The 72,089-nt window shown below is 39.7% G+C and overlaps 3 protein-coding genes and 1 long non-coding RNA gene across 4 annotated transcripts in view; 3 read left to right on the plus strand and 1 right to left on the minus strand.

Annotated features, from left to right (window-relative positions):
- Positions 1-3,901, minus strand: part of LOC125261782 (bifunctional apoptosis regulator-like) — a 7,321-nt gene extending 3,420 nt beyond the window's left edge. Inside the window, exon 1 of the mRNA XM_048180333.1 lies at positions 3,234-3,901. Within this exon, the coding sequence (XP_048036290.1) occupies positions 3,234-3,350 (117 nt within the window). The 5' untranslated portion in view covers positions 3,351-3,901. The remainder of the gene's footprint in view (positions 1-3,233) is intronic.
- Positions 3,902-13,546: 9,645 nt separating this feature from the next.
- Positions 13,547-18,709, plus strand: LOC125261784 (gastrula zinc finger protein XlCGF57.1-like). Its single transcript, XM_048180335.1, has one exon. The coding sequence runs from the start codon at positions 14,340-14,342 to the stop codon at positions 15,981-15,983; it is 1,644 nt and encodes a 547-aa protein (XP_048036292.1). The 5' UTR covers positions 13,547-14,339; the 3' UTR covers positions 15,984-18,709.
- A 19,049-nt stretch (positions 18,710-37,758) lies between these two features.
- Positions 37,759-49,374, plus strand: LOC125261779 (zinc finger protein 239-like). The gene is made up of 3 exons (XM_048180332.1): positions 37,759-37,975; positions 48,039-48,783; positions 49,341-49,374. Exons 1-3 carry the CDS (start codon positions 37,852-37,854, stop codon positions 49,372-49,374), a joined length of 903 nt encoding a protein of 300 aa, XP_048036289.1. The 5' UTR covers positions 37,759-37,851.
- A 6,567-nt stretch (positions 49,375-55,941) lies between these two features.
- LOC125261781 lies at positions 55,942-58,908 on the plus strand. Its single transcript, XR_007183431.1, has 2 exons — positions 55,942-57,645; positions 57,787-58,908. It is a non-coding gene; the product is annotated as an uncharacterized LOC125261781 (long non-coding RNA).
- Positions 58,909-72,089: the final 13,181 nt, after the last annotated feature.

The raw sequence follows: 72,089 nt of genomic DNA on the forward strand, positions 1-72,089 counted from the left end.
TTGACTAAACCTAATTTGCATATCAGTAGATATGGCCAGAGATTCTCTTTTGATCCTGTTCAAAATGAATCATACCCTATTCCCAATCTAAGAAAAAAATCCTTCTTTTGTGAACGTACACATGGTTTTCTCACTCCAGTGACCATAATCGTTGACAATAACATTCTTAGGCTGGCTACACATTTTAAGCCCGATTTGCACCAACGATCGGGAATGTGTGGTCTGATTCGAGGCTTGACGCAACTGACATTTTGTCCAAAAAGTCTTCAATTGTGTGGTGTCATTATGATTATTTTACCTCTCCTGATCGCGTTTGAGCCTCCATGATCCCAAAACGTAAATATCCAACATGTTTGACTCTTGTTTGAGCTGCCTCTGACGGATGCCTGCCATAGTATGTTGCATGCTTCTAAAGCTGAAACTTGGCAGCCACAAACATGCCTCGAAAGTGGAGTATTGAGAAAGAAAATCACCATATTCTTTTTTCTCCTGTTTTTCACTGCAAAACAGGTCACAAACCAGGAGAGCCAACTGACAACATTTGTTTTTCTTCTTAAGTCACATTTGATCTCATGAGTTTCTGTGAGATCTCGTGTCACTGTGAAATTGTTCCTACAATCGACAGGTGTGTGGTCTTGCGATCCAGCTGAATCATCTAGTGTGTGCGCTCAGAGGATTATAATGCTAAAAATTGGTTGAAACTGTCATTACAGTATGTCTGTGGTGTCCCACAGTTTTAAAAACAGTTAAGATTTGAAAATCATCTAGTGTGTCCCAGGCTTTATGCCTAATTAATTTAGGCCTAAGAATGGTAACACCTGCTCTGTAATGAATTAATTAAGGGGCCAAAGCTTTAATTGTCCTCAGTCACTGTCACCATGTGGTCAATTATCAAAAACCTGGATGGGCGTGGCAGGAGGTGCAAGGTATCCTCTAGAGTTGCTAGAATGATCTGCCACGACTCAAGCAACAACCTTCGTATCACCACCAAAGCTCCAATGGACACCCTCAACCAAGCAGGAACGACAGTATCAAGACCATCGTTTAACGAATTCTGCCTCAAGATGGTCTCCATAGACATCACACCAGAAAGACACCACTCCTTACCCAGAGACACCTGGATGCACGTCTGGCCTTCGAGAGGGTTCACCTAGATAGAGATCCGAACTTCTGGTCATCCATCCTCTGGTCAGACAAGACTAAATTTGAGCTCTTAGGACATATGGATGTTGCATTCAGTCCTAAGAATACCATCCCAATGGTCAAGTACAGCGGGGGTCACATCATGCTATGGGGATGCTTCTCTGCCAGTGGTACAGGTAACCTCGTTAAGATAGATGGTATCATGAAAAAGGAGGACTACCTCAAGATTCTGAATGAAAACCTGGTGGTGTCGGCACAGACGCTCAACCTGCTAGAGGACTGGACCTACCAGCAGGATAATGAACCTAAGCATTTGGTGCGAGTGGTCAAGCAATGGTTCAGGGAAAACAACATCAATGTTCTGGAGTGTCAGTGCCCTGACCTGAACCCAACTGAGAATTTGTGGAGAGAGTTGAAGGCCCGGGTCAGGGCTAGAATGCCTACCAATCTCCAACAACTGGAGGCTTTTGCAAAGGAAGAGTGAAGAAACATCCCACAGCAGACCTGCAGAAATCTTGTAGAGATCTACAAGAAGCATTTGGAGGCCATCATCAAGAACAAAGGCTTTTCTACTGATTACTGAAAATATGCCTGGGCGAGAAAAAGGCATCAGTATTTATCAACGGTATACCTTCATGACATTTGTTATGACATTTGTTATGACATCTGCTTTAAACATTACAATGCTCATGACAACTGAACTCTTCAATAAGTAGACATATGCAGAGCTACCACATAAACGGAAGTTCGGAGACAAAATTCTGCAAGATTTCTCTTATTGTATTAAAATGTAAATAGTACACATGAAACCACATAACAAGCTTGGTTGCATGAACAACCTTCAAGTGTGCGCTGTCCCTGGATGATAAACATCGTATCATATGCCTTTATAAATGAGTGACAAGTTGCCATGTGACATCAGAACACACGAACACATGAAAAAGTGAGTGAGGGTATTGTGTGTAAAAAAGGCATGGATTATTCTAACTATCACTCATCAGAAATAAATGCGACAACAGCCTGTCAGTGCATGTCGCTAATAAGTCTAAATGTTCTGCGTGTCTCTGTGTGAATGAGTGCCATAGTTTCATCTACTACACAAACTCAAACACGCGTGACGCTCACAGTGTTTTCAGCATCTGTGCCTCAATATATGAAGGCATGAACTTCATCTCCAGAGTGGCTTTGAGAGTCACTTCACAAACTGTTTGAAACTGAAACTAAAAGATCTTCACGACAAACTGTCAAAATAAAAGTCTGGTTTAACTTGAAGAACAGAAATATTTTAATATTGTATCCTAAAACATAATTCTTAAATAAATTATATTATTATTTTAAAAATATCATACAACCAAGACATTTTTCACCCATTTTTTTAAATTTATACAGTTCTGCATCTTTATTTGATAAAATAATAAAATGCAAAGTTTTGTTGTAAATATTGTGACAATATTTTGGCCATAATGCCAGGCCCTAATTGAAAAGGACTTTGGACTTTGCAATTCAAAGGGTATGAATAATTCTGAACATGGCTATTTTTAAATATTTGTCAATAAAATACCCATGAAATAATATATTTCTTAAAATATGACTTATTCTTTCAATTGTTTGTCACATATTAAATATTTGAAGGCATTATAAAACTCATTCATTACAGAAGACAACTTAAAACACTATAAAAATACCAAGAGTATGAATAATTTTGATCACAACTGTATGTTGACTGTACGATGATGACACCTATTGAATTGTAGGCTATGACACAAGTTAGTATAAAAGAATCAAACATCATCAGCATTAGCTAGTGGTAAACAAATAGAGCGAGATGAATCACACTGGCAATTGTGGTTTATGTGCACTGAAAAAAGAGAAGGAAGAATATGGATGCAGTCATGGCCAGGGAAAAGAGGCCAATTTGGCATGTTTTAAGTTTTAGCACTATGTCATGTTGATCAATAAGCCATTTCATGTTTTCGTTTGTTTGTTTGTTTGTTTGTTTTTTGCAGAAATCACCTCGATTGGTCATCTTTTGTTTGGCACAGCCTAAAATCGGACAATGTGTATCGGGCATAAGATAAAGAGCATCTCACCCCCACAAAGATCAATGTCATCATAACTCCAAAACAAAAGCTGTTTTGTATAGCTTGCTGTAGGCCTTCTGACAGAGGTATTTGTTGAGTCAGCATCTGTCCATACTGCTGGAACATCTGAAGAAAATAATGGATCTGCGGGTCACTCTGGACAGCCCTCCTCCGTCTGCTTATCTCAGCTGGAAACTTCTTCTCCACTGCATCCCTAGCATACAAACATACACAAATGCTAAGCTAAGCACACAAAGAATATCACAGGGTTCATTTCAAATCAGCATTTTTGACAGCTTCTTGCCCCGTTAAATCTAGGCTATTTTATCGCAAACATTTTAATGCTCTAGCTCTGTGGATGAGTTAACTCCTCCAGTCCTACTCGCCCCGCTCTAAGCGGGACTCGAACCAGGGTCTCTGGCATGGAAGACGAGGGCTAGTGTGCCTCTTTAGATCAGTAGAGTGAGGTTTACACACACAGCTCTTATGTCCTGCCCTCCGTTATATATGCACACTATGGCTACTTTATTCTTGTGCAACCTGTAGGAAACTCAGAAGCGAAGTCCAGGAGACTCTGTGTATCTTCAGGAGGATTCTTTATTGAGAACTTGCTGTTTAGTCGCTGCAGTCATCAGGTCCAAATAGGGATCTGTACATTGTATTTTTATGCATTTTAGGGGGCAGTGCTTAAAGATAGAGATAAAGCACATGGGAGGCGATGCAAAAAAGGTAATATTTTTTAAGTTTAACACATATTTGTCCGTGTTACACTTTCCTCATTTATCTGTAATATAAATAAAATTGCTAAAATTGTTATTTATACAGTGATACTGTCATTTAGTGTAATGGATGACACTGTGGTGTAACAGAGAATTTCCATTACCCTGAATGACAAAACTTGGTGACCATCCACTGGCCACCTATATATCAAACAGTGAGCTTGACCAGTGGGGTTAATCACAGTTATTCACAACTGCTTATTTTTTTAAAAAAAAATCTAACAATATAAGTTTTTTTGGCATTTCACTGAATAACATGCGTTTTTGTAACTTAGGCTACCACACCATGAAAAGGTGGAATTATCAAATATTTAAGAGCAATAAACTCACTTTTCTGCAGCACCACACAGTCTTCAGGGTGTCATTTGATGATGAGTCATTTGTTAAAATAAGACATAGTCCTTTTAATATAACACAGCCAACACTTATTTGAAAATGGCAAGAAAACAAATATATATTTTTTTTAACTTGGTCTTTTATGTGTTTTATATAATGGCAAAATTAAAGTTTAGACGAATAGGCTGAATGACAATTTTAAACTTTGGAACATTATTTCTCCCATATGTTGACATTTTATTTTCACAAAAGTTATTTGAAATATTAAACTAGACACTACTTGCATCTGACATGTTTTTATGTATGTAAAATAACTTTTGTGAATTTAATTTGATGCAGACAACAAAATGGTGACGTCTCGTCTTTGACCCTTTTCAAGCTGATTTGTCTTAAACTGTAGATTGAATTAGATGACTCACATTTCTTAAAATATCTTGTTTTTGCTGGGCATTATCACCCTGAGAATCAATGAATGCATCCAAAAGCTGGAAAAGTTGCTTTATATATGGTTTAAAGACAAATAATGTAGAGGCAAATGCAGACAGATAGCACATTGGAGGAAAAGTCATTCACTACCAAGGGAGAAAACGAGTGTAATGGTGTGTAAACCTNTCCATAGGCATAACTTACAATTTCCCCACTGTGGGACAAATAAAGGTTTGCTTATCTTAGACAGAAGCCTATAGCCTGGCTACTCACAGTATATGTGAGTGGGTTTCTTTTCTGTAAACGAAATGTCCAGTAGATGTCACTAGCTATTCAATCAACATTACCCTTTGACAGGTATCGCATTTCTCACGAGATTACAGCTCCTGTGGGAGTATGCAGGTCGCTGTAGGCTATAGACAAGGATAACAACCTTTTGAGGTAAAACTTGAATTTTTTTAAACCTAATTGTGTCCGTGACTATGGAAAGTGAATGTGTTGTTGACTGAGTGCACGTCTTTGAAAAAAAATGAAAAGCTCGTCTTCACAGGATGATGAAATGTCCATGCTGTTTGTCTTGAGCAGTTAAACTTTTTGATGAATCACCTTCGATTATGAACGCGATATTGCGTAGCTTGTCCGCGAACTACGGCTCTGTATATTAAGTGCCGCTCCATTTGAAAGCAGGTGATGGACATTTACCGCTAATCACAGAACCGGCTTTACTGATGAGACACGCATGACAATCGCATGCGATTAATCGTGCAGCCCTAATATATATATATTTTCATTCAGTTGTCGCTGCGAATGTTTTGGAATCTTTCAGAGCACAAACGTCGCAAATCCGCGTCGCGGCTCATGTGAATGGTTTTGACGCGAACTATTTGCATGCAAACTATTTGTTTGTTCGTTTCGCTTTTCCGTTACGCGTCCGGTGTGAAAGGGCCTTAAGAGAAAAAATTTTGGTAATCTGTCAAGGCAAGTTTTCAAAATTTTGGATTTATTTGATATTTCCTCGTTTACATGTTTTGCACTTGGTATGTTTTGTATTGAATTTTTTTAGACTAATTTAAAAACGTGTATGTACAAAGTACCAGAAATATATATATTGAGAGAGATTTTTTTTTAGAATTAAAAATGTCAAGTATTGTGATTAAATACGTACAAATTTCACCGCATGCAACAGTCTGAGCATTAATTATCTGCTTCACGGATCAAGTCACCATGCAAATTTAATAAAGCTGCACATATACAGAGAATTTTATCAATCTTTGGCATAAAAGTGATAGGCAAGGTTTGAGACAACACCTTGTACACTTTCAACGTGTATCCTTACATTTGCAATCCTGTGGCTCCATGTGGCTTTTTCTTCTGTCAGCTGTGTTTTGTTGGCGAATTATCAAGTTGACTTGTCTTTCATACAAGTCTCTAATCAAAAAACCCCTATCCACCATCACTTCATCTCACAGTTTAAAGTATTCAAGAATACCAGAGTCACAGGTGATAAATTTGTCACTACAGCGGCCCCCATATGCTGCTGAAATAAACATTACTAGACCACAAGGTGCAATAGCCACTAAATATTTAATAGTGTTGCAAGCATAGTAGTGGTTGTAATGATTCAGACCTTGAGTCCAGGATCCTTGGCTTTTGGATTTTACTTTCACTGCAGTCTAAGATACAAGTAACATTGGGATAACGCTGCTTAAATGCCTCTGGTGTTGTGGCCCTTATTGTTTCTTTGGGGAGCCATGCTATCAGATCCTTCAAGACTACAGCAATGGTGTCAATCCAAAAAGAAATTATCCTGCTCACTTGACTCACTGATATAAAAAAAAAATCGAATGCCTAGATCTTCTATCAAAAGATTTAATTTCAGCTTCATTAGGGTGAGCAAGATTTGTTGTTCAACTTCAGTCTGGTATAACACATTTGCATGGGGACACAGAACAGCTATAAGGGTATGAAATGTGTGGTATGAAATGTGTGGAGTGGGAGCCCGGTGTAGATTAGAGTCAGTCGTTCATCAGAGTATGAGGCTTGAATGTATCACACTGTGTTGACTGGTTTACATAAGTTACATGGTGTTCTCTTTTAGTATAACAGTGCTCCTCAAAGATGTGGTCTTCCCATTGTGTTCCAACAGAGGTAAAGTTCTTAGATGTACAGCTGTGGTCATCAACATTTGATTGCATGGGAATGGTGGGACATGTAAGACTCTCTTCTCCAGGCCTTCCTCCATTCAATGTGCTCTTGACAATCACCAGCTCCTGTAAAAACAGAAAAGGAATTATATATTGTAACTTACATTAGCTGGGTCATTATATGCAACAGAATGAGTTTTTTTTGTATTTAAAAAAAAAGGAAATTTTATATTCGATTTTTACAATTTTTTTTTTTTTAAGTTTCCACATTTTGTAAACCGATATGAGACAAACACTGATATTTTTTTAAATATTACTATTTGAGCTGGGATATATGGCGAGCATTTAAGTTCTCGTACTGCTGAAGACCACACTCTGCTGCCAAAATATTTAGTCAATATTTAAGGGTCTGCAAACTTGGGTAAACTCTTTACAAGAACAAACTCGGACCTCTTTGAAAAAGGGAACAGAATAAAAACACAATTTCTTTATATCCATTAAAAAAGTGCCTGGTTGACACTCAAAGTGGAGCTTAAGTTTGAGTTCAAGTCAGACTCATTTAAACGATTCTTAATACTGAATCGTTTAAAGAACCGATGAGTCATATGTTAAATGAATCAAACTCCTCTTGTTATCCATCTGAATCAGGCAGTGAAAACAATGCAACACATACACTTATGCTACAACTTAACATTCAAGTGCTGAAGGAAAGGCTGGTTTCTTAAAGATGTTTTAAGCACACATAATATCTATATAATATCATATCATAAGCCGCATTTCGATCAATTCTGCTGACCTAGTAGCACTTAAGACTTGTAAATAACGTTAGTGAATAGACTAGGGCTGGGCGATATGGCTGAAAACTGTGCCACGATATCAGTGTTTCATATCGGCTGATATCGATAATTACTGATATTTTTTATGACCCATTTAAAATAAGGACCAGGAGAAAAATATATTACATTTAAACATTTTTATTTTAAACTTAACCTTCCTCTGATCATAATCCCCTCAGTTATTAAGACAGAAATGTCAACAACCATGGAAAACTCAAATAATTAAAATAACATAAGTCTAAAGTAGGGTGACCACCCGTCCCGCATTTTGCGGTACAGTCCCGAAATTAGGAGCTTTGTCCCGCAAGACTTTAGTGTCCCGCATTTCATTTATGTCTGTCATTTTTTTCATCCCTGAAATTACAATACCACAGTAAGAAATATAATAAAAACTGTGAGCATTTAAAAATCTATTAGTGCAGCCGTCATATTCTAGCTGTGAAATTAACTGTAACACAGTTCGTAAATATGGGAAGAAGGAGGCGGGAACCGGAGAACATTCAACATAACTTTAATTCAAAATAAACAAATACAAAACGAAAGTAATGCCGGCAGACCCTCGCGGACGTCTGCTGGCCACACAAACATAATAAAACATAAAATAATATCCAGGCCTGGTCCTCTCTCGTCCTTCACTGTCATCGCTCCTCCTTTTATGCCTCCGGAGCTCCTCAGTGAGAGACTCGAGGCCGGCGCGCCTCGCAGGTGATGCTCATTATCACTTGCGTCACCGGCCTCGTGCCGTTCTCTCACGGCTCTCGCCGCCCTGCTCGTCACAATAACCAACCAACGCAATCATAGAGAGAGGTTTTCCCTCTGATGACAACTGAATGGACAGCACAAAGAGCGGGCCTCATCAAAGTCAGTAAACACAACTACACCAGCAAGGATTTCATCTTCCATACTGGATAAGAACCTCAAGTGCTGCTCAAAGCTGCCCAAATCGATGATTTAAAGCATGTAATCATCCATCCTGATGTTAAATATTTCCAACGAACAGCGGCGATCAAGTGCCACACACGGAAATGGTCGAGCACCTACAGAAAACCGAGATATTCTCCATTTGTTTTAACCAATACAAAATTGCGAAATTCAGACACGACTTTCTTCTCACGTTAATATTTCATTTAATGTGGGTTCTATGGTGTTATTATATTGAAAAATGTCGAAAGCGCATCAAAAGAACAAGCAATCTCTCCACTCACAGGCGGATTCCCTTGCACAAAACTGGAGGCTCGTGCGCTCTCGCTCAGATATCACATCTGCGCGCTCAAACTTTTGTCCTCCTGCATGTGCAGCCGTGAATCTAGAATTGTCTTCTCTCCAGGATTTAATGTTGCCATAAGCGCAACATTATAGTGTGGGCACCCACCGGCAGAAACATTAATCGGCGCATATGCCGAGTTTGCCAACAAATGTAAATCAATACTTACATAGCGTAATAGTTGTAAATTTATCTGTGTCATGTGTCCCGCATTGTCCCGCAAAATCACATCTACTGTCCTGCAACAGATCAATAGTCAGGTGGTCACCCTAGTCTAAAGTCACAATGAACACTTTTCCTCTTTTATTTACAATTTTCTCACTCACTGCGGCACTCATTTTCTGCTTATCAGTCGCCGGTTACTGAAGAGGAATCCAGCACGAGACAACGATATGGCGCAACCAAAATTGATACTGTTACATGATTGGCTGTTAGCGTGTCTATGGTCACTCCCTACGTTGCTAGATTACCAGAGAGCAAGTACCTTTGTTAATGCAACCAAACTTGCTTCGCAACCTCTGTTTTCTTCCGATGAAGAATAAAAAATATCGAATGTTTTATCGAACACATTTTTTATTGATATCGATCACGTGTCTATCGCGATACATATCGTTATCGTTTTATCGCCCAGCCCTAGAATAGACTCACCTTGGTCTGGACAAGTTCCTCGTCTTCTCTTCTTTCCTAATGGATGAACATATCCAAGCCAAAGTTCAGGATAAGGATTTTCCTTTGTTGGATGTCTGTCCACAAAATGGAATGAACATACATGGATGATACGTGGCGGGAATTTAAAATTAAGTGCAGCGAGCCATTGTCTTTTGCCCTCTTTGTCGGTTGGCATCTTGTGCAATTTAACACAATTTTGGACAATTTAACAATTCCGCTTTTTTTGATGGCGTGGTCGAAACACTCATCTTCCAGAGGTTTTTTGAGCTTTCTCTAGCTGTTGTGACAACCTTAAACAGCACAAATTTTCCCAGAACCTCCACTATTCGTCATCACTAGGAACATCATCTAGCTGATGACAATTACTAAACGGAAGTTCAGAGCATCCTACCGGAAGTTACTCACCAATATGGCGCCCCCCATGGAGAAGTAAGTAAAAAGATGGAATGTTTAGCCTTGTATCCGTCCTTGTCTCCTTGTTCCTTGCATTGCCTGTGTTTTTGTGCCTGGACTGTTTTCTTGTTTATAAGCGTTTGCTTCCTGCCTAGACCTTTGCCTGTGTTTGGATTACTCTTTTGCCTTGCCTTCTTGTATCTGTTTGCTGGTGTTTGACCCTCTGCCTGTAAGACTACGCTCATCGTATTAATAAAGCCTGCACGTGGATCTCCAACTCTGTTGTCCCGTCCCATACGTTACAGAATACTCAGCCAAACCAAGATCCACAGCTTTTATGAGCGTTTCTTGTCCAACCATGGATCCAGTCAACCAGCTAGTTCATCTTCGGCAAAGAGACTAATCCATTGAAGAATATGTTCTCCAATTCTGTGAGTTATGTTTTCAAGTTCCATTTGACAATGTGGCTTTGAAGGACATTTTCCGATTTGGTCTATATGAGCCCATAAAATCCTGGTTTTCTGAAGGGAAGTTCAATTGCAGTCTAAGAGACTTTATGGACTATGCCTTAAATTTTTGTGGTCCTTCGTTCAGTGTGGGAGTCGAGGAGGAAACGATATTACTTCTGTGCCTTTTGCACTAGAACCCGCTCACAAAATGTTGGCCATCACAACAACAAATCAAGTCACAGTTGATCTTCGTGAGCCAAGTCAAGTCACAACTAATCTTCGTGGGCCCAGTCAAGCCACAGTTGATCTTCTTGAACCCAGTCAAGTCAGTTGATCTTCGTGAACCTTGTCACGTCTCAGTAGACCCACGAGAGCCTCATCACTTCTCAGCAGACCTTTCATCCCAGAACCTTGTCACATCTCAGCAGACCTCCCAGAGCCACTTCACATCTCCTCTGTTCGTCCAGTCACGTCACTTATCCGCTGATTGTCCAGAGTCAAGTCATGTCTCTGCTGATCTTTCAGAGCCTTGCAACACTATGTCTGAGTCTCCAGAGTCATGTCTTCTTGTGGTTGTCGTACCACAACCCTCCTCTGTTCTGTCGGGTGAACCCGTCATCAAACGTCAGAGGTTGACATCCAGTTTGGAGGATTCCCTGCTGGTGTAAGTTCGAACAGCTGGTTTCCCCAAACCAATTAATTTTTGTCCTCTTTTTCCTGAACTGATTCCCCTGTCTGCAGAACTCCCCATAATGGGGGTCGCCTTAAGGCTGGTTCACACTTTTTTTTTCAAACAAAACAAACAAGAATTCGGCTTGATTTTTCATTTTTTGTTCAGGGGTAGAAAATGAATAAACAACTTGAATATTTGATCTCAACATGTGGGTGGGAATGAAACGCCCCTTTCCGCTGATTGGTCAACCAAACATTAAACAGGTGCTGTCATCAGTTCTTCTGCAGTTCAGCGCAGCAAATTAACAGTTTGTGGCCTAATGGATAGAGGGCTGGACTTGTAAGCCTCAGAAGCAAATTTTTGATCTAAGTTTTTGTCACGAGTTTCCTATCCTATCAACTGAACAGTCAATAACAGCATTAAAATCAGCACCAATAAGCCAGAAAGCTCCAGAAGTACCTTGGTGATCTGTTTGATAAATTCTTTTTTATTAGGAGCATAAATTGAAACTAAGGCAACATCTCTGTTTTTATAATGAATTTTCACAACTGATATTCTACCTTTGCTATCTGCCCAAGTTTCCAACAGCTTAAAGAGCAGATTACACTGACATAAAATCGCCACACCTTTAGATTTATTTGAAGCTGAGGAGCAAGCAAGAACCCAGAAAAAAATTATACATGTGATTTGTATCCTTTTTGACCAAGTGAGTCTCTTGTAAGAAGGCTATATTTATTCTTTGTTTCTACAAAAATCCATAGTAGCAACTCGTTTCAATGGATTATTTAGGCCCCTTGAACTTGACACCATCAGCCATTTAAGAAGTGATAAAAAGTTAAACAAAATAGAAAACAGAAAAAGTAAACTATTCCTAGGGGGGAAAAAGACAGAAAGGAAAGGGTTTATTTTGATCTCTGGTCCAGGCTTGAATGAACTAGTATTAGAACTATACTAAAACAGAACAAGGAGAAGATTGGGTGCCCCCATGTCTAAAACTCCTGAGGTACAAAAATAAAAAACAAGGATCTGTTTATCATTCAAAGACTCAGAGAAAAAAAATACACGCCTGCTCAATATCCCAGCTAAAATCAAAAACCAAAAGCATCACGCCAAATAAAGGTTTATACATAAGAGAACTTTCCCGTATTTTTGCCGACCACCCATCAATGGTCATACAAGTCATATCATAGAACATACATGAATCATAAAGAAAAAAGAGAGATGTCTTTTGTAAAGATCACAAACACTCATCGAAAAACTGAAGATAAGAGTTTACATATTATCGTCCAATTATGCTTTGGTATCTTTCGGGTCTCTGAAAGTTTTTGCCTTGAAGACCAACACGTGGAAGTTCAATTTGGAAGCAGATGCCTTTCTTAATGAGTTCAGCGCAGATAGGGTTGAAAGGCTCTCCTTGCAGCGCAAACTGTAGGAGAAATGTCAGGAGCGATGCGGAGAAGTTGATCCTCGTATTGAAGCTGGCCTTTGCATCTAGCTGTGGTCAGAATTGTAGCAACATCTCTGAAGCGATAAATCTTGATAATAAGAGGGCGACAGCGACCATCTTTAGGCATACCAAGCCCTCAGGTGTGCACGGTCAATTGCGATAGACGGGACTGTCAAGTTTTGGGATGAAGGATTCAAAAAATGTATGGGATCACCTCAACGGACTCTTTTTGCTTTAGAATTCTGATATTGTCCTTCTGGAATGATCCTCCAGATCTGTAACCTTCTCCATAAGTGCCGTGTTATGTTTCTTGAGTGTAGCCAGTTTCACTTTTAGCAGTGCGATGTCATCTTCCTAGGCGGAGATACAAGTTTCCGCTTCAGCCTGACAAGTCGCAAGGGAGTCGGCAACTACAGCAACTTCATCGATGCGTTTGATGATACTATCAACTTTCACATCCAGCCAGGACTCCAGATTTACTAAAAGAGTCAGTCAACACCTTTTGTGTGCACCGACCTTCTTCTGCAACGACTTCAGCAATGTGTTTAAGCAAAAATCCATGTGAGAAATCAGGTAACGAGCTCTCATGGCTAACTGCATGATCGCTGCTAGCACTAGCCTCGCTAGAATCGGTACACAACTGATTGCTCCGCTGCCATTACCGGAAGCCCCAATTTTATTAATATTTACAGGTAATAGTATAACCATAAAATGTAAGTTTTGTGCTAAAGGAAACACATCTCATAAGCATTCATTCTTTCAGTCTAATGTCACTAGTGTGATCTCTCTGTATCGTGCCCTAGCTCGCTTGAGAAGGCACAGTTGGATTAGGCTTGGAAGTGGTACGGATAAAGTGAGGTCACAACCAAGTACAGAATAGGGCTACTACTATTGTGTGTGCTATGTCTGACATCATTACAACAACAAATATCTTCTATTACTTATTGAATAGTAAAGCACTTTTCACCTTAGTGATGAACAGGAATTGTAGTTTGCAAATTCCTCCATCAATATCAGCAATCTTCTAACAACCTGATGATCTTAACCAGATGTGAAAAATAAAGCATAAATACAAAATGTGCAGTGGTGGGTCCCTTTGGACCAGGTTTAAAAACCACTGGTGTATTGAGTATAAGGTCTATAGATGGGATGGTCAACTCTGGTCCTGGCAGGACACTATTCTGCAAAATTTAGCTCCATCCCTGATCAACCACACCTGCAAAATTTAACCCAACCCCATTATTTAATCGTAAAGGCTGATTTATACTTCTGTGTCAGACCTACGCTGGAGCCTCTGCACCATAGGCTATGTGTCTGTTTGTCATGTACGTTGTCAGAGAAGCTTACAAATAGAGGCGGCAGAGAAGCAGCAAATAAGCAAACCAATCATAGGGCTTGCGGTCCGTGTAGAATTGCTTGTTGTTACATTTTCAAAGAGGTGCACGTCAGGCTACATTTTAGTCTGTGTGGCACTCACAGCCTATGCCATATCTTCAGGGTACACACGACGCAGAAGTATAAGTCAGCCTTAAGTCTTCAGGAATGCTTGACAATTACAGGCAGATGTATTTGATTAGGGATTAAACTTAACTCTGCAAAAGAATGGTACCAAAGCTGCCCATCCCTGATCCATAAGATAGGATAGGGTATAGATCATACAGTTTGTTGGTTTTGATGCTTTAAATGTCTAAATTGTTTTATGTCTATTTTTGCCTTAGACCTAATGGAACTGAAAGTAGCGAGTCATGAACAAAAAGGAGCTCAAAAGACAGAAACTAAAGGTTATTTCACCTGCCAACAGTGTGGAAAGACTTTTAATCAACATAGAAACCTTCAAGTCCACCTGAGAGTTCACACTAAAGAGAGTCCCTTCACTTGCCAACAGTGTGGAAAGAGTTTCACACATAAAGACAAGCTTAAAGTCCACATGAGAATTCACACTGGAGAGAAACCCTTCACCTGCCAACAGTGTGGAAAGAGTTTCAGGCAAAAAGGAAGCCTTAAAGTCCACATGAGAATTCATACAGGAGAAAAGCCTTACACCTGCCAACAGTGTGGAAAGAGTTTCAGTGAGAAAGGAAAACTTAAAATCCATATGAAAATTCACACTGGAGAAAAGCCTTACACCTGCCAACAGTGTGGAAAGAGTTTCAGGCAAAAAGGAAGCCTTAAAGTCCACATGAGAATTCATACAGGAGAAAAGCCTTACACCTGCCAACAGTGTGGAAAGAGTTTCAGTGAGAAAGGAAAACTTAAAATCCATATGAAAATTCACACTGGAGAAAAGCCTTACACCTGCCAACAGTGTGGAAAGAGTTTCAGTGAGAAAGGGAGACTTATAGTCCACATGAGCATTCACACTGGAGAAAAGCCTTACACCTGTCAACAATGTGGAAAGAGTTTCAGTGACAAAGGAAGCCTTACAGCCCACATCAGAATTCACATTAGAGAGAACCCATTCACTTGCAAACAGTGTGGAAAGAGTTTCAGTAGAAAAGGAAGCCTTAAAGTCCACATGAGAATTCATACTGGAGAGAAGCCTTACATCTGCCAACAGTGTGGAAAGAGTTTCAGTGACAAAGGCAACCTTACAGGCCACATGAGAATTCATACTGGAGAAAAGCCTTACACCTGTCAAGAGTGTGGAAAGAATTTCAGTCGAAAAGAAAGCCTTATAGCCCACATGAATAATCACAGTGGAGAGAGCCCATTTACCTGCCAACAGTGTGGAAAAAATTTCAGTAAAAAAGGAAAACTTAAAATCCATATGAGAATTCACACTGGAGAAAAACCTTACACCTGCCAACAGTGTGGAAAGAGTTTCAATGAGACAGGAAACCTTAAAGCCCACATGAGAATTCACACTGGAGAAAGACCTCATACCTGTCAAGAGTGTGGAAAGAGTTTCATTCGTAAAGAAGGCCTTATAGCCCACATGAGAACTCACACTGGAGAAACACCTTACACCTGCACTCTGTGTGGGAATAGCTTCACACGGGAACGAAGCCTCAAGCAACACATGAGAGTTCACACTGAGAAGCCTTTTGCATGTGATCAGTGTGGAAAGAGTTTCACACATAAATTGACCCTTTATTACCACATGGATATTCACACTGGAGAGAAGCCATTCACATGTGGTCAGTGTGGAAAGAGTTTCACACATAAATTGACCCTTTATCACCACATGAATATTCACACTGGAGAGAAGCCATTCATATGTGATAAGTGTGGAAGGGGTTTCAGATTTATAGGTTACCTCAAGGGCCACATGAAAATTCACTCGAAAGAGGACTTTTTTAGAAGTCATCACTGTGGAAAGAGCAGAGGTGTAAAGAGTACCTGAAAACCATAATTGAATAAAGGTTCAGATACCTTACAACAAAAATGACTCCATTACAAGATACAAGTCACCAATTCTAATACAATTTGAGTTAAAGTCTTAAAGTTTCTGAGACTTAATTATAACCATGCTGAATTTAGGCTTGAAGATGCACTAGTTCAGAAATGTCAGTGAAAATAAGAAATTTATTTGATTTCTTTATTATTTTCTAAAATCAAAAGAAATTGACCAGCTCAATATTGCAATAAATCAAGGTCAACACAACAGCCTCTTAAGGCTGGTTCACACTGTGCGATTTATAACAGTCCTTTACGATGGTTGCTTCTCAGGCTGTATGAACAAGATCCTCATGTCACACTGTGGGATCTCAGCTGTCATTAATGTCAGACTGTACGACAGTCAAGACGCGTTAAAAACGGACACATGCATGAAAAATTGTCCCGAGTTTTATATCATCAACTCATACACATTCGGTGACAGTGAGCTGCATTACACACAGGACTGAAATGGTGGCTAACAAAGACATCTCTATCATTAATTTTGATCACAGCTTGTCTTGAAAAACAAATACAATTTGACATTCGTCATAGAAGTCACACTGCAGGATTGTGCGGCAAAACTTCTGACATTGCCAGAATTTTGTCTGAGGTAAAATTTGATCAAAGACTACAGATTTTAGGCTAGGATTATAGGAATCTTTTAGGATTTGCAAAATTTGTCTCAGACGACCAAATCGTGGCCAAAATCGCACAGTGTGAACCAGCCTTTAAATGTTAGGATAAAAATCTTGTAGTTCACAAAGCTTACAGTTGGGATTGAAAGTTTGGGCACCCCAGGTAAAAATTTGTATTAATGTGCATAAAGAAGCCAAGAAAAGATGGAAAAATCTCAAAGGCATCAAATTACAGATTAGACATTCTTATAATATGTCAAAAAAAGTTAGATTTTATTTCCATCATTTACACTTTCAAAATAACTGAAAACAAAAAAAAATGGCGTCTGCAAAAGTTTGGGCACCCTGGAGAGTTTATATCATGCACTGCCCCCTTTGAAAAGCTGAGACCTGACAGTGTCATGGATTGTTCTCAATCATCGTCTGGAAAGACCTGACGATGTCAATCTCAAAGGTTTTAAATGCCCAGACTCATCTGACCTTGTCCCAACAATCAGCACCATGGTTTCTTCTAGTTGTCTAGAAAACTGAAACTGAAAAAAAGTTGATGCTCACAAAGCAGGAGAAGGCTATAAGAAGATAGCAAAGCGTTTTCAGATGCCAATATCCTCTGTTCGGAATGTAATTAAGAAATGGCAGTCATCAGGAACAGTGGAAGTTAAAGCAAGATCTGGAAGACCAAGAAAAATATCAGACAGAACAGCTCGCAGGATTGTGAGAAAAGCAAGTCAAAACCCACGTTTGACTGCACAATCCCTCCAGAAAGATCTGGCAGACACTGGAGTTGTGGTACACTATTCCACTATAAAGAGATACTTGTACAAATATGGTCTTCATGGAAGAGTCATCGGAAGAAAACCTCTTCTACGTCCTCACCACAAAAATCAGTGTATGAAGTTTGCAAATGAACATATAGACAAGCCTGATGCATTTTGGAAACAAGTTTTGTGGACCAATGAGGTTAAAATAGAACTTTTTGGCCGAATGAGCAAAGGTACGTTTGGAGAAGAAAGGGCACAGAATTTACTGAAAAGAACCTCTGTCCAAATGTTAAGCATGGGGGTGGATCAATCATGCTTTGGGGTTGTATTGCAGCCAGTGGCACAGGGAACATTTCACGAGTAGAAGGAAAAATGGATTCAATAAAATTTCAGCAAATTTTGGATGCTAACTTGATGCCATCTGTGAAAAAGCTGAAGTTAAAGAGAGGATGGCTTCTACATATGGATAATTATCCTAAACACACTTCAAAATCCACAGTGGATTACATGAAGATGCGTAAACTGAAGGTTTTGCCATGGCCTTCACAATCTCCTGACCTCAACATAATTGAAAATCTATGCATAGACCTTAAAAGAGCAGTGCGTGACAGACAGCCCAGAAATCTCAAAGAACTGGAAGACTTTTGTAAGGAAGAATGGGCAAAGATACCTTAAACAAGAATTGAAAGACTCTTGGCTGGCTACAAAATGCGTTTACAAGCTGTGGTACTTGCCAAAGGGGGCAGTACAAGGTATTACTTCTGCAGGGTGCCCAAACTTTTGCAGACGCCATTTTTTTGTTTTCTGTTATTTTGAAATTGTAAATTATGGAAATAAAATTAACTTTTTTTTTTGACATATTATAACAATGTCTAATCTGTAATTTGATGCCTTTTGGAGATTTTTTTCCATCTTTTCTTGGCTTCTTTATGCACTTTAATATAAATTTTTACCTGGGGTGCCCAAACTTTCAATCCCCACTGTATGCTACGTCCTATCCCTTCTCTATAGGTTGTTTGCACATGATGTCATTGCTGCTGGCGAACTGTGGCAGGAGAGTAAGGAGTAATTCTTCTATATAGGAATCCTAATACAAACTCAAAATTCCTATTTTTTGCATTTTTATGGTTGCTCAAATCTATCAAACCGAGAAACCACAATGAGCTTTTATCATTTATGTAACGTGTAAGGGTTTTTTTTTTACTTTAAAAGTTGTCACCTTTTTATAGCATTTTGTGTCTGCTGATACTGAAATGAATATGGATTCCTGCTTACTTTATTTGTTTTTGACTTCGTTAAATATTAACATTCTTCATGGTATCGTTTGCAGGGAAGAGAAGATATTTTATCCCATTGAATAATAATTTGGTGTTTTCACTTTTTGTAGAATTCAGTTTACAATGTTGATCTGGTTACCATGAGAACAGTGTCACATGCAGATACTTCAGCCATCATATGGTAGAAAATGTCCAAATAAATAAATGTGTTCAAAAAGCTGACAGAAGTTGATCCATTTCTTTGTTGGTATGGTGTAAATATTCACTTTCCCTTATGGCCATGGAGGAGAATCGGATGGGCATTCAGCAGAAAGACACCGATTTTTTTGTTTTTTGTTTTTTTGTATTTTAACAAATGACAACCAAAATCAAACCAATAGAAGCATGTGAACAGTTTTTAAGTGGCTGTGTGCAAGTTATACTGATTCACAAGCGGAGTGAGAGTCATACTCGCAAATATAATGCTAATTAAATAAATAAAGTGAAGTGACATGTGGCCAAGTATGGTGACCCATACTCGGAATTTGTGCTCTGCATTTAACCCATCCAAGTGCACACACACAGCAGTGAACACACACACACCCGGAGCAGTGGGCAGCCATTGCTGCGGTGCCCAGGGAGCATTTGGGGGTACGGTGCCTTGCTCGAGGGTCTCACCTCAGTCGTGGTATTGAGGGTGGAGAGAGCGCTGGATATTCACTCTCCTCACCGACAATCCCTGCCGGACCTGAGACACAAACCCATGACCGTTGGGTTACAAGTCCGACTTTCTATCCATTAGGCCAAGACTGCCCCCAATATATAAAGCTGCAGGCAGCGCTGAAAGGGCCCTCGCACCACCATAGGCTCACCACCACCCATTGACCTTAGGGGGAAAAAAAAGAGTGAATAGTGGGTACAAAACAGCACACTTCCTGCTGCCAACAGGTTGCACTTTGTCCATAAATTAATATTGTGATATAGATGTGTTCAGGTCAGAAATATTATCAAAATATGATTGTGTTAAGTTTGGAGGAGATTGGACATGGTATGCCTGAGTTACAACAACTTCCTGTTTACTACCTTGAAATGTGTCCTCCGAAGGCAGCATTTTCCAGTTTTCGGATGCAGGCGCTGTGTTCAAAACAGCCTACTCAATGAGTAGGTACTTAATTTCAATAAGTACTTAAAGGTGCCATCGAATGGAAAATTGAATTTACCTTGTCATAGTTGAACAAGAGTTCAGTACATGGAAATGACATACAGTGAGTCTCAAACACCATTGTTTCCTCCTTCTTATGTAAATCTCATTTGTTTAAAAGACCTCAGAAGAACAGGGGAATCTCAACAACATAACACCAACTGTTACGCAACAGTCGGGATCATTAATATGTACGCCCCCAATATTTGCATATGCCAGCCCATGTTCAAGGCATTACACAAGCCAGTATTAACATCTGGATCTGCACAGCTGAATCATCAGACTAGGTAAGCAAGCAAGGACAATAGAGAAAAATGGCAGATGGGGCAATAATAACTGACATGATCCATGATAACATGATATTTTTAGTGATATTTGTAAATTGTCTTTCTAAATGTTTCATTAACATGTTGCTAATGTACTGTTAAATGTTGGTTTAAGTTACCATCATTTCTTACTGTATTCACGGAGAAAAGAGCTGTCGCTATTTTCATTTATTAAACACTTGCAGTCTGTATAATTCATAAACACAACTTCATTCTTTATAAATTTCTCCAACAGTGTAGCATTAGCCTGTTAGCCACGGAGCACAGTGAAAGGTCAACCAGGCATGCACCGTGTCAGACAACAGATGAGAACAAGAGGGCCACAGTTAACATGTAGTTTATTTAACAACACAGGAACAACACAGGCAAGGCAAGGCAATTTTATTTGTATAGCACATTTCATACACAATGGTAATTCAAAGTGCTTTACATTAAGAAGATCCAAATACATAATAATAATGGAACACATAAGAAATATATATAACAGTAAAAACAGAGAAATTCACTATCTAGATGGAAGAGTTAGAAAATTCCAGGGAGTTTTTTTGTTGTCCGTCAGTGCAGATCTAAACGGATCTATCCATCAGTGCAAATCTAAATGAATCTTCCTCACGCAGAGGGATAACTGTTTTTATTTGTCAGGTAGCTGTGCGTTTAAACATTACCCTTACAGACAAATCTTCCTGGACTAACTCTAAACAGAGCTGCATCCAGGGATAACTAAAAATATTTGTCAGGTAGCTTTGCGTTTAAACATTATCCTTGAAGACAAATCTTCCTGGACTGACTCTGCAGATAAATATTCCTGGACTGACTCTATACAGAGCTGCATCCAGGGATAACTCCAAAAAAATAAAAAATATTTGTCAGGCAGCTGTGCGTTTAACCCTTAAATGCATGACTGTTTCGCCAATCATTCTTACATATTCGGGTCTTTATCGACCCGGATCTATATCTAATATGGAAGGATCTCTACCTGTCATGATAATATAAAACTCCTCTGATATTAGAGTAACAATTACAGAAGAATAAAATAAATCGTATTTTGTTACCTTTTGGAGCTTGAAATGGCTCCGTTTGAGCAGATGTTTTATCACTGTCCTTGTCAGAGCTCATTTCCCAGTAAATTCATCAAATAATGGGCTAGTTTTATGTTTGAGGTCACGAATATGAGCCCATTCGCAATCTCAAACATATTCTCAGAACTATATAATTTTCAACATCTTCAAAATCAATATTTCGATCGCTAACAGCTTCACCAGATCCATCCAGTGACAGTTACAGTCATATTTGATTGCGTTCAGTACTTGCTCTGCAGTAAATCGCTGAGCCATTTCATGTTTCTCTTATTATTTTGTTTTCTGTCTAAATGAGTTGTCACTTCAGCATTGTGTATCAACATTGCCACCTTGTGGAATAAAGGTGAATTTCTGTCATCTAAGATTCAATTATTGGCATTCAATAGGCATTCTTTTATAATTTTAAGATTTTTTTTCTTGTTATATTCTTTATAATGAATTGATTGAGGAATACCAAGAAGGTTGATGTCTAACTTTAAAAAAATGAACGAGGAGGAGGGTAGTGAATGATGTCCCGGGTCACTAAAGACCCGAGGTATGCATTTAAGGGTTAAACAGTACCCTTACAGACAAATCTTCCTGGACTAACTCTATACAGAGCTGCTTCCAGGGATAACCACAATAAAAAAAAAAAATATTTGTCACAGAGCTGCATCCAGGGATAAACAAAAAAAAGAAAAAGAAAAAACATACTTCCTAATTCTCTCAGCTCTTTCAACCAGACAGCAAAATATAAAGTGCATTAAAAATTAGAAAATAAAAGAGATACATAAAATATATAAAATGCATTAAAAATTAAATAAATGAAAATAAGAAAAATAGTTGAAAGAATAAAAAGATAGTGTGTATAAAATAAAGTATAAACAGTTTGGACATAACACAGTGCTCAATCAGCAAATGCATAGGTAAAAAGATGTGTCTTGAGTCTGGATTTGAATGTGGCTACTGTTGGAGCACACCTGATCTCTTCTGGAAGCTGGTTCCAGTTGCGGCTGGCATAACAGCTAAAAGCAGACTCTCCTTGCTTCGAGTGAACCCTTGGTATTACTAAATGACTTGATCTTGATGATCTGAGTGATCTGTTAGGTTTATATTCTATGAGCATGTGTGCAATGTATTGAGGTCCTAAGTCATTGAGTGATTTATAAACAAGTAACAGTACTTTAAAATCAATTCTAAATGCAACTGGAAGCCAGTGCAAGGACTTGAGGACTGGTGTCATGTGTTCATGTTTTCTGGTTCTGCTCAGAATCCTGGCAGCAGCATTCTGTACGAGCTGCAGCTGTCTTATGGTATTGGAAGACCAGTGAGGAGCCCATTACAATAATCCACCCTGCTGGTGATGAAAGCATGAACAAATTTCTCTAAGTCTTGACTGGAGACAAAGCATCTAATTCTTGCAATATTTTTGAGATGATAATATGCTGATTTAGTTACTGTCTTTACATGGCTACTGAAACTCAGGTCTGACTCCAAAATCACACCAAGATTCCTGACTCGATTTTTAATTGTTTGACCCCTAGAGTGAAGGTACGTGTTCACTTTGAGAACTTCATCTTTGTTTCCAAACGCAATGATTTCAGTTTTGTCTTTGTTTAACTGAAGGAAGTTTAGGCACATCCAATTTTTAATTTCATCAATGCACTGGCACAGGGAGTCAATGGGGCTGTAGTTGTTAGGTGATAGGGCTAGGTAAATCTGGGTGTCATCTGCATAGCTGTGATATGCAATTTGGTTCTTTCTCATTATTTGGCTCAGTGGCAGCATATATAGGTTGAACAGGAGGGGTGCGAGTATTGAACCTTGAGGGACTCCGCATGTCATGGATGTCCACTCAGACTTATGGTCACTGATACTCACATAATAACCTCTCCCTTCTAAGTATGACCTGAACCATTTGAGGACCATCCCAGAAAGCCCAACCCAGTTTTCCAGCCTGTCAAGAAGTATGTTGTGATCGACAGTGTCAAACGCAGCACTGAGATCGAGAAGAGCCAGCACTGATAAATTACCTGTATCTGTGTTTAGGCGAATATCATTTATTATCTTTATGAGCGCTGTCTCTGTGCTGTAATGCGGTCGGAAACCAGATTGAAAGTTGTCAAAATATCCATTCAAGCTTAAGAACTTGTTCAGCTGATTGAAAACAACTTTTTCAATGATCTTGCCTATGAAAGGAAGATTTGAGATTGGTCTGTAGTTGCTCAATATGGTGTTATCCAGATTGCTCTTTTTCAGGAGGGGCTTAACAACTGCAGTTTTCAGGGATTTTGGAAAAGTCCCAGAGAGAAGTGAGGCGTTTACCACTTCTAGGAGATCTGCTTCTAAACAGTTAAACATGCTTTTGAAAAAAGTTTCTTCCAAAATTTTACCATCAATTGCTTCGAAAACAGACATAATAGCTGCTTTCTGAGGTTGTGATCTGATCTGTTTTACCCCAGTGCAGCTCAAGGATGTGCTGATCACCTTTCTGATATTATTAATTTTCTCAGAGAAGAAGGAAGCAAACTAACAGCATTTGCTGTCTGAGAGCATTTCACTGGGAATCTGACTTGGGGGGGTTTGTTAGTCTCTCTACAGTAGCAAAAAGAGTGCGGGTGTTGTTTAAGTTTCTGTTTATAATATTTGAGAAGAAGGTCTGTCTAGCTTTGCCTAATTCCACATTGAAAGCATGAAGAATATCTTTATAGATGTTATAATGGATTTCAAGTTTTGTCTTTCGCCACATGCACTCAGCTTTTCTGCATTGTCTTTTCATATTTTGCACTGCTGTTGAGTTTCTCCACGGTGCTTTTTGTCTGCCACTCTTCTTCCTGACTTGCACAGGAGCAATGTTATCAATGACATTCTGTACTTTTGAATTAAAAGAATCAAGGAGAAAATCAACAGAGTCTGCAGATATGCTTGGTGTTAAAGATATAGCCTTCATAAACAGTGCACAAGTATTCTTATTTAAGCATCGCTTTTTGACCAAGCTAGATCTAGCTTCAACAGTCGGAGAGATCAATATATCAAAGAAAACACAGAAATTATCAGATAGTGCTACATCCTTAATGACAATGGATGAGATGTTTAGACCCTTACTGTTAAGTAAATCTAGAGTGTGTCCACGATTGTGTGTAGGTCCATGTACATGCTGAGTCAGATCAAAAGTATTCAAAACTGTTGGGATTTCTTTTGCCATATTGGATTCTGCATTTTCTATGTAGATGTTAAAGTCCCCAGTAATAGCAAAACAGTCAAACTCTGAGGAAATTGCTGATAACAGTTCTGTAGAGTCCTCCACAAAGGCTGCAGAGTATTTTGGAGGCCTGTAAATGACTATAAGTAGAATGCGAGGAGCACCTTTTAACACAATACCCAGATATTCAAAAGACAAGTAATCACCAAATTACACTTGCTTGCATTGATATACATCTTTAAATAGAGCAGCTACACCTCCACCTCTCCTAACAGCTCTGCAGACACTCATAAAAGTAAAGTTAGGAGGGGCTGTTTTATTCAGGATTGTTGAACTGCAATTGCATAAAATCTAGGTTGTTTGTGATTAAGTCATTGACTAGAAATTATTTATTTTTAAGTGAGCGGATGTTTAAAAGTGCTAACTTAACAGCCTTACATTCTGTCTCTATAGAAATCTTAGTTTGACGCGTAATAGGCAGCAGATTAACTGGGTTTGCCAAACGGTTTGAGAAGGCCTTAGGCTTTCTATCACGTAATAGAACAGAAATAGAGAAAGCAACAGGCACACTGGGTTCCCGCTTGTTCTGTAAACATTTGACAAAGTCACTGTTATCATAGCGGGGACCCGACACACATCACTGAGAGCTGTTATCGGTTGTTTTTGGTTCACCTAGAACAGATGGAGGAGGGTAAGGGCCCTGGCATTGTGGCAGGGGCCGAAGAGCTCTCGCAGGAGGAGGAGGCCAAGCTGGGCCCACAGGCTTTGGTGGTTGTGGGGCTCGCTGATTTTTTGTTGATATCTGGGGGCTCGCAGCAAAAGAGAGGCAGAGTTTGGTTCCAGCATAAACCAGTTCCTCCATTTTCTCTGAGAAACACAGAAGAGGGGATGCTGGAGAGAGGGATAACATGTCCGGTGAGAGGGGCTGTTGCTCTGGTGTTACCGGAGGCTGTAATATGTTGTCCTGGCTTCCCTGGCTGTTTTTGCAAAAGTTGTCCTTGGGTGATGAATCTTGGAGCAGTTCTAACAAGTCACTGTCTATCGGTGAGCTCTGTGGGCTGGGCTCAGTCAGGATTGTGTCCGTGAGCAGTGGTTGTTGTGGCTGCGTGGTGTTATCATTGACCTTGTGGGATGTGTCAGCTGCATGTCCATTCAGGTGCTGAAATTAAGTCCTGTGGTCAGTTGTACTCTGTCCAGGTGTGTTTGTGCCATTCAGGTTGAGGAGTGTCAGGAAGCCACGGCGGGTCAGGTGGCTCGGGTAGCCACGGCAGGTCGGGTGGCTCTGGTAACCACGGCAGGTCAGGTGGCTCAGGCAGCCACGGCAGGTCAGGTGGTTCGGGCAACCACAGCAGGTCAGGAGGCTCGGGCAGCCACGGCAGGTCAGGAGTGTCGGGAAGCCACGGCGGGTCAGGTGGCTCAGGCAGCCACAGCAGGTCAGGAGTGTCGGGCAGCCACGGCGGGTCAGGTGCCGTGGACGGCCCTGGCAATTCAGAGGCTATTGGTGACCATGGCAGTTCGGGGTCCATAGACGGCCCTAGCGGACCTGTAAACCCACCCACAGGTTCCCCCCCCCAGAGTCACGTCATGTCACGTCACGAATTCAGCGGTGGATCAGCCACACTGGAACGCAATCCTCTCCACTCTCGGACAGGACCGGTGATGTGACATGACTCTGGGCAATCAGCGGTGACTTGACTTTGCACATGAACATCTCGGACTTGGCTTGGCTCATGAAGATCAACTGTGGCTTGGCTTTGTTCATGAAGATCTGTGACTTGACTTGGCTCAAGAAGATCTGCTGTGACTTGACTTGGCTCAGGAAGATCGGCTGTGACTTGACTTCGTGTTGTTGTTGTTGTGGCCGCCATTTTATGAGTGTTCTCTTTAGCGGCAGCCATTACATGATTCACCGTGGTGTTGCATTTCTCCGCGACACCCACAGTAAAAAGTGAACCAACTGTAAGCAGGGCAAAGTCCTAAAATTCCACAAACGACCCTCGAAGACCATTAGTGACCAAATAGTCCTTTAGTGGTTTGTTTAATCCATAACAGAAGAAGTCAATGAGAGCACAGTCAGGCAGGTCAGATAAATAAGCTATATCCAGAAACTTCTGAATATGATCCTCGAGGTTAGAGTTACCTTGACGAAGGCTGACGAGACACATTGCTGGGTCCATTCTGAGGCTGGAAACGCTCGTAGAAGCTGCTGGATCTTTGTGTGGCGAAGTCTTCTGTAACGTAGCTGGACTCAGGCAGGGATCCAAATGCAGAGCTTTTATTAAAAGTGAGCGTTGTCGTACAGGCAGGGTCAAACAGGAGCAAACAGGTATAGCAAGGAACAGGCAGAGACGTGGTCAGGATACAGGCGGTAGATCAGGGCAGGCAGATATCGTTCACAGAACAGCAGACAAGGCAAGGGTCAGGACAGGCAGCAACGGGTCGATAACGGGTAACAGACAGGAACGGTAACGACAGGCAGACAGGATATAAACGCTCGGAATTGCACACAAGGTAAACAAGACTTCGCAGTGAGGTGGTGTGTGTGAAAGTCCTTTATAGTCCTGGTAATGAGCTGCAGTTGGGTGTGGTGATTAGTGTGAAGTGTGAAGTGTGTGCAGGTGACTGGCAGGGAGGATTATGGGAATTGGAGTCCGGGAAGTGACAGGAACTAACGGTGATTGTGACAATATCATTCTTCCCCACATGGATGATTAGTCGATTAGTCTTATATTTCATCAGAATGGTCTTAAGTTCCCCGTTTACATCGGAAACTGTTGCTTGTGGAAGGCAGCATGTAGTTGTATCCCTGCTGCTAATGTTTCTGATAATAGAGTCACCCACTATCAGAGTCCTGGACTCGGCTGCTCTAAGAGCTGAGTGCCGCTGTCTGCTCGACCTTGAGCGGCAGTTAGCATCAGTGTTAGCTGCTGGCTGATTTGATCTGTGTCCGATCATGTTTGGGGATTCCTCACCCACATTCATCACGTCTGGAGATTCCTCACCCACATTCATTAACACTTCAAATCTGTTCTCCAGATGTATTGGCGGTGGTAAGGAAATAGTGTTTGGGGTAGAGGATGCTACTGCAATATGTGATACTCGTGACAATCTGATGTCTCGATTGCCTTTGGGTCTCGCTCCCTGTTTGTGCCATCGATTAGTATGTTGATCAGTTTCGGCACTCAGTATGGTCTGTTTAGGAGCATTAGATTCATGGGACTCACAGGCTGTGTGCTGAGGACGTCCATGAAAAAAGCTCTGTTGTGTGTTCCTTCTGGTTTGGTAGTCCCGCAAGTAACTTTGTTTCGAGAACTGCAATCCTTTGTAGAAGTCTGTGGCAGTTTGTGCAGCAGGTAGATTCTTCAACCAGAGGAGACATATTATTTCTAATCCTTTTGGATGTAGGCAGCTGTGTTTTCCCTTCTCCGGAATGTAAGCTGATGGCTGCCGTCAGTGGGAGGCTGGTTGGATGAAAATTCCCCTTTTTTGTAGCAATTCTTCCAGTTAAAAAGTTTGTTGGTGTAAAGATTTGTCGTTTGAGCACTGTGCTGATTTGCTGTAGTTAAAATTAGGAGATAAAAAATATAAGCAATAGAGCAAAGCACGGAGCTGTAAGCAAGAGCGTCCAAACTGTAGCGAAGCGTGCGTTTGCAAAATATGCTGTATTTTTGTAATCTGCTAGGTGCCACTAGTGTCACACAAACAACATACTTCACCTTTAATCGTATCAGTTTAGGACACTAAATCAGACACGACAAATAAAAACACCATGGCGTCAATTTAAATGTATGCCAGAAGTACTTTTTTAAATTAATAATTAAAAATAAGTAGGCATAATGTAATTAGTATTAGCAGTATATTGTAAATAAAAAGTAGAATGTAATAAAATAAGTAGGCTATAAAAATACAAATATCAGTATTCTTTAAAAAATAAGATGAAATTATGCAAACTGATGACTTTAACAAATGCACAGACTATTGACTAACATCCTCTGATTGTTACAGTAGGACTGTACAATTTATTTTGTTTTCAGTTTTCATACAGAAATTAGGCTAGTTTCCATATGCATTACCAATCATGTAGGCTTTATGGTACACATCAAACAAGGGATTCAATAGTAATTTATAATGTTAATATTAATTGCCGAGTTCACGAATGGCTTGGGTATGCAGAGCATTCACAGCTTATATATAGTATATTCTATATACCATATATGGACCGCACACCACATATATATATATATATATATATATATATATATATATATATATATATATATATATATAGGTAAAACACTGACTTTAATTTTTTATTAAAAAGAAATTCACACTGACTTTGACTATTAATGTTTCAATTCAGTCACATGAATGAACTCATACAACCTTTTTAACATGTTTGTTTGTATCATATTTGTCACTGTTTTAATTTTAATACAAATATTATCTGGTAAAATAGATTTCAATGCACTTCTGTGATTGTAGACAATGCTGTGTGTGAACAGGACTTTTATTTTGGAGTGGCGATATGACGTCATAAGACTGCGCCGCGATCCTGCATCTGCTGTGATTCTGCTGAAGAAAGGTTTGTTTTAAGAATTTAATCGGTTTTAATCGACAGAAACCGTTTTAATAGTTTTACAAGCGATGTGAAATAAATTTATTTACTATTTAATGTAATATTATAATGTAATCTCTATCTAACTGTAATGAAGGATATTTGTGTGAGTAAAACTCATATCCATTGATGAGAAACAGTAAACCTGCGTCTCATTTCTCTCTATATATATCATAAAAATCAGTTTATCATGAAGACGAGTTCAGTCTCTGGCGAGTCATGATGGAGAAACTGAACTTTTCAACTCCGAGTCAATTGAATCAAACACTTTGAGAAATGATTCAGTGAATCACGACACGTGCTGCTCAAACAGTGAACATGAACGAGAACAACAAACACTAACTAACTAATCATGTTTTCATCAAAGAGCAATCATTTAAATATAATCTATAATTCATTAAATACCAAATGTAGATCATAAATGCCTGAAATATGAAGTTTATTAATTTGCAGCGTTAGTTTTGAGTGTTTTTTTTGTCCAACAGGTCATTAAAGACTTTTAACTCTGTTTAATTATTCTCTTCTTAAAGATGGAGTTTATTAAAGAGGAGACTGAAGACATAAAGATTGAGTTTAATAAAGAGGAGTTTGAAGAAATAAAGATTGAAGAAACATTCAGAGTGAAAGATGAAGATATTGAGGAACAAACAGGTTGGTTTTATTCTCAAAGCTGAACTCAGTCATTTGATCCTTATTAAAATGTCCAGCTCTACAGAAATAGAGAATATACATAAGTATAATCTTACAGAGAATATTACAGAATCCATTCATTCCAGCATAATATCATTCAGGTATAAATTCATTTTTAATTGATCATTAAATCATTTAATTAAGGTTTGCAGATGCTGAATGAATTTCCAGTTTCAAATCATTAAACAGCAGCACAAACTCTGTGAAATCAGCAGCTCTTCCTTCAGACGCACTCAGTGTCTGAATTCACTCAATCGTTTCATTCAAGTGGACTTACCGTAGAGTTAGGGTTTGGTTTAGGGCTGGTTACTTGTAATTAAAGGGTTAGTTCACCCAAAAAATTCTGTCATTTATTACTTACCCTCATGCCGTTCCACACCCGTAAGACAACATCACTTTAAAATTCAGTGTTTCCATTAAATGTGACCCTGGACCACAAAACCAGTCATAAGTCGCACGGGTATATTTGTAGCAATAGGCAACAATACATGTACACAATACATCTCATAAGCACTTCTTTCCGTCTAATGTCACTAGTGTGATCGCTCTGTACCGGGCCCTGGACCGGATCGCTAACCGTGCCGGAGTAGAGAATGGCTACTACTATTGTGTGTGCCATGTCTGACATCATTACAACAACAAATATCTTCAAATATAAATAGTAAAACACTTTCAATTAATTTAAATAATTTGAGTATGTTTAGGTTTATATAGTGTTCGGTTCTCACCTTATCGATGAAGAGAAATTGTAGTTTGCAAATTCCTCCATCAATGTCAGCTCTCTTCTAACAGATGTGAAAAATAAAGGATACATAAAAAATGTGCAGTGGTGGGTCCCTTTGGACCAGGTTTGAAAACCACTGCTGTATTGAGTATAAGATCTATAGATGTGCAACTCTGGTCCTGGAGGGACACTATTCTGCAGAGTTTAGCTCCATCATTGATCAAACAAATCTGTAAAAATTAACCCAACCCAAAATGTCACAGTAAAGGCTGATTTTTATTTCTGTGTCGCACCTACACCCGAGACTCTGCGCAGTAGTCTATGCTAGGGGTGTGCACAAATAGTCCAATATTTGAATATTCGATCTGGAAGTAATATTCGAAAAAATAAAGACTATTTGAATTTTACTCTGTTGCTTTGCAGGCCGTAATGCAGTGAATCCATGATAAATCCTAAAAACTAAAACTTGCAGTTATAACTAAATGCACCGGGTGGCGCTGTGGAGCGTGTTTAAAAGGTTTATTTTATTTGATCGTCACAAAATGTTGTCGCCTGCCTCGTGAAGTTTGTAATTATTAGATGAAAATGATCTTACAAAATGAAATTACTTTTGATCAAATGAATTAATGAAACGGAGTTATCATAATATCACCACCATAATGAGAAAGCACATGAAATCTAAACACCCGTTGAATGAGGAAAGACGTCCATCACTGCATTCACGACTGGTAAGTGCAGCTGTAACCCAAGTGAGCAGAGAAGATGACTTATGTGATAGCAAAATGATTTTGAGACACATGCTTCCTTTAAAGGTGCACTAGAATCAAAAATTTAATTTACCTTGGCATAGTTGAATATAGGGCTGGGTGTTGTTAGGAATTTCACAATTCTATTAGATTTCGATTCTATTCGATATTGATTTATTAGCTTCAATATCGATTCAATAATAAGTAAATACACAAGTAATTAAGTACCTGAGTATATTTTTTTAAATAATGTGTGCAGTATTACCAATGTTCAAGAACAAATTGACCCCAGCATGTTTCCTGTCATGATTTATTTAGCAGAACAAACTGTACAATATTATACATGTGTTAAATCCAAACCACAACTGTAACAAACAGGTGCTTTATTAACACCTCTAAAGTGCATGTAACTGTAAGTAGTAGAAAGTATATTTCTTTCTTCCTATACATTCAAGTTATAAAAGAAATGTAAACAGAAGCACAAAATGTGCATACTCATAAAAAAAAGTGCAACCATAGATATTATAACATTACAAAGTGCTATTTTGTCAACACAATAAATAACACTGAACAGCTGATCAGAGAACCTTTGGCTTATTTACTGTGCCTATAACTCAATATTTTACTACAATAACATGTTAACTCTGAAGCATTTGTTATCAAACTAGTGCACATGCAGGTTTTTGTTCAAAAAAAGCAGCTGGTCTACATGCTCAGGCGTCAGTGCACTTCTCTGGGCTGTGACAATGTCACCAGCTGTTGAGAAGACTCTCTCAACTGGTACACTACTACCAGGAATACAGAGGTATCGCTTAGCTTGCCATGACAAAAGAGGGAATTCCTCATGTTTCTTCCACCAGCTGAGTGGATTAGTGCTGAGTGGTACTGGTTTTACCTCTTTGTACTTCATCACCTCATCTACTGCATCATCTCTTGTTTATATGGAGTCTGCTTCTGGAGTATATGTCTGCCCAAGGATATCTGCCAATGCACAAGAGTCTCTTTTCTTCTTGGATGGGGGTCCAGAGTCCTCAGCTGGTTCTGCTTCATTGGCCTCTGCGCTTATTGGTCCACTCTGTTGAGAAAGCAAAGGAATTGTATTGTAAATAGTTATCACCCTTTTCGAATTAGTGTATATAACAATATAGTTAGGTTTAAATTCATAATTGCAGTGTATCATTAATAATAAAAATACATAATGTTTTTATTCACACTATACAATACTTACTGAGCTTTTTTCAGTTGCCAGTGTCTTAGTGTTATCAGTGAGTTGGGCAAAGACTTCTTCACACTCATCATCAGTCAAAAAAGGCAGGGCCTTAAAGTGTGGGTCCAGGGCAGAAGCTAAGTACAGTTGTTCCTTTAAGCCTGTGTACCTTAAAATAAATAATATATTATTATTACAAAAAAATATAAAAATGATCATTATGAAATTAGTATAATACAAAACAACTGTCTTAGAATAAAGTGTCATAATGATAATAAATACCTTTTCTGGAGATCCTGATGTACAGCAGATTTCATCTCCCTTACCATCACAAGATCACTCTGGGCCGGATGCATCTCTTCCAGAAGTCTTGCTCTCAGAGGGGCGATGACAGAGAGAGTTGGGGTTCCTTCTTGAGATATGACTAAGGCGGTTTTCTTCAGTGGCTTCAGAGCCAGTGCAACAGCCTCTGCTGCTGTTATGTCTGCCTCTGTAAGGGAGCTCAGATCTTTCTTTTGTTTTCTTATCTCGGGGGCAAGTAGTGCAGCAGAGATAGCAGCTTGCTGTTCTAAAAATCTTTCCACCATGTCAAATGCACTATTCCAACGCGTTGGTACATCAGTCACTAACTTGTGCTGTGGCAGGTCCAGCAGTTTCTGGGTTTTTTTTAGTTTGTGGCTGGCTATGGTGCTCCGGTGGAAAAATGCGGAGATCCACCTCAGTCTGCCTAGAAGCCTTGATACTGCAGGCATCTTGAGAGCAGCCTGTGATGGAAAGTTTAGGACATGTGCAAAACAGCCAATGTGCAATGTCTCCGTCAGTCCAACTGCTCGTAGCATGTTAGCTGCGTTATCTGTTACAATTGCTGGCACTTTGTCATTCAAACCCCATTCATTCATTGCCTCGATGATATTTTAGCAATATTTTTCCCTGTGTGGCTTTCAAAGAGCGCTCTGGTCTGCATGATGTTTGACACAAGGACCCAATCAGTTGAAATAAAATGAGACGTGATGGTTACGTACGGGTCGGTCGCTCATTGAGGTCCAGCCATCGCAGGTAGGCGCCACTTTTTCCGCCGACATTATGGACTCCAAAACCTCCATCTTAACCTCCATGTAAAGCTTTGGCATGGCTACTTCTGTGATGTTTACGCATAGGTATGGCGTACCGTGGCTCAAGTGTGTTGACCATGTATTTAAAACCCACGTTTTCAACAACACTATATGGGCGTAAGTCTTTACAGATGTAGACGGTAGGGCTGACCGATATATTGCATGCAATTGTCACGCGCATGCATTTCGTCAGTAAAGCTGGTTCCCTGACAAGCCACGCAATATCGCGTTCATTATCGAAGGCGATACATCTGCGATATGAACGCAACATTGCGTGGCTTGTCAGTGATCTACGGCTCTGTCTATTAAATGCTGCTCCATTTGAAAGCAGGTGATGGCGATTTAGCGGTAATCAGGGAACCGGCTTTACTGACGAAATGCATGTGACAATCGCATGCGATATATCGGTCAGCCCTAGTAGACGGCCACGGGTCCTGTTATCTTCTGTGCACAAACGGAGCCTGAAGGAAATTTGCAGTGAAAGGCTTTGTCGAGTTGTGTCTGTATATCATCCGGCTTAGCCATGCTGGATTGTTTTTGTTGCATTAGATCTGCATGGTGTCGAGCTAGGTGGTTGCGCAAGTTAGTTGTGTTGTTACAATATTTAAGAACGGTGTGGCAATGCTTACAGACCACTTTAATTTTATCCACCTCTTCATTTGTTCCTGGCTTACAGTGGAATCCAAAATGAGCCCAAACGTCGGCTTTTAACGTTGGTGGTGCAGGATTGAACGGAGTGCAGCTGCTGTCTGCCATCTTGCTGTTTTGGTAAAGCGCGTCTTGTACAATGCTGAACGCTCTCACTAGAGTGTTGCCCACAGTGCCGCCACTGGCTGGTGGGCTGAATCGATTCATAGGATTTGATGAATTGATATTGAATTGAGAAACAAATTGCAATGCATTGATGAATTGATATTTTTACCCAGCCCTAGTTGAATAACAAGAGTTCAGTACATGGAAAAGACATAAATTGAGTTTCAAACTCCATTGCTTCCTCCTCCTTATGTAAATCTCATTTGTTTAAAAGACCTCTGGAAAACATGCAAATCTCAACATAACACTGACTGTTACATAACAGTCGGGATCATTAATATGTACGCCCCCAATATTTGCATATGCCAGCCCATGTTCAACGCATTAGACAAGGGAGCGTCTGGATCTGTGCACAGATGAATCATCAGACTAGGTAAGCAAGCAAGGACAACAGCGAAAAATGGCAGATGGAGCAATAATAACTGACATGATCCGTGATATAATATTTTTAGTGATATTTGTACATTGTCTTTCTAAATGTTTCGTTAGCATGTTGCTAATGTACTGTTAAATGTGGTTAAAGTTACCATCGTTTCTCACTGTATTAACGGAGACGAGATCAGTCATTATTTTCATTATTAAACACTTCCAGTCTGTATAATTCATAAACACTTTCATTCAAACAACTTCATTCTTTATAAATCTCTCCAACAGTGTGTAATTTTAGCTTTAGCCACGGAGCACTATCAAACTCATTAAGAATCAAATGTAAACATCCAAATAAATACTTTACTCATATGATTCGATGCATGCATGCAGCATACATGACGGACATCTTGTAAAGATCCATTTGAGGGTTATATTAGCTGTGTGAACTTTGTTTTTTGCACTGTATTACAGTCGCGAGCTCGGTGGGCAGTGAGCACGAGATTTAAAGGGGCCACGCGCAGCCTGAATCGGTGCATAGTTAATGATGTCCCAAAATAGGCAGTTAAAAAAATTAATTAAAAAAAAATCTATGTGGTATTTTGAGCTGAAACTTCACAGACACATTCAGGGGACACCTAGGACTTATATTACATCTTGTGGAAAAACATTCTAGGGCACCTTTAAGTTTCATCGAGGAAGATAAATTTACGAACAGAAAATACAAAGTGCTGCTGTTAGAAACTTAGTTTAGCACAGCGTTATGTATTATCGTTATCTTTGTGTCTCTGCAACGTCTGTCAGTGCAGCTTGTTTTCTCACCTGAGCATGTGGGTATTATAGTTTTTTCTCAACATGAACATGTGAAACAATATAAACACAGTAATCATATACTGACTCGAGTGTATTATGTACATTACGTTTTGTACGATAACTGGCGCTGTCTGCTTTATTAGTGTTTTTCCCGTTCACGCTGCTTGAGCTTTAATGCTTTTGTCCTTTATATGTGTAATGTATGGGACGGGTCGATATTTTCAGATCAGGTTCAGAACATCTTCATTACAATTTTCAGCCAAGGTTAGATAAAACTAAGAAAATACTATGTTGCTGGCTGCAGAGAGACGGGAGAGTCCTGCTGACTAATACTGAGGGAATATCATGCCTAGTTTACCCTGCTCTTTCCCCATGTAACGTAGGCGGGACTCAGAGTAAGATCCACATGCAAAGCTTTATTAAATGTTGAGCGTGGTCGTACAGGCATGGTCAAACGGGGCGAACAGGAACATCAGAGACAGGCAGAATCGTAGTCAGAGAACAGGCAGTGGTCAAAAGGCAGGCAGCTAACAATCACAGAACTGTAGAACCAGACAGGGATCAGCAACAGGAACTCGAACAGACAGGGAAACAGAATAATAACGCTTGGAAATGTCACACAGGGAAAACAAGACCTAGCAGTGAGGTGATGTGTGTAAGAGTCTTTTATAGTCCTGGTAATGAGCTGCAGCTGGGTGTGGTGATTAGAGATTAGTGTTAAGTGTGTGCAGGTGAGTGGCAGAGAGGATGATGGGAGATATAGTCCGGGAACTGACAGGAACAGACGGTGATCATGACACCCCATATATTGATATTGATAATAAAACTATTAAATCTGTTGACTCTCTGTTCTGTTTTATTTGGAAAAATAAAATAATTTGTTCGGATCCTTGGTAATCTTCTTACCAAGTCCTTGGTAAGAAGTTACAAGGAGGGTAACACTTTAGATTTGGTCTTAACGCTTTAGATTTTCATCAACCAGATATTAAAAATTAAATGGATTAAGAGTTGTGTTTCTAATAATGGATTACCCTGGTTTTGGATCCCTAACCTAATATTCAAACACTGTGGTGTTTAATGGCCTTAAATTCTTACTATCTTGTAACATTAAGTGCAGCAAATTACCTATCAAACTGTTGAATTTCCACAAACAAGCTCTAGATTCCTGGAAGATGCTTTCAATCATAATCTTTCCCCACACGTGTATTATGTGGAATAATGAAAATGTAACAAATCCCCATTTTTTAAAGGAATGGATGAGTCAAAATATATTTGTTTCTGATTTGTTTAGTGCTCAAGGATTCCTTCTCTCTTTTTCTGATTTTGTGTCTTTGAAAGGTGCTACAATTTCATTAAGAGACTTTAATAAGGTTATTAAAAGTATTCCTGGCAGTTTAAAAACTTTGATTAAAGATTTGATTAAACAATCATATTCCTTCACTTGCAATCAATGGTGTTCATGTATTAGATAAAAAATGCAATTAATTCTTTATTAGAAATGATTTTTCTTCAAGAACCTTCCCTGAAGCACAATCTAGAGTATCTGTTATCCAAACTCTGATTTAAATTGATTAAAAGTAAAATTAAAGAACTCCATTTTAAAATTGCTCTTAGGTATTACCCTTGTAATAGCAGGTTTGAGCAGGTTTTCTGAGAATGTGTCTTTCTTTATGTTCCTTTTGTAATACTGAAGAAGAATCAGTTCTACATTTGTATTATCAGTGACCATGTTAGTTTTCTTCTGCTAACAAACTGGTACAAATGACTGAATCTATCATTTTCTTGTCTGATTTTCATTCTAAGGATGTTATACTTGATTACACTGTTTTACTGCTTTGTCTTCTGGGTAAATTTCATCTTCACAAAGCCAGAATTATCCACTGTAAACCCAATTTTAGCTTTTATTTAATTTAAGAAAATGTCAAAACATTTCAAATCAAAGGTGTCAGAAATGTTTAACATCCTTGACTCTGTTGTAAAGAACCTTTAAATTTATAATTTAAGTTACATGGATGAAATGTAATCAACTGTGTTGATTTAATTTGTCCCTTATTTTAATACAAAGATTATCTGGTAAAACAGTTAGATTTCTATGCACTTCTGTGATTTTAGACAATGCTGTGTGTGAACAGGACTTTTATTTTGGAGTGACGACATGACGTCATAAGACTGCGCCGAACTCCTGCATCTGTTGTGATTCAGCTGCTGAAAGGTTTGATCAAGTGTAGATCATAAATGCCTACATATAAAGTGTTACTTTTCAGTGTTTTTGTCTAAACCATTAACTCTGTTTATTCTCTTCTTAAAGATGGCGTTTATTAAAGAGGAGGAGACTGAAGACATGAAGATGGAGTTTATTAAAGAGGAGACTGAAGACATGAAGATTGAAGAAACATTGAGTGTGAAACATGAAGAAACTGAGAAACAAACAGGTTGGTTTTATTCTCACAGCTGAACTCAGTCATTTGATCATTATTTAAATGTCCAGCTCTATAGAAATAGAGAATATTTTGTGCAACATTAAACCCAATATCTTCTTCTAAATAGAGAACAATGGAAAAGTAAAGAAGTTTTTCTGTTCATGCTCAAAAGTGCTGTACTATCATTTTAACATACCTGAATAGGGATGGGCAATATGGCCTAAAAAATGTATCATGATAATAAATATATAATTTTTTTATTATTATTTATATATCATTATTATCATTATAAATTATTTTCTTCTGTAAAATAGCAATTATGTTATGTTTAAGTTGTGTTCCAGTGTCTGTGCTGAAAAACATCACAACAATTACACAATAATAATTAAAATCAATTACAAGTTTAAATGTAAACAGATTCTGTATTTATTAATACTCTCATGGTGCAAACAGCAAAAGGAACAATCACCATGTCTTCAGTTGTGTTACAACAAAATTACAACATAGTATAACTGCAATAAATCCTGATAAAGAAATTGTAAAAATAGTGCAAAATTAACAATCCCAACTATGTCTATAAAAGTGCAAAACACAAGATAAATTAAAAACAAATCAATAAATTAAATTTAAATAAAAGCTTAATTAAACTGTAAACACTGATATACTCTATCTGTAAACAAAATATAGAAATGAGGCTGACATGAACATGTCTGGTAGTCCAAGTTATTTAACACACATACTAGTGTGATTCAGTAGCTTTCAAAAAGAACAGGGCTCACACCTTAAGATTTTTGGTCAAGAAGACCAACATATTCACTGTAGCTGGTTTCAGAAGAGACCTTTGGCAAGTCACTACATTTCCAGCAGCGCTGAACACCCTCTCTGAGGGTGTACTTGTGGCGGGGATGCACAAGTACTTTTTCGCCAAACAACTGATGTTAGGGAAATTCACCTCATGTACCTTCCACCACATAAGGGGATTGCTTTCACCATCTGCAAGTGGCCCATGGAGGTAGTTGTTTAATTCAGCATCAATTTTCTCTGTTTCAGAAAGGTTGGTCATCTCAGCAGCTGGTTTCTTGAAAAAACTTCCAAGACTCTTCTTCTGCTTTTTAGATGCACTCTGAGCTTCTTTTGTTGATTCAGCTGATGTTACAGGGGTAGCAGAGCCAGCATATCTTAGCATGACAGAAAGGGATTCCACCTCTCTGACTACTCTGGCTTTGATGACCAGGATCTCTTCTTGACTCATAGACTGAGTGCGGAAGCGTGGATCAAGAATTGTTGCCATGTTGATCATTTCCTGAACCTCTAGGTCACTATATTTGGTGTTCATGTAGTCCAGTATTGAACTTTTAATTGTCTTGGTGAGATCTGAGTCTTCATCTTTCCCCTGCAGCAGCTCACTGTTGAAAAGGTGAAGAGTAGGCTTCAAGCATGACACTGTGACATAGTTTTCAGAAGAGAGAGCATCTGTAAAATCAAGAAGAGGCCCAAGTGCCTTACTGACAGAGTCTAGGACATCAATATCCTGCCAAGTAGGCACCAGATGCCTGGTTGATCTGTCAGCAGCCAAGACTTGTGTAATGGCCTTCTCTTGCTCAAGTATCCGCTGAATCATCTTCTGCCTTGATCCCCATCGTGTTGCCGATTCAGTCACAAGTTTGTGTGGTGGAAGGCCAAGTTCTACTTGAGCATCTTTGAGTGTTCGCTGCTTTTTCCAGCTGTGCGAAAAAACACTGACTATCTTCTTACAGACTCCCACAGCTCTGTCAATCCTGGTATCCCTCATGCTTCTCTCTGCAAAACAACAAAACCATTTGTTTATTTTTATGTATTTAAGTTTCTTTTGCACAAGAATAAAAAAAATACAATAAAAAACAAATGAAAACAAAAAGTAAAAAAAAAAACACAGTTCAGTTAAAATTAAAAATAGATGAAACAAAAAAAGATATAAAAAAATAACATTTAATATTTTTAAATGCATATAAAATACATATTAGCTAATATAATGAATTACTGTTCAGAATACTGTGTATAGTTACATTACTAATGCAGAAACAAATACATAAAGTAATTATTAAGATCATGTTTGCTCAGTGTGCATGCATTAAAATGATAAGAGAGAAAGAGTAAACTTACCAATAGCGATGTGTAGACAATGGCCAAAACAAGATATTCTTGTCCACATGTTTAGAGAGACTGCTTTCACTATATTGGCCCTGCTGTCTGTTGTTAGGCACACCTGTTTCTCCTCGTCTAAATTCCATTCTTGAAGAAACTGCTTCAAGCCACTCGCGATGTTTTCACCCGTGTGGTCATCTGGGAAAAAACTTGTCTGGATGCAACAGCTGTTCAAACTCCAGTCACTTGTTATGTAGTGAACCGTAAAGCTAATGTATGGCTCAGTCGCTCTGCTACTCCACATATCTGCAGTTAAAGCATAAAAATCCGCCATAGACAGTGCTGTTTGGAGCCTACCACGGCACTCCTCATACATCGCTGGCAGGGCTGTTTTGGAAAAGTACTTCCTTGAAGGCATGTTGTATCTTGGGTCCAGTTTATGGATCATTCGCTTGTATCCTTCTTTTTCGACAGTGTGGAATGGCAACATGTCTTTTGCCAAACAAAACGCCACGGCTTCCGTCAGTTCCTTCCATCGTTTACTTTGATTATCATAAGGGATACAATAAGCAAATGCACTGGCAATTTTCGTCTGGGTGGGAATTTTCTTACTTGTAGTTGGTGCCTCCGTTGCCTCGTGCATCTTCAAACTTTCTTCATATACTCTGGTTTGTGTTTGTGTTTCAGATGGTGAAACAAATTGGATGCATTTCCACTCTTTGTAACCACTGTTTTTCTGCAAACCTTGCATATAACGGTAGTTTGCTCCGCATCTGATTTCCTGTAGCCAAACCAATTCCACATTGTGGAGGTAGCTCCTTGCTTAATAACGAGCTCCTCGTCAGCCTCACGTCCACCTTCCGCCATGCTTGCTTTCAAGTGACGCTAGACTTATCGTTGTTATCGCGAGGAGACAAATTTTTATCGTGAGGAGAATTTTAAATGGTATTTATCGCCAACGATAATATCGCCCATCCCTATACCTGAACATAGAAGTAATTGAACATTAAAGTAACAGTTCACCCAAAAATGAAAATTATCCCATGATTAACTCATCCTCAAGCCTCCTTAGGTGTATATGACATTCTTCTTTCGGACGAATACAATTATTGACCTTATTCCGAATAAGACAATATTCTGATTAAGGCGTTTACATGAGCTGCTTTTAGAATATTCCTTTCATGTTCCCGTTTTACATGTTATAGAACATAGATCGATTACTGGCAAACGTCACATGTTCTCTACAGAATTTCACCTATCACCGCACAGTTCGTCTTCGTTATGGTACCATATACAGTTTTGGGTGTTTCATTTTTAATTTTACGAAAATGGATACGGAGCCCCGCATATGAATGCAAGAAAAAATAAAGAAATTGTATGCATAATTTACTAATTTGTTCGCTTGATCATGCACATGATTTATAAATCGAGGGAACAAATTAGTAAACCATGTGCACAATTTAGTAAACGGAGGGAATGAATTAGTAAATTGTTTGCACGATTTTGATTACTATTTATTTTCCCTCTCATGTGTGGGGCTCTGTAAATAGACGATGGTGGATACAAATTCTCCAGCAACAGGCCTCCTATGCACTTTAATTTGGCAACATTTCAGAGGAATTTGATTTTTGGCTTCTTGCTTGAAGGTTGCTCTCTTGTTTGCCATCAAACGGTTGACCACTGCCGTGTGTGTATTATGTGTCCTGTAGCAAAGTGTGGCGAAAACTCCCTCATGACGTTAATAGTGTGATTAAGGTGTGTACATGTTTATAATGCACTCCAATAATGTGACTAAAGTAGGAATACTCCACCTGTCTTAATTCGATTTGTGTTTACTTAGAGTATGACTTTAATTGGATTAAGTTAATCAAAAATAGCTGTTTACATGGTAGTTTCTTAATCTGAGTATTGTCTTAATCGTGTTAATATCGGAATATTGTTGTCCATATAAACATAATCAATGAGATATTTTTACCAAGCTTGACACACTATATTGCCAAAAGTATTGGGACACCCCTCCAAATCATTGAATTCAGGTGTTCCAAACACTTCCATGGCCACAGGTGTATCAAATCAAGCACCTAAAGGTGCATTCACGCAGCCTCATAATTCCTGTAGTTACGAGATTCTAGCATGTAAAAAGCGTTCACGTCCTCGTAGAGCTCGTAGTTACAGCTTGTAAGCTGGGAGTTTTCTGAAAGCACATTCTCGCACATGTACCACGTGGCTGCTGTACCACCCGACCGCTGTAGATTCATGTAGATTCGTTGATAGTGGTGCCATGGAAACGCATAATTCCCAGTCCAAGGACCAAAAGGAAGTACACAGCTCCGAATATAACGTCACGTGTTGTCATTTCAAGATTACGGTATTACGCGGTGATGTGAACACAGCATATGCATGCAGACTGCTTCTACAAACATTTGTGAAAGAATGGGTCGCTCTCAGGAGCTCAGTGAATTTAAGTGTGGTACCGTGATAGGTTGTCACCTGTGCAATAAGTCCATTCGTGAAATTTCCTCACTACTAAATGAAGAGTTTGTTTCCAAAACGCAATTTGATTTGATTAATTTGAGTAAAATGGTGTTTTCTTTACCAAGAAAGTGGCAAGATGAAAACCTCCATTTTCTGTTTCAAACTTTCACATAGCATCTTTTGGTTATAAAAACACTAAAAATTCAAATCTGATTATTTTTTTCCCCAAAATGCAATAAATCTATGACACGTTTTTTTTTTTCTTTCAAAATGTAATTAATCAATCAATATAAGCTGATTCACATAAATGACAGCGTCTGAACTTTATCAATACTAATCTTATATACAGGCATTTTACTAAAAATACATTCAGTCGTCACTCCCAAAATGAACTCAACGAGTCATATTGGTAATGTTATAAATTAATTATTTGTCATTGCAGATTAAAGAGTATCTGGCGTCACCGCACCGTTAAAATGAATACATTTTCTGAGTACATTGGTATTAAAAACTGCTTTTAAAAACTGTTCATGATTCAGTTTTGTGGACCACAACAGCTGGCATTGTTGTTCCTCCTGACTCGAGTGCCTCATCTTCATAATCTCCTCACATAAATTAGGGCTGGGCGATATATCGCATGCGATTGTCACGCGCATTTCGTCAGTAAAGCCGGTTCCCTGATTACCGCTAAAGTGACATCACCTGCTTTCAAATGGAGCGGCATTTAATAGACAGAGCCGTAGTTCACTGATAAGCTACGCAATATCGCGTTCATATCGCAGATGAATCGCCTTCGATAATGGCGATTCAGTGCAGAGGATCTCTTTTCTCAGTATGGAAGTAGACTCGGTCGCCATGTACACGCAGCTTACAAGCGCGCACGCGCGTGCAGTCTCTCCTGAATTGCCTGAATCAGTTCAACGGCAAGACCCAGCAAAAACTTTTTCAGAGGCTCCTGAGGCATATGGCTTCCGCAGCGGTAGTTATTCCGCTGGGGTTGCTCCATATGAGACCGCTTTAACATTGGCTTCACGGCCGAGTCCCGAGATGGGCATGGCATCAGGGCACGCTTGAGGGTGACCATCACTCTGGCCTGCCGTTTGACTCTCTCCCCGTGGCAGGACCTGGCTTTTCTTCGGGCTGGAGTTCCCTTAGTACCAGTGTCCAGGCATGTTGTGTAAACCGATGCCTCTGCTACGGGGTGGGGTGCCATGTGCAATGGTCATGGACAGGACCCCAACTTCAGTGGCATGTCAATTGCCTCGAGTTGCTGACAGAACACCTTGCTCTGCACCAGTTCAAGGCCCTGCTGAGAGGCAAGCATGTACTAATCCGAACAGACAATATGGTGACCGTAGCGTACATCAACTGTCAAGGCGGTCTACGCTCTCGCCGCATGTTGCAACTCGCCTGCCATCTCCTTTTTTTTTGGAGTCAGAAGCATTTGAAGTCGCTTTGTGCCATTCATATTCTGGGCCGACTCAATCGTGCAGCCCATGAGCTCTCACGACATCAGTCATGCCCCGGGGAATGGAGACTCCATCCCCAGTTGGTCTAGCTGATTTGGGAACGGTTCGGGGATGCTCAGGTAGACCTGTTTGCCTCTGCAGACAATGCCCATTGCCAGCTATTTTACTCCCTTACCGAGGACACTCTCGGGTCGGATGCGCTGGCGCACAGCTGGCTGCGGGATCTACGCAAGTATGAATTTCCCCCAGTGAGCCTCCTTGCACAGACCCTGTGCAAGATCAGGGAGGACAAGGAGCAGGTCCTGATGGTCGCCCCCTATTGGCCCGGCCGGACCTGGTTCTCCGAACTGATGCTCCTTGCGGCAGCCCCTCCCTGGCCGATCCCTCTGAGGAAGGACCTTCTTTCTCAGAGACGAGGCACACTCTGGCACCCGCGTCCAGATCTTTGGAGACAACATGTGTGGTCCCTGGACGTGACGCGGTCGGGTTAGGTACCTTACCACCTCAGGTGGTAGCTACCGTCACTTCAGCACGAGCTTCGTCTACTAGACAGGTTTATGGAACCTCTTCGTCTATCTTTGAAGACTGCGCTCCTGTTAGCTTTGGCTTCTATTAAGAGGGTTGGAGACCTACAGGCATTCTCTGTTGATGAAGCATGCCTAGAATTCGGGCCGGACGACTCTCACGTTATCTTGAGACCTCAGCTTGGATATGTGCCCAAAGTTCCCACCACCCCGTTTCGGGATCAGGTGGTGAACTTGTAAGCGCTGCCACTGGAGGAGGCAGACCCAGCCCAGGCACTGCTCTGTCCAGTACGTGCTCTTCGCACTTAAGTAGACAGAACTCCTTCAGGAGTTCCTTCAGTGCTTCAGGACTTCTGACCAGCTCTTTGTCTGTTATGGAGGTCAGCAGAAGGGGAAGGCTGTCTCCAAGCAGAGGCTAGCCCACTGGTTAGTGGATGCTATTGTCTTAGCCTACCAGGCTCAAGACCTGCCATGCCCCCTGAAAGTGAGGGCTCACTCTACCAGGAGTGTGGCCTCATCTTGGGCTTTGGCGCGTGGCGCCTCGCTAACAGATATTTGTAGCAATGCAGGCTGGGTGACACCTAACACATTTGCGAGATTTTATAATCTCTGTGTAGAGCTGTTATCCTCTCGTGTACTCGCCCCTTCGGGCCAGTAGCTGGATCTGCTCGGTGTCATTTGCTTGCTGTGCCATTCCATGGATGGATTCCATGGATGCATTCTATGGATTAGATGCGTGTGCTCTCTCTCAGTAAGTTCCTTTCAGAACCCTCGATTCCTCCAGCAGCGTCGATGTCTACATTTGCGTGCATGCCCTCCGATCAGCCCCTATGTTAGACTAGGTGCTTCCATGTGTTGTGGTTCCCCTCTGGGTAACCCCATGTGTGTTTTCCAATTTTAGTCTGCTCTGGAGCATGTGTCTTCCCCTAGCAAGCCACTTGCTATTCTATTCTTTTGGGTATGCTACCCAGTGTGCTCTGTGTGTATGGTCCTTCTATCGTGCTCTTTCGGCAAAGTACTGTTCTCACACTGTTCACTGAAAGACAGCTATTGTGGCGTTTTAGTACGGACCCCATTTCGTCAGTCTCTGACATAACGTCAAAGTGACCAACTGAAAGGGAACGTCTAGGTTACGTATGTAACCCTCGTTCCTTGAAGGAGGGAATGGAGACATTACGTCCCCTTGCCACAATCGCTGTTCCGCTTAACGGCCGGGTCACTCGGCTCGGCTCCTCAGCGAAGACTTGAATGCGAGTTGCTCGCGCTGCTCCTTATTTACCCACAGTGTGGGGTGGAGCTTGCACATGCAAATTCCGCAGACCAAGATACTCTTCGTATCATTGGCTCGTTTTGTTAACACTCTAAGGTGATTCTCTGACATAATGTCTCTGTTCCCTCCTTCAGGGAACGAGGGTTACATACGTAACCTAGACGTTATTTCATGTCAATAGTTCCTGTTTTCACCTCATTTATTATGCTGATGTCTTCAGATCTGCTGTAAATTGACCCTTAAAGCTCATTTCATTGCTGTCAACAGAGGGGATTTGAGGACCTCAAATATGAACAATTATTTTTGTTTTTGTGCATTTAACTGTTTTTCTTACAGTTCTTTACTACTTCTAAGGAGAAGTCTACTGTGACCGGCCCTTAATAATTACACAGGTTTAGGAAAATAAATTAAATACTACAGGAATATACTCTAATGTTTTAAATAAATAAAAAATGTGTAAGACTTGATTTTCCTGCTAAAACAAAAGCTGAGATAAAACACCCTGCAATAAAACAATAAAACACCCCCGGGAGAGATCTCAGGGAAAGAGGACAGGACACGCCTTGACCAAACTTGTCCCACCCCTCCCTCACCCTTTCCCCTTGATTTTATTTTTATACTTTGTATTCTCCTTATAGCATTGTTATATTTGTCTGCAAGCATATTTTGGCATCTTTGTATAGTTTGTATAGTCTCACCCAACATAAATAGTTTTAAAAAATAATTCTACAATTTTAACTTGTGATAAAATCTAATCATATGTTACTGGGGTGTGACAAGATCTCGTGTCACGAGATCTCGCAAGACTAAAGTGTGACGAGATTTCTCGTCGAGGCGAAAAGTAGTCTCGTGATGTTGCCATGACAGAGTGTTAGGATGATTAGGAAAGAATATGCCACCGCTACGTTTACGTTACGCCTCCACTGTCCTTTTGCTTTGTGTTAAATAAAAAAAACATTCAATTAAGTTGGATAACGGTCGCCACCGCTCCATATTTAAAGAGTACACGCGATCGCTGAAAGTGAAAGTAAACGCGCATTTTCAAAGCGGCTCCCTGATGCATGCAAATATCTCTCAATATGAAAGCTATTTTAGGCTGGGTAGTGTAGTTGTAACCATCTCTTAGCTCTGTAGCCTATCAAAGAAAAAGTTGGTCTTATTTGCACTTTGAATATTGAGAGTGTGATTGGGTGCACTTATTGTAAAATGTTACTATAAAAACTTTAACAGTTTTCTCTTAATCTTATTAAGCACAAACAGTAAGGTTTCATTTATTAACATTAGTTAATGCACTGTGAACTATCATCAACTTTCAATGAATTACTATTTTTATTAACTAACATACCAGTAAACAAAGATTAATAAATACTGTAGCAAATATATTGCTCATTGTTAGTTGATGTTGGTTAATATGTTAATATTAATAAATGAGACCTTTTTGTAAAGTGTTACCATTTTTATTTATACTGTTTTTATGATCAGTTTGTGGAAAGGAGTTCAGTTAGGAGGTCAAAAGTTGTAGAAGCTCATAAATCATGTACAGTAAGGTCTGAAGAGACTGATATACAGAAGAGAAGTCAGTCAGTTGAGTTTGTGGCAAAACCTTTTACAGTACTTGAGTATTGTTGTATTTTACTGCATATGATAATTCATACTCAGAAAGTAGAACTGAATGACATTCATTATAAGATGATTAGTTAAAACATTTCAAATACACCTGCAGAATATGTATTTCGCCATTGAGGATTTCTTAAAAATAGTGTGTAAAAATCTTGTCTCGTCTCGTGAGATACTCGTCTCGTCACACCCCTATATGTTACCAAAATTTTTAAAATTAAAAATACCCCAAAAATCAATTCTGGCCTGAGTAATTAAATGAAGATGGCAGATCAGCCATTGCAGTGTGTCCCACAGTCAGTTATACATTTATTATGCTTAAATTTATGATTTGAGCAATTTATGTATTTCTTATTTTTAAATTGACTTCTAAATGTCTAATTGTGTAATAGGCATGATACTTTTTTACTGTAAAATGTTATAAGATCTTAATCAATACATGATTAATTCTGGACTCTGCATCAAAATGATCTGAATATTTTAAAGCAGTTGTCTGTCACAGCAAGTCTCAATTGTATTGCCTTTCACTTCATATTTCTCTCTTTAAATTATTTTTATGTACTGAAAATTAAATGACTTTTTTTCTCTCATTTCAGACCTGATGGAAGAAAGCAATGAGAGTGAAGAACTAAAGACATTTCTAAAGAAAAGAGCCAAGAAATCTTTCACCTGCACTCAGTGTGGAAAGAGTTTCTCAAAGAAACAACATCTTGAGGTTCACATGAGAGTTCACACAGGAGAGAAACCGTTCACATGTGATCAGTGCAGGAACAGCTACAGTCAATCATCAAGCCTTAAAGCACACATGAGGATCCACACTGGAGAGAGGCCGTTCACATGTGATCAGTGTGGGAAGAGTTTCAGTCAATCATCAAGTCTTAAAGCACACATGAGGATCCACACAGGAGAGAAGCCGTTCACATGTGATCAATGTGGGAAGAGCTACACACAATCATCATGCCTTAAAGAACACATGAGGATCCACACAGGAGTGAGACCGTTCACTTGTCACCAATGTGGCAAAGTATTTCTTGGGGAATCCACCTTAAAGAAACACCTGAAAATTCATACAAAGGAGAAGCCACATTCATGTTCTGTGTGTCGAAAGAGTTTTTCACAGCTGCAATATTTACATGTACATGAGAAAACACACACTGGTGTGAGAGAGTACATGTGCTTTGAGTGTGAGAAGACTTTTACTACAGAGAGTGATTTAAAAGTGCACCAGAGGATTCACACTGGAGAGAAACCTTACAAGTGTTCACAGTGTGACAAGAGATTCAGTCGGTCATCATCTCTGAAAACACATGAGAGGATCCACACTGGAGAAAAACCTTACAAGTGTTCACACTGTGACATGAGATTCAGTCAGTCATCATATCTGAAAACACATGAGAGGATCCACACTGGAGAAAAACCATACAAGTGTTCACACTGTGACATGAGATTCACTCACCCATCATCTCTGAAAACACATCAGATAATTCACACTGGAGAAAAACCTTACAAGTGTTCACACTGTGACAAGAGATTCACTCACCCATCATCTCTGAAAACACATCAGATAATTCACACTGGAGAAAAACCTTACAAGTGTTCACAGTGTGACAAGAGATTCACTCAGTCAGTAAATCTGAAAACACACGAGAGGATCCACAGCAGAGAGAAGCCGCACATGTGTGATCAATGTGGAACAAGTTTTTCTTTTAAAAATCAGCTGAAGATTCACATGAAGATCCATGCAGTGAAGGGCCACATCACCACAGTCCGAAATCATAAGTAGTTCATCTTTGTGCGGAGAAAAAAATGTCTCTTCTGTGTAAGTTAGATACAGCCATATCTCTCCTCTCCACATATAGTTGGTGCTGTTGCTCTGTGGCTGCTGTTGAATTATCCAGGTTGTGGATGAGGAGAGACCCCGAAATGCCTTAATCATTCAGTCAGTCATTCATTCATTCATAGTTAGCCGTTTATCAATATGCGCTCTTATCTGTACTTGTGTGAAACATCATCAGTCACTGCCAAAGTACTGTTCCGATTCAAAGTTCACATCTTGCCAAGTACAGTTCAAATCCTTGGATGTCTTCTCGATCCGCCCCTTTTATCGAGGATGCGTCAAGAGGTGACTTGCGCAGACTTGAGACAGCCAGGTACATTGTGCACTAACCAGCAAGCGTCATTGAAAAAGCAGAAAACCTGTAATTTAAACATATTACTGTTATTATGTCATGATATGTAGTATTAAGAGTTTTCAGGCATGTAGGAATGTACTGGTTTAAAGCTCAAATTTGTGGTTCACTGATAATAAGTAGCACCTATTTGGAGTTGTGAGATCCAGGCGATTACCGGGCGCTCATGTACACCACCGAGAACAGCCTAACCTCGGCTAATCCTTCTGATGTTTGCCGCAGACTCTGATGTCTCTGTAGTGGTTAAAGATAATATAATTCTTTTGTAAAATGTGGTGGTAGTGTGATGGTCTGGGGCTGTTTTGCTGCTTCAAGATTGGAACACTTGCTGTGATAAATTGAACCATGAATTCTGCTGTCTACCAAAAAATCCTGATGGACAATGTCCGACCATCTGTTCCCGACCTCAAGCTGAAGTGAACTTGGGTTCTGCAGCAGGACAGTGATCCAAAACACACCAGCAAGTCCACCACTTAATGGCTGAAGAAAAACAAAATGAAGACTTTGGAGTGGCCTAGTCAAAGTCCTGACCTCAATCCTATTGAGATGCTGTGGCATGGTTCATGCCCAAAAACCCTCCAATGTGGCTGACTTACAACAATTCTGCAAAGATGAGTGGGCCAAAAATCCTCCACAGCACTCTAACAGACTCGTTGCAAGTTATCGCAAACGCTTAATTGCAGTTGCTGCTGCTAAGGGTGGTCCAACCAGTTATTAGGTTTAGGGGGCAAGCACTTTTTCACACAGGGCCATTTGGGTTTGGATTTAGTTTTCCCTTTATAATAAAAACCTTCATTTAAATATTGCATGTTGTGTTTGTTTGTGTTATCTTTGATTAATACTTTAATGTTTTAGATCATCAAACAAATTTAAGTAAAAAAAAAAAAAAAAAAAAATCAGGAAGGGGGCAAGCACTTTTTTCACATCACTGTATGTGTGTGCAAGATAGTCCTTTTAAGTCATTTTGAGTTCGGGAGCACGTTGAACAGCACTGTCCTGTGACAGTCCAAGGCAAAATAATTCCACCAGGTTGGATATTTCCACAAGGATAAAAAAACAGTTACAGACAAAAACAGGGAGTGAGAATGGCGCAATCGTGTTTAATTATCCAAAGAGAGCATTTTGAGTGTTGCTCCAGAACGCCGGTAAGTCCACTTCTTTTATGGGAAATGTCATGATCCTGATTACCCTGATGCATTGTGGCGGAACTATCATGAGACAAAAAAAAGGAACACAAACGCTTGACGGGGCAACAGAAAGACAGGGGAACACATTTATTCACAGACAGCGGACACACACACACACACACACATATATATATATATCAATGCATTTAGGGGTGTGGTCCTGGTCAAGACAATCTCCTGAACTCCAAACTGAATGTCAGAATGGGAAAGAAAGGTGATTTAAGCAATTTTGAGCGTGGCATGGTTGTTGGTGCCAGACGGGCCAGTCTGAGTATTTCACAATCTGCTCAGTTACCGGGATTTTCAAGCACAACCATTTCTAGGGTTTACAAAGAATGTTGTGAAAAGGGAAAAACATCCAGTATGCGGCAGTCCTGTGGGCGAAAATGCCTTGTTGATGCTAGAGGTCAGTGGAGAATGGGCCGACTGATTCAAGCTGATAGAAGAGCAACTTTGACTGAAATAACCACTTGTTACAACCGAGGTATGCAGCAAAGCTTTTGTGAAGCCACAACACGCACAACCTTGAGGCGGATGGGCTACAACAGCAGAAGACCCCACTGGGTACCACTCATCTCCACTACAAATAGGAAAAAGAGGCTACAATTTGCACGAGCTCACCAAAATTGGACAGTTGAAGACTGGAAAAATGTTGCCTGGTCTGATGAGTCTCGATTTCTGTTGAGACATTCAGATGGTAGAGTCAGAATTTGGCGTAAACAGAATGAGAACATGGATCCATCATGCCTTGTTACCACTGTGCAGGCAGGTGGTGGTGGTGTAATGGTGTGGGGGATGTTTTCTTGGCACACTTTAGGCCCCTTAGTGCCAATTGGGCATCGTTTAAATGCCACGGCCTACCTGAGCATTGTTTCTGACCATGTCCATCCCTTTATGACCACCATGTACCCATCCTCTGATGGCTACTTCCAGCACGATAATGCACCATGTCACAAAGCTCGAATCATTTCAAATTGGTTTCTTGAACATGACAATGAGTTCACTGTACTAAAATGGCCCCCACAGTCACCAGATCTCAACCCAATAGAGCATCTTTGGGATGTGGTGGAACGGGAGCTTTGTGCCCTGGATGTGCATCCCACAAATCTCCATCAACTGCAAGATGCTATCCTATCAATATGGGCCAACATTTCTAAAGAATGCTTTCAGCACCTTGTTGAATCATGCCACGTAGAATTAAGGCAGTTCTGAAGGCGAAAGGGGGGTCAAACACAGTGTGGCGAGGGGGGGTGTGGTTCAGCAAGGTCTGCAACCGGAGAGAATAGCAGGATACGCTTGGTAAGTGAGTCGGTTGAATACAAATCACGAACACCTGTGTCTCGTTCTAGTGATTGGCGCGGAGACAGGATAAGACGCCGTGAGAAGCAGGAGTGTGTGAGAGAGAGGGGAACTGGTGACTGAGGCACAGCGCGTTGCTTGGAGTGAAGCCCTTGTGGATTGTGTCTACCGAATCTGGAGTGAAGCCCTTTGTGGATTATTTATGTTGCTGTCGTTGTGCATTGCACAGTCTTTCTGTTGAACTTTGTTTTCAATAAAAGCTCAGTCAGCAGTTGTTCGTCGACCCAGACCTCTTCCTTCCAACACCCGAACTTTAACTGTGTTACACTGGTGCCGAAACCCAGGAAGGAAGATGGGAGTACGCCGCCATGCAGTCATCATCCTCCACCCCATTTGCGGACGTCATCGTGTCCCTCGCGGTCCTGCACCAAGAACAACACCAGGCCCTGCTGGATCTGCGCCAAGACCAGGAGCGGTGCTTTCAAGCCATCCTCCAGACCCAGCAGGAGGACCGCGAGGCGTTCCGGAGCTGGATTGACCGGGAGGTTCCTCGGGAGCCCTGCGGGCAGCCCGCTGTGCCTGTCCACCTGCCCATGAATAAGATGGGCCCACTGGACGATCCAGAAGTTTTTCTCGAGCTCTTTGAGAGGTCCGCCGAAGTGAGTGAATGGCCGCGGGACCAGTGGTCTATGAGGTTGGTCCCGCTCCTCTCAGGCAAATCCCAGGTGGCGGCACAGCAGCTGCCAGTCCAGAACCTCCTGGTCTATGATGACCTACGGCGGGCCATCATCCAGCGGGTTGGCCGGACCCCGGAGCAACACCGACAACGCTTCCGTTCCCTCGACCTGGGTGAGTCCCAGGGGGGCGGGACTCCCTGCTGCCGGGACGGACCCCACTCCTGTTTCTCCCCTTTCTCCGCGTCAGCCATTCAGCCCACTCTCTGCCACAGGAGTGGCGGGCAGGTCTGGGCCGGCTTGTTGGCGGTGTGGGGATCCGGATCATTTTGTGGATAAATGTCCAGTTATGGAAGTTGGGACAATGATCCGGGTCCCCAACGATCCACAAGCTGCCCCTGGTCAAGCTGGCGGGTACCAAATACCTGTGAGTATCAAGGGGGGTACCTGTCAGGCCTTGGTGGACTTGGGCTGTAACCAAACCTCTGTCCATTAAAGCCTGATTTCATCTGGGGCATTGGATACAGGCCGCATGGTTGGGGTTCGGTGTGTGCACGGGGATGTGGAGAAATATCCTGTAATGCCCGTCATAATTAAATTCAGGAGACAAAAGCATAGTGTTGAGGTTGCAGTTAACCCGCATCTCCGGCATCCGATAATTTTGGGAACAAATTGGCCTGCGTTCAGTCAATTATTGGGATGTTTATGCTCGGATGCCTCTTGGGAATAGAGAACGCGGGGTAAGCAGGCGCGAGTGCAGGTAGGAGAGACTGATCAGGGACCGGGGAGTGCTGCTGCAGGGGAACAGAGTGAAGCTGGAAGACATTCTTCCGGAGCATGATGATTTTCCCCTGGAGCAGTCTCAAGATGAGACGCTAAAACATGCGTTTGAAAAGGTCTGTGTAATTGATGGTCAGCCTCTCCAGCCTGGACGTCCGCTTGCTTATCCATATTTCACGATTATAAAAGATAGGTTGTACCGAGTGACCTAAGACACTCAGACAAAAGAGGATACAACCCAGTTATTAGTTCCAAAGCATTTCCCTGCGGCTCATTCTAATCCGATGGCGGGGCATTTAGGACAGGCGGCGACACTAAATCGTCTCATGACCTGATTTTTCTGGCCGGGCATTCACGAGAATGTACGCAGATGGTGCGCGTCTTGTCGTGAATGTCAGTTGGTAAACCCACCGGCCACCCCAAAAGCCCCATTGCGCCCACTCCCATTAATGCAAGTCCCCTTCAAAAGAATTGGTATGGACCTCATCGGGCCATTGGAACGATCAGCAAGGGGACATCGCTTTGCATTGGTCATTGTTGATTATGCAACGCGATATCCTGAAGCAGTGGCTCTCCGCAACATTTCCGCTAAGAGTGTTGCGGATGCACTGTTTCGTTTAATCTCCCAAGTGGGGATTCCAAAAGAAATCCTCACTGATCAAGGCACAGCGTTTATGTCACGCACGTTACGCGAATTGTACGAATTATTGGGCATTAAATCGATTCGTACCAGCGTCTTTCACCCACAAACGGATGGGCTGGTCGAACGTTTTAATCGCATGCTTAAATCCATGATTCGTAAATTCGTTCAGGAAGACGCCAAAAATTGGGATAAGTGGTTAGAACCTCTGTTATTCGCAGTGCGAGAGGTCCCGCAAGCCTCCACGGGGTTTTCCCCCTTCGAGCTTCTCTTTGGACGCCAGCCATGTGGGGTGCTGGATGTCCTAAGGGAAGCTTGGGAGGACGGACCGTCTCAGGCCAAAAACGAAATTCAGTATGTGCTGGACTTGAGAGCAAAACTCCACACTTTGGGGTGGCTATCAATGGAGAATTTGTTACAAGCCTAGCACAAACAGAGCCAGCTGTATAACAGATGGTCTAATTTATGCAAATTTGCACTGGGAGAGAAAGTACTTGTATTGCTCCCTACTTCAAGTTCTAAATTACTTGCAAAGTGGCAAGGACCCTTTGAGGTTACACGGCAAGTGGGCGAGCTCGATTATGAGGTGGTACGGTCTGACAGGAGGGGGGCACGTCAAATTTATCACCTCAATCTCCTTAAAAAATGGAATGAGGCAGAATCAGTGATGCTGGCGACGGTGATTAGCGGGGAAGATGATCTCGGGCCAGAGGCGAATGTAAAAACTCAATCCCTCGCTCTGATCCCGGGAGGAGATCACCTCTCGCCCTCCCAGCTCACTGATTTATCTAAACTGCAAGCAGAGTTTGCAGACGTGTTCTCTCCCCTGCCGGGGCGTACCAACCTCATTCAGCACCATGTCGAGACGGAGCCGGGCGTGGTTATTCGCAGCCGGCCGTATAGATTACCTGAACACAAAAAAAAGTAGTTCAGGACGAATTAGAGGCAATGCTTAAGATGGGAGTAATAGAAGAGTCCAGCAGTAACTGGACGAGCCCGATAGTTTTGGTCCCCAAAACAGACGGCTCGGTTCATTTCTGCGTGGACTATCGCAGGGTGAATGCAGTGTCGAAATTCGACGCGTATCCAATGCCACGGGTGGACGAATTGCTTGACCGGCTAGGTACGGCTCGATTTTATTCGACACTGGACTTAACGAAAGGATATTGGCAGATCCCCTTGTCGCCATTATCCAAAGAAAAGACAGCTTTCACGATGCCGTTCGGATTACACCAATTCGTTACGCTTCCGTTCGGGCTGTTTGGGGCACCGGCTACCTTTCAGCGACTCATGGATAAAATTCTCCGGCCCCATGGTGCATATGCGGCTGCCTATCTAGATGATATTATTATCTATGGTAATGACTGGCAGCGGCATATGCAGCATTTAAGGGCCGTCCTGAGATCGCTGAGAGGGGCTGGGCTCACGGCCAACTCGAAGAAGTGTGCAATTGGGCGCGTGGAGGTAAGGTATCTGGGCTTCCACTTGGGGCATGGGCAGGTGCGTCCCCAAATTGACAAGACAGCTCCCCGGCCTGAGTCGGGCGGTGGGGGTATGTGGCGAGGGGGGCGTGGTTCAGCAAGGTCTGCAACCGGAGAGAATAGCGGGATACGCTTGGTAAGTGAGTGGGTTGAATACAAATCACGAACACCTGTGTCTCGTTCTAGTGATTGGCGCGGAGACAGGATAAAACGCCGTGAGAAGCAGGAGTGTGTGAGAGAGAGGGGAACTGCTGACTGAGACACAGCGCGTTGCTTGGAGTGAAGCCCTTGTGGATTGTGTCTACTGAATCTGGAGTGAAGCCCTTTGTGGATTATTTATGTTGCTGTTGTTGTGTTTGAAAACGGTGTTTGATTATCACGATTTTGAAAACCAGCCAGCATCAGTCTGATGCAGACGCAGCACGCAACATTGTTTTTTGAATGAGAAATGGCAGAAGGCAGTGACAGCGCCAGGAGATTTCATCATAAAAATCATAATTTGTGTTCTAATGAAGAAACAAAGTCACCTACATCTTGGATGCCCTGGGGTTAAGCAGATAAACATCACATTTTCATTTTTGGGTGAACTATCCCTTTAAGAATTTTTAATTTGTAGAAATGTGATGATAAATGTTCATCGTAGTTCACAGTCCTGAAATGTGTGTATAGTATTTCTTGTTCTGTAGCAGATTATGAGAAAGCCAGACAGAAGGCTAAAAAGACTCAGACATCCTCTTGTCTCAACTCAGAAAATGACAGCATTCTAGGAAAGTTTATTTGGAAGAGAAAGTGAGTTTCTTTGTTTTCACATTGTAACTTATATAAAACTTTGCACAGATGTAAGAAGCACCCATGGTAGGAATGTAGAGTGTGAAATTTCAGATTACAAACACCTACAGTAGCATTAATGGTTCACTATGTAACTTTTTCAAGGAAAAAAATAGGTAAAGAAATTTGAGTGAGTACATCATGAATCCATCTTCCAAACAATGTTTTTGTCTTATTCTGAATCACTACAGTATGCCTATAATAAGTGTTTATATTCAGACTATTTTTGGCTGTGTGACTCTTCATAGACATAAACAGAGAGAAGTAGCTCCGCAAGATGCATGTGGTTTGTTTATTAACTGCTAGAGCACCAAAAGTTACACAGTGTACCTTTAATTGTTAATTTAAGGAAAACCAGATTACCTAGGATTCCGTTTTAGAATGACCCTTCTGTTTAAAATGAGTTAACATTGTCCTTACATACACTTTTACAATTCAAAACAGAAGGTATTTCAGAGAAACTTATTTATTTTTATGTACAACAGACCAAACACACACTACCCTGATCAGAGCCACTCTTCTGAAGAAGAAGACAATTAAACGAAGAAAGCGCTCTGTACTGGTTCCTCCATCCCCACTGTCCCCATCATCTCAACAATCTTCACCAGACCTGCCAGCTCCACCTGCTCCACCAACTTTACCTCAGTCAAGAAGGCAGCCAATTACACATAAGCACTGATTTCAGGTTATATATCATGAAGTGGGTATTGTTGTATAAACAAAAACTGTAAATGAATATTAATTAATGAGTACAATATATTTTTGTTACTTTTTTCAAGATTATATATTTTCTATGTCTCTGTCTTTTTATTAATCTGTCCTTCCCTCTGTCTTCCCTCTGACTCTCTCTCTTCCTCAACAGCAACAGAACGACACATAAGTCAGCTAAAAAACCTGAACGAAGAGGTTGCTGTCATCAAGCAGTTATTATTGACACTGACAAAACAAAACTCTGTGGCTGCAGACCTGCTGGAGGGTGTCACTTTGACACTAAAAAAAAAAAAAAAAAAAAAAAAAAAAAAGAGTGGAATTAATGCATTTCTTAATGCATTAATGCATTTTTGTATTTTTTTTTTTTTTTTTTTAGGAAATAAACTGAAGGAGGAGGCCTGCTAAAGTGCAATGGTAGATTTTATTAAATATTTGGTATTTAATACCTTTTAAAAAGAGCCTGCTAAACAAATAAATAGATTTAAATGAATAAAGTTTTGTACTTTTCATAGCTGTCTTGTAAATAACTAATGTATTACTGCTTTAATAATTTAGGCAAAGTATCTGGCAGCAGTTGGGGGTACAAGCCCAACCTCCAACACGAGACGTATCCTGGTCTGCATACTAACCATCCCGCTGACCCAGCAACTGTGCTGGAAGGGCTCTGGCCAGAAGAATCTTTGGGAAGATGATGGTACAGTATGTAATGTTTATATGGGATAAGCCCTTATAGCTGAATGAAAAAAAAAAAAAGAAATGGGAAGGAAATCAGTAGTGCCCTATGAAACTTGTTTGTTGGAGGTCCTCCTGCCCCGTTGACTGCACAGAAAATAACTGACCTCTTTAAGGTCATTTATTCAGAGAGAGGCAGTTCTTGCCGGTCAGCCAGTGGAGAGACTGGCTGATCGACATAGAGGGTATGCACACTTTGTTAAGTACAATTGAAAAATGTCAGTCATAAACAATGTGTTACATAGTAATGATAAGTTTAGTGGTCCACTTCACAAATGAACACACTGTCTGGAAGTACTTAAATCAACATTGTCATGAGGGTGTACATACTGAACAACAAAACAGTTCTCACAAATTCATTAAGACAAAGAAAAAATGAATTCTTTGGACTAGAGGTGTGAATCTTGTATTGCCTCATGATTGTATTCAATTACGATTTAGAGGGTACGATTCGATTACAAAACAATTCTTCACAATTTATCTTTTACTCCCATTATTTTGTTGAAAATAATTGCTATATTGATACTTACAATATAGCTTTTTGTTATTGTATGTTTTTATTAATAATAAACAGTGGCATAATTATAAGAAACAAATTAAACGAACAGTGCTTACTTTTTACAATTCATATCTAAACAGAAGCATTCAAGTAACAAAAACAGAAATTGATTACATGTGAAAATAATCACTATTTACTCTATAGTTGTCACAGTTCCCTTGTCTCCCGGACTCCATTTCCCATGATCCTCCTGTATCCACACCTGCACTCACTTCCCTCGTCTTCTCCCCATCATCACAGATCACCTGCACCTGGACTTCCTCATCTGCACTCCCTTTATATTGGACTCACTCCCTTCACTCCTTGTCCGTTCTCTGTTGTTGCTAATGTTATGTAGTTTATGTTTGGTGTCTCCTCCGTTGTTCATTAAAGTGCCTGTTATTGTGGATTTCCTTGTACTGCCTCGTCTCTACACCAGCATTTGTAACAATAGTATTTTTTATTACAAATACACTCATTGCAGCTTTAAAAAATCTTCACTTGAAAAGCAATACTTGCTTCTTTTATGTTATTTGAAGAACATTAATGGCAGACAGCAGCTTGTTATGACCATATGCACAGATCTAATGTAATGTTACACATCAAATGTTTGCACAATGCATAACCAACTATGTTTGCGTTAGTTTAGACAGGCATTTTGAAATACTGCAATTCTCTGTGTACTGACCATTCAAACACAACCGGAATTTGGAAATTGTATATTAAATTATATCATAAATTATATTAAATGTGGAGGATGTTAACTGTGGAAAGATGACTGACAGGCCAGTTTACCATTTTAAGATGCTCGTAACAGACACAATTTAATGGCATGACAGTATGTCCCAAAGCCATTCTACTGTTTTGCTACATGCTTAAAACTATGTACTTTTTCTTCACAAAAAGAGTGCATACATTTAGGGTTGAATATGGGACACACTAACCATTTCACTCAGATACACATCACTAAAGAAAAGAAAAGGCCTGCATAGCTTACATTTAATGCAGACTTTATAGATTTCAATTTCTTAATTCCACCCTCCCTTTTACATTTCAGGTGGAGATGCTGTGCTGACAGTGGAAGAAAAAAAAGTCATAGTTGCTTTTGACAGTCTTTTGATGTTTGTCACTGGCACTGAATCAAATCCAAGAGCAGGAATTCTGTCAGAGGAATACACTGGAACCTTTACATGATCCAGTAAATTGATCAAAGAGACTTTATCCAGAGGCTAAAACATGAGCATTGATTCTGAGGCTTCCAGTACATGCCTCATATGAGCACTTCAACCAGAATATGATTTTAGGCATTGTGCAGTCCCCACATTTTGGGCTAGCCTAATTTAAATTCATGTTTTAGATTCTTCTTGTATTTTTGTTATTCATGTTGAAATATTAAATAATGTTTAACAACATTGAGTGTCTATTTTGTATTTTTCATGTCTTGATAGTAAACTTTTATAACCCACAAAAAATATGGTTTAACTGAATATAGCTGAATATAAAACTATTAATTCAAAATATAACATGATAATAAATATAACATGATTTGAATGACAGAGTGGTTTTGGTGAGCTTTGACTCATTGTGCCACAATTTACTTTGCTTGAGTTTGATAATTTCTGATTATTACTGAAAAGAAATGGGAAAGAAGACTTTATTTTTATTACTTACCTTTTGTCATTTGCAAGATTCTCCTTGACCTGAAAACCTGTATCTAAGATCTGGTCTCCAGTCTAATTTTATTTATTTTATATATTCATAATTTTATATTTCCCACATAAAGATCCCTATCCCTTTAACCCTCTGGTACTGTTCTGTTGAGTTTGTGGAAAAAACATTTCGGTTCTTGTATTATTTTATTCTATGATTCCGTACTTTTTTTCCACAATAATTCGGGAATGTTTACAAAACTTGTGCAGTTGAACTGATTTGTAGAAAGCTAGATTTGTTGTGAGCTAGTGTATTCACTCATTATATGGTACGCATGCGTTAATTAAAATTCTTACCAATAATACCTCTAAAGTAAAGCTCAATGACACGTTCCAAAATATTATTTTTATAGATTGTATTAGGCCCAATTAATTTGTGTTCAAGTTGTTAATAATTGTGAAAATGGTGCACATAGTTTGCACATAGTTCTTAATCTTCAGGAGAAAGTGAGTGAATTTATTATTTTTTTTATTGTTTGTAAACAGTACAGAGATTACATTAATGGGATAGGCTACAACTTTGTATACAATACACAATTTGTATCAAGGGTATGTATATATATATTTTTTAAAGCACTTAATTACTAATTAAACAATTTACGGTAAGAGAAAACAATAACAGAGAATGAATAGGTACAATAAATATAAAATAAATAAGATCGATTTTTGAAGGAAGCATATGTAATCTTAGCTGCCTTTGATATCCCACAATCCTGTGCTTTCCATTCTATGACAGATGATCTAGGAAAATAAAGATCTGAAAGTTGCGTTTGCTGCTCAGTTTGTGTATAAATGTATGATTTTGACAAACATATTTCAATTTTGATGTAGAAAATTTACTGTAGTAATTAAATATCTGTTTAGTTCTCACCAAAGCTTGCGCTATATTGCGGTAGATCAATAAACTGTCACGCTGCCTCAGAAGTCTGTCTGAAATCAGTTTCGTGAGGTGCCTTCATGTACAAGTCAAGTACAAGTCATTCTCTTATAAGACAGCAAGGCAGCAAGACAGCTACCTAGGTTTTCGTACGCAGCCTGTCTGTCTGTCCTTCTATCTATCTGTCTGTCTGTCTGTGTGAGATTAATAAATGTGCTTTTCTTTGGCTAACTGTTTATACCTGATTGAATAAAATTTTATAATGCACTCACCTGATTAGCTGTTTTTGCACGATCTGGGGCATGTTTTAGGGTCGTGGCAATCATCTCCTCCACACAGGCACCTTGATTTAAAGAGGCTCTATGTAGGAATGACACCCAGTGGTCGAAATAGGTACTGCAGTCCAAATTAAAACTTTTTTGCCCTGCCCCCTCCTTCAAAGACGCGGTTTGCCAGCTTCAGGACACGCAACAAGAGGGAGCGCAATTGACAATGAAAGCTGAGGAGACTTACACACTGTAAGCTGATGAGTTGATTTATCTGTTTTAATATGCTGTTGTTCATAGAGATATTTAGATGGATTCAGAGGCTTTTTAGGTCAAGTAGAATCTGCGATTCTCTGACCCAGTTTGTTTGCTGGTTTTCATGGCTGCAATACGCGTGTTTTCCGCCAACTGGCAACCTGTGATGTCGAAATACTATTGGATAAACTGGCAGCATGCGGTTTCACACAGACCCAAAACAAAGACAGAGGCTGCGTCCGAAACCGCCTACTTCTCTACTATTTAGTAGGGGAAAAGCAGTAGGCGAGCGAATAAGTATGCCGGCCGTGCGCCTACTTAAAGTGCGTCCGAAACCAAAGTAATAGGGGAAAAGCATAAATAAGTAGCCAGAAACCAAAGTCATAAATAAGAGAAGTTCCCGGATGGCCTACTGCTTCCGCCTAGATTTTTGAGTGGTCATCCGATAGATACTTTTCTATCCCAGGAGGCCACGGGAGAGGATCATAAAGAAGAAGAAGAGGATACGTTTTGTGCGATAGGTGGCGGTAATGCACTTAAATGTCTGCGATCCGACATAAAGCAAGAAAAAGGATGGCTGAAAAGATAGACGCGGGTGTTTTCAAATGTGAGTATTACAAACCAAAAACACGGTTCCTTGTTTTAAATTCACATTTGTTGAATTACAGTAGAGCAAATTGTTGAAACTAAAGGCGCTAAATGGTATAGTATTATTGTGATTTTGCTGTTGAACATGTTTTATTATGTATAGCTAACAGGGAGCTCCAGTAATGTACATCTTAAATACGATTACTAAATGTCTATTTAATATCTTGTAGGAAAATCGTCCATATGAATTTCATGAGTATGTCTATTAGGTCCTCATATGAAGTAGACATCTGAGTGATGTACATGCTATTGTGTAACTTAGTACAATTCACTGTTGTCAGCACAGTTTGCAATAGATGAATGAAAGTAATGTAAATACATTTCCATAAAGTCACTAAATATAAGCAATCTATTTTATTTGTCCATTAGTTCTGTTGAAAAATTTAGGAACATTTGTGTTGGATAAAAAGTTACTTAACACATCAACAACTACCTCAACATTTAAATGTAGTATTGAGCACACAAATCTCAGAGATAACTTGAATCTTGTATGGATGTTACAGGGACAGATGAGCACACACATCTGCTTATCCGGTGGAGAGCAGCTAATGAAGCCCTCTTCACCAGAAAGCGGAATGCTTCCATCAAAGGCTTTGAGTGAGTATACTAGAAAAGTCAATAAAAGTCTATTTAAATTGTAACTTGTAGTTTATTTCAATTATTGTAATTTCAAACAGTCCTTACAGCACTTTTCTGATTCTTGATTTCTGTTATTTGCTGCAGATCTTTTGTGGCCGAGCAGGACCTGCAAGGCAGAGTGACCGCAGCATTTGTAAAAAAAAAAAAAAATGGGAAAACCTCAAACAAAAATATAAAGTAAGATCATTTTGTTACTTCTAATACAGAAATCAAATGATATTGTGCTATTAAAATGACAGCTTTTGTATTATGTTTGAGCATTTTTCTGAAATGATCTGAAATCTCCACAGACCGGTGTGAGCACTGAGGATGGAGAACCCACAGGAAAAATGGAAATGGTTCAGTGCCATGGATGAGGCAGTTGGGGGGAGACCCTCCATCACTCCACCTGCCCATTATTGCCTCATCTGGCCCAGTTGTTGCTGCGGTTCTTCATCCTCAGTGAGCCCAGAGCCAACGAGGGCTAAAAGAAAAAGGCCAGACGACCTCCAAGACCTACTCAAACAGATGAAGGAGAGGGAAGCGGAGAGAGCGGGAAGCTGCTGAGAGGGAGGAGAGACGGTGGAGAGAAATGGAGGAGAAGGAGGACAGAAGAGAACGAGAGCGACAAGCGAGAGAGGAAAGGCAAGAAAGAGATGCAAGGGATAGAGAAGAGAGATGGCAACGAGAAGTGAGAGAGAGAGGAAAGGAGAGATAGGGAGACTAAGGAAAGGGACGAAAGGTTCCTTTCCCTCCTTGAAATCCTTGCTAAAAATAAATGATAACACAAAAGCATCTTCTGATCATTTACACATTTGGGTTTGTGTAATATGAACAAACACATTTTTTTAAATAGAATTAAATAAAAGCATACAGTACTGTGCAAAAATCATAAGGCACAACCAGCTTTGATGTTTTAGCAATGCTTTAAGGACCATCCATATTTTCTTCTCTTTATTAAGATAAAAACAGAAAATATGAACATTACAATTAAAAATATATAAAATGTGAATTAAAAAAAATCTGTACAAAATGGCTTGTTTAGGCAAACATCAGTAACAAACATGTCAAACAAGAAACTCTGAAGCTTATCATATTACTTCTAATCAGAAGTTTTCTTGGCCTTTCTTGGGCTTCCAGTCCTTTTCCATTTAAGTTTAAGAAAGCCAGGGTTCTGTTGCTCAAGTGTAAAGGTAATTGGTAATTTTACACTTGTAAAAAACATTTTTGCCACATGTTCATTATAGCTTTGCTACAACAATACCACATGGTGACTTAAGACTTTTGCACAATACTAGGTATATAAAACAATCAATTTCTAGGCAATCACAATATATTATAGACTTCTAGATAAGTTATAACTTTGAAATAATGCTAACATTCATAAATTAAGTATTTATGAAGTGCTGAATATTTTGTGAATATGTGTAGTGTAATGTACAAAAACGCCTTCAAACAATAGTTTTATTGTTGTGTATATAATGTGACTTATAAATGCATACAGAGCACATGCAGGGATATTCAGGGCAGGTCATGGAGGGCTACTGCCCTGCAGGGTTCAGTTCCAACACACCTCTCAGTCATTTTCAATTAGTCATTAATTGGTTTAACTAGATTGTTCAGGTGTGTAGAATTAGGATAGGAAAACACTGCAGGACAATGGCCCTTCATGACCTAAGAGTTTTGCATTAACTACACACAGTAAAATAGTAGCTGAAGCGTTATTGCACCCAAACATACAAATTCAGTCAGTATTTACTCGCCTTTATGTTGTTGATCCCTCTGTTTTTTTTTAACCCAGCTAATACAAATAGTAAATGCATGCATTTTGTATTATAGTAGTATCTTGAATAAAATAAGAACTAAGCAGTTTTAAGCATTTATTCAAGACGATTTAAATAAGGCTGTACAAAATTCAAGTACATTTATTTATTTTTATGCATTTGGCAGATGCTTTTATCCAAAACAACTTACAGTGCATTTATTACAGGGACAATGCCCCTGGAGTAAAGTGGCTTGCATAAAGACACACTGGTGGTGATGGCTCCAGGTCATCTCCGGTCGGAAAGCAAATCACCCTCCTCAAAATTCCCATGATTGCCTGGCTCACTCTGTGCACAATGTCATGCACAGAGGACTTGGGGATATCAAAGGTCTGTGGGACCACCCTGTAGGATGCTGCATGGGCAAGCCAGTAGAGGAAGACAAGCACCTCGATGTCCCTCTCCCATCCATGGTCAGATTCCAGCCTGAGTGCACCAATGAGGGACATGATGGATGGCAAAGACAGGCGAAGGTGGGCACAGTGGTCAGCTGCTTCATTGAAATAAAGCTGCAGTATTGGCACAGCTCTGTTGAGATGGCAGTACGATGTGGGGTTGTCCGCCTGTAAATATGATATAGCTTGTTAGAATAATACATTTGAATAAAGATTTGTTTCATGTGTTGTTGACTTGTGTTTATTTGTTTTATTCATTTGTTTACTCACTTTTGTTTATGTTCATCTTGTTGTCAGTTAATTCATGAATTAAAATAATTATATTTAATTCATTTTTTAACTGAAAATTGATGTATTTACATTGGCTGCATGTGTGTACTATTCATGCATAAAATGTCATGACAATTAAATTTACATTTTGCTTATTTTACACAAATATTTATCAGGGGATTTATCAGTCTAAATAATTTTTACTTTGTTTATTTAGTTTTTCTCTTTCAGGGTTGCTGCACATTTTTTAAAGTCAAATTTAAGGTTTTTTAAGACCTGAAGAAATAAAAATTAATACTAGCATAGTAGCCTATACATTATGGCTGTTTCCAATCAAATGAAATCATTATCAACAAAATCCATCAATCCATACAAAGCATTTACAATTTGTCTACATAAATTTAATTCAATATTTAAATATTTAAATATTTTTTTCTAATTTTTACTTTTTAATTAAAATGTCCCTTAAAACTAAACTAAACTGCCAGTAGGTGGCAGCAAGTCACTGTCTTAATGAGTGAGTGAGTCAACCGATTTGTTCAAATGACTGATTCATTCAGGAACGAAGCTCAGATTCATTCGTTCTAAATGCGGATTCAGTCAGTATAACAAAAACATTTCTGTTGCACGGGGCTCTGTTCTGCTGGTTCATAATTTTGAAATTTCCGTTGGCGAAATAAAGGGAAAAAAACAATATTAACAATACTGTGTCTAAAATGTAACTCGCATTGATCATTTAACAATAAGTTGATGAAACATTGCATCTGTGCTGATTTGGGGAAAACGGCACTTTTGCTCGTGTGATATTGTAAAACAACTACATCTTATGATTTAATGACAAAAACTCGTCGGGGCAAAAAATGCCCATATATCTTGAATTTTGAGGGCATATAACTGTATGAATATACATCACGCTGAATAAGACGAGTAAAGAAAACGCGGTATTTAAAATAATCACCCTAAATATATGAACACACGCTGTTAACAGGTAAATATAACATTTCCCATTCCATGACTAGTAAAATAATCACAACTTACTCTCTGTAAAATGGCGTAATCTGCAACTCCCATTCTGTCGAATTTACTTTAGTTTTCTCGGTTGTGGGCAGAGCCTCTCACTCTCTTGCTCGGAATAGCTGCGCACGCTGTGTCTTCTTGTTTGGCAGGCGTCAACGTTAAGGTTTAATACTGCCACCTGAGAGCTCAACCAGGTACTGGCGCTGGAGTATTTACATGTCATGATATCATAAGAGTCCTATTTATTTTAAATATTTTGGTTATCGTCAATACCGGTATATTGTCACACCCTAAATTAACACAATATCGATATTTCATGCTTTGAATATCACGGTTATCGTCAATACTGGTATATTGCGACACCCCTAATATATATATTATTATTAATATAGCCTGTTGCAGAGACAGCCACAGCTGAGGAGCATGAAGAACCAGCAGTCAAAAGGCCTCACAGAGACCAACCAGGTACCAGTCTGGACAGTGTCTTTGAAGAAATTGCGGATTAATGTGCATCTAGATCTACGAGCAGAGCTCCAGCAGCTGCTAAGAAAAAAAAAAAAAAAAATTAATAAATGTATAGGCATCGGTATTGGCGAGTACTAGAAAAAAGTATCTGTACTCGTACTTAGTCCTTAAAAAATGGTATTGGTGCATCCCTAGTGTGAATGTTAAAGTTTGATGAAACCAGAAGGAAACATTTGGGATTGTATAGTCATTCGTTTTCATTTCAGACACAGGAAGAGGAGGCTTGTCTTTTCCATGTCCGGGAAGATTGATGCTGTAGTACAACACTCTCTTTGCCTGACTTGGAATTCAACTCACAACCCATCCAGTAGCATCCAGATGTAAAGTAACAGGATGTCCTTTTCATAGATGTGGTATAAGAATGACTAGTCCTGTCTCAGTGTAAAGATGAACACCAAAAGGATCCACCTGCAAATGTTGGACATATCCTGAGCAAAATTGGTATGCAGATCTGTGTCTTTCATAATTTTCTGAGTCAACATCAGCTCCAGGATAACATCATCATGTAGTCTGCAGCTTTTTTGAATTTCACTAGAAACTACTTTGAGTATGTTTTTATTTAAACTTTTAGTGATGTTTCCTGCCATCAACTCAGGAACTGGTGTTTCTCTGAGATTTTTATAGTAGACATTGCCTACTCCCTGTACCACTTTTTTTTTTGGCAATCTTGCCTCTCTTCTGGTAACGTGCATAGCAGGACCTTACAATCCTTGTCATCTGAATTGGAATTTGACTGTGAGTGACCTTTAAGTGCTGGTATCTAAAAACCAGTGTGCAGCAGGGATTTTGTTTACAAAAGTTTTCATAAATTACAAGTGCCCATGATTTCTGCAATTTTCTCCTATCGGCAGACTTTGGTGCCACGTCACTCTCCATCACTGTCCTTCTGGTCCCCAGGTGAGAGACCAACACAATTATTAATGCACTTTATTCTTGACACAAACATATGTTGCAATATAAATATCACAAAATAGAAACTTAAACTGTAGGCTTCCAATTACATTTATAAGTTACAATAATGTTATTAAAAATTAAAACAGGTTTTCGTTATAAAAGAGTAAAGTGGGAACATCAAACTGCCCACTAAGGGTCATAGTCTGTTATTTTCCACATATAGTGACAAATTTTAATCTTTGAAATGTAATGTACTTTATGATAATTAATAAACACAGTAATATCAATATCACTGTAAATTGTGACAAAAAGAATTATCATTAACAACAGTGTAAAGAGTACTCGAGTGTGGATACAAATATGGCATCAAATATGTTTTATCCGGAATCTTAGGGGCTGTTTCCTGTTGTATTTTTAAGGCTTGCATTTTTATGGGCTGATATTTTATGGTCGTATATTTAAGCTGTGAATATTTCAATTAAAAAAGGGATTTTTGCAGGATTTTTTTAAATTGCAGGATTTTTATTCATATTTGCAGCATTTTTTGTCATAGAGACATAAGTAATATATCAATTGAAACTATAGAATGTGTACACACATTGTGTACTTTTATTTGTGTGCACACAGAGTAATTTGTGGACTAAAGGTGCACAGAGCGCCCTCCGGTTGCAAGTATGAATTGAAAACACAGTATACAATTTAAATCTCTCTATTGTTTTATATGAACAAGTGGGCAGGATAATTTTACATCATTTTAAAGCACAAACTCTAGTCTACAACCTCCAATACCCAGAGGTCTTGTGAACATATATGTAATATTTGCATTTTGGCCTTATTTCAGTGACTTAAGTTTTTTGTTTTTTCAATAACCACGCATAAACATTATTCCTTCAAAAACACAAACATGTACATACATGTTCCTCACATATTATTGTGGCCTAGTTTGTGCTGAATACAGTGTAATGACACTTTTTCCATTAGTATAGTTATGAACAACTGAAAAAAGCACAAATGTCAGGGCATGTCAAAACTTCTCCAGGGCCCCAAAACGGCCTCAGACTCCAGAGGGTTAAAAAAATTCAGTGATTTATATTCACCTTTCAGATTTCACTTCCAAAATATTCATTCTGTTCAAAAATACAACCTATAATATTCAACTGGCAATTTTCATTGGTTCAAATTCGGCAGAAAATTCAACATTTCACATCCGGGAACTGCAGGAAAAGCAGTAGAGTACTGATGCATGATCTCCATCTGCTGTTAGTCGTCTTCACCAGCAGGTGCTGCTAGCGGCTGTTTACAAAGACCAGAGCAACGGCTAGTAAGTCATCATTCATAAAAACGGATTTGCGGCAAGTGATGTGTGATGATTTTCAGGGACAGTATAAATGCAGAAAAGCTGATAAATACACAAAAGCTGCATTTATGTTTAATTCAATGTCTTTACGGTTACTTTCCCTGTGTAGGCTACATGTAAGCAGCTTTCTCTCCAGTGAACGAGATTATAACGTTATCCTCCGAAGCTGATGTACAGTTCAAATGTTAAATCTGAGGTAGACATATATTTCTCTCTGTTTTCCTTAACTTTATATTGCAGCGCTGTGTTGTAATACTAGGGTTTCCCTCATTCGTCATAGGATTCCCCTGCCATCAGGACATATGGACATAAAACTCCTGGTGCCAACTCCTGCGAGGACTTCAGAAAACGCAATCATCTGGATCAACATGCAGATTGCCCAATTTCTATATATATTAATTATTGTTAATGTAATTCATTTTTCCAGGAACTTGCTTCTACCTTCAGTTAAACAGCTAACAGTGATTCTAAATTAATTGCCTAAATTATTACATTATTTGCTAACTGCATTCTTTAAATTGTAATGTTGACATGCATTCTCTGTAAAGCTGCTTTGAAACGATATGTATCGTGAAAAGCGATATACAAATAAATTTGAATTGAATTGAATTGAATATCTGGTGCAAACCCCATGTAACAGTACTGTGGAGCAGTACGGCAGAGCTCGAGTTCATGTGCATTTGTATGTGTTTTGTTCGCCGTTTGAGTTTAGCTCAGAATGTTCAGATTTAGTGTTCTCTTTTCTGGAATCTCCACTGGATGATGATGATTCAATGCAATAAGAAAAGCTATCGCTACCAGCCCCAAAACTGTGAGTCACCAGCAGTATACATGAATAGCAGTTGTCTTTTCAGTTTTTTTTCAGTTTTTTTTTTTTCAGCACAATGAAAAAATTATTCAATTAAAAGCTACCCTAAAAAATTAGTTTTAAGCAGAGATGTAAAAATGCCAAGAGATTTAGCTTGCCTTATCTCAATTGGTAAAGAATTCCAAAGTTTTGGAGCTAGTGAAGAAAAAGCCCCATCACCCATCAATCTTAAACGAGTTAAGGGAACAGTTAAAAGACCAGTTTCAGATGAACAAAGGTCAGGGGTTGGAGTATAAGGAATTAAAAGCTTGGTCAAATGCTGAGGTGCCAACCTCTGTAAGGCCTTGTAGGTAAGCATTAAAATTTTAAAATCAACCCTAAACCTAATGGGGAGCCAATGCAAAGACTCCAATACAGGAGTAATATGATCTCTTAACTTAGTTCTTGTAAGGATTCTGGCAGCCGAGTTTTGCACAACCTGCAGTTTGTTTAAGGTAGCTTTTGACACCCCAGCCAACAAGGCATTACAGTAATCGATACGTGAAAACACAAAAGTGTTGTTCAGTCTCTCAGCAACAGTAAACAACAGCATTGGGCGCAATCTGGCAATATTTCTGAGATGGAAGAAAGAAGTTTTAACAGTATTGTTGATATGTGGCTCAAACATTAAATTGGTATCAAAAATTACCCCTAGATAGTTTGAAACACATTTGAACCGTCAAGAGTTAGCTTGGCTGACCCAGCTTTGCGTAGTTGGTGGGGTGTACCAACTAGCATAATCTCAGTCTTTTCACTGTTAAGACAAAGAAAATTTTCTGTCATCCATTCTTTCATCTTAGAGATACATTCAGAAATAAAAATCAACAGGCACAGTTTCATTAGGTTTCATTAGATCTGAGTGTCATAAAAATGAAATTTTAGACCAAGTGATCTCAAAAGCTGGCCAAGAGGGAAAACATAAATATTAAAAAGCAGAGGGCCCAAAATTGATCCCTGAGGCACTCAAGATTGAACAACATTAACCTCAGATCTAAATCCATCCATGGCAACAAACTGCTTCCGATCATTGAGGTAGGACTTAAACCAATTTAGAACAGTATCAGAGACACCAAAGACAGTTTCAAGACGAGAAATCAAAACTAAATGATCAACAGTGTCAAAAGCAGCACTAAGATCAAGAAGGATCAAAACTGAAAGGCAGCCTGAATCTGAAGCAATTAACAGGTCATTGGTAACCCTAACCAGGGCAGCGTTTCCCAAAAATTGGTTTCAATGGAGCTACGATCAACTTAAGCTTACGATGCTTTTGGGAAACGCTGCCCAGAGCTGTTTCTGTACTATGGAATTTATGAAAGCCAGATTGCAACGGCTCAAAGAGATTGTTCTCAGTTAAGTGAGAAATTAACTGAGTAGCAACAACTTGCTCCAAAAGTTTAGCAAGAAACGAGAGATTAGATATGGGACGGAAATTAGCAAGGTTCTCATAGTCAATATCAGTCTTTTTAGGTAACGGGGTAATCGCAGCCATTTTAAAAGTTGTTGGGACAACCCCAGTACACAGAGATTCATTTATAATGCTCAGAACAATGGGACAGAGAGAAGCAAAACATGACTGAAACAAACCAGACGGTATGGGATCTAGTAGAGAAGTGGCTGCTTTCATTTTAGAGTCCTCTGCTAAAAGAGAATATGTGTCAAATGTACAAAATTTTGAAAACATAGAACCAGAATAACAAGGAATAAAAACAGCTGAAGAAGACAATGAAGTAGAGGCACACAAACCTCTACGAACATTTTCAACCTTAGTGCCAAAGAAATCCAGGAATTTATTACAGAGATGATCAGAAGCAGTAACATGAGACAGTTTTACGATTCAGTAGTGTTGCTTTCGTCAACGAAAATTATGACTAAATATCGTTGTCAACGAACCTTTATCATGTGACGAAGACGAGACGCGACGTAAATGCTGGTCATGTGACGATGACGAAAATTAAATGTGTAATGCAATATTGTTGACAAATAAAAACGAGACTAAATGTGGTTTACAAAATGCTAAAATGCTAAAATGTCTCTTCATTTTCATTATCCAAAACGGGATGAGACGAAATGTTATAATGTTATTTCGT

Source organism: Megalobrama amblycephala, unplaced genomic scaffold (genome assembly GCF_018812025.1).
Source record: "Megalobrama amblycephala isolate DHTTF-2021 unplaced genomic scaffold, ASM1881202v1 scaffold482, whole genome shotgun sequence".
In the NCBI taxonomy this organism is placed as follows: Eukaryota; Metazoa; Chordata; class Actinopteri; order Cypriniformes; family Xenocyprididae; genus Megalobrama; species Megalobrama amblycephala.

Bases quoted from the DNA above. Each gene is read 5' to 3' on its own strand.
- LOC125261784 (XM_048180335.1), top strand. From the start codon at position 14,340: ATGTCTATTTTTGCCTTAGACCTAATGGAACTGAAAGTAGCGAGTCAT.
- LOC125261779 (XM_048180332.1), top strand. From the start codon at position 37,852: ATGGCGTTTATTAAAGAGGAGGAGACTGAAGACATGAAGATGGAGTTT. The intron at 37,976-48,038 runs GTTGGTTTTATT...CTCTCATTTCAG, and splicing joins AGAAACTGAGAAACAAACAG to ACCTGATGGAAGAAAGCAAT. The intron at 48,784-49,340 runs GTGTTCACACTG...TGAATTATCCAG, and splicing joins ACTGGAGAAAAACCTTACAA to GTTGTGGATGAGGAGAGACC.